The sequence below is a fragment of the Anguilla anguilla genome, chromosome 18 (genome assembly GCF_013347855.1).
Source record: "Anguilla anguilla isolate fAngAng1 chromosome 18, fAngAng1.pri, whole genome shotgun sequence".
Taxonomy (NCBI): domain Eukaryota; kingdom Metazoa; phylum Chordata; class Actinopteri; order Anguilliformes; family Anguillidae; genus Anguilla; species Anguilla anguilla.
This window is the reverse complement of record NC_049218.1, coordinates 7162468-7234556: the sequence shown is the minus strand read 5'-3', so window position 1 is coordinate 7234556 and position 72089 is coordinate 7162468. Positions and strand designations below refer to the sequence as shown.

Sequence of the window (72089 nt, the reverse complement as noted above, 5' to 3'; positions counted from 1 at the left end):
AACAGGAGAAGGCGCCCACGGTGTATCTCCCACAGTCACGTTCCAGGCAGGGGAGCACGGAGGAGACCCCCACGAAACAGGTTTCCGTTTTTAGCCGGATAATAAGCCGCTGGCAGAGCAGCACTGCCGCCCACTCAGAGCGGGCCGGCAGAGGAAAACCACCCACTAGTGTGCGCGTGACTGAAAGACTCAGCACAATCCCAACGTTGGCTTTAACCTTCAGTCCTGTCGATGCTGGCGGGGGGGGGGGGGGGGGGGGGGGCTTCAAAGCATCCAGACAGGGCCCCTGTTTACAACCAGGCACCGAACATACAGTAAGTATGGACAGCGACTCACTAAATCACTGAAAGCACCATTTCCCTGCATGAGTCTTAGGACACAGCAGGGCTTGTGTAATGGTATGATGGTATTCTATCACTGCAGAAAGTTACATGTTCCCATATGACCGCTATTGAAATCCACTGCCATCTGAAGGCAGTCCGTGGGCTGCCCGCCGTGGCCGGTCAGCGGCGAAATCTCATTAATATTCAAACAGCAAATCCCACGCTGCCTCCAACTCTACAGACAGTCTGTACCGAGGTCTTTCATGTTACGACAGAAGCGGCCGTCGAACGCGAGCATCGTCCGGGCGGCGACTAAACCGCGAATGCGGCAGAGCCCGTGACTCACACAGGCGCGGGAAGGCCGGGGTTTTTAACTCAACGCGAGACCGCGCTAACCGTGAGGAGTCCTGAGATTAAAAAGGCAAATTCGGCCGCGGAACCGTCCTTTTTAAACACAGCATAGCATTGTTCTCCCCGCTCATATCAGGAGGCGACGGCGTAGCTGCACTGCACTGCTTTCTGCACTGGATGGAAATACAGAGGTCATAAAAATAATATTTTTACGTAGCACGGACCACCTTAAAGCCGGACTTCCTGAAAATTCTTGTGATTTGTTTGGGTTTCAGTTTCATCCATCCGTTACGGAAATGGAATAATTCAACATATTGAAATAAACTATAATGTCAATATCAAAGTAGATATTATACCACTTCACAATGTTTGGACAAATATACAAACTATTTTCACTTTCAGATTTGCAATTAAAAATACATGGCTGTGAATTATACTGCAGGAAATTCTATTTAAAATATACTTAGGTACTGTATCCTTGCATGTACTGCATGTTTGAGATCTACAGATTTCCGAAGACAGCAAGTACTTTCTGGTTTATTTTGAGTCATGCCTGGAATTATCATCTTCCTCAAACACCCTTTTGCATCAAAGTTTGAGCTTCTAGGCAGGGAGATGCCAGGTTTGCAGTTGCTGGAATTCATGATTCCATTTCCCTTAACAAAAGCCCCAGGACCCGTAAATGCAAAACAACACAAAAACATTGAAGACACTCAGCACAGGTATAATGATCTTTTCAACATACGTGCCCTGCTTCCAATGCAAAACCCACCACTGGTGTGTGTGGCCAAAAAAAACCCTCCATTTTGTTGTCATCTGGCCATTGCACCTGGTTCTACGTCAGCATATCACTGCCTGAGGACACTGACTCCAGGGCCAATCAAGTAAACTTAGACGACTTCTATTATACTTGTACAGCTTACTCATATTATGGTGTCCAACCATTTGCACATACCATTTTCACTTTGGTTAATTTGCAGAAAGATGTCTTACTGAACGTCAGCTTCAGTTCTCTTAGAGGTTTAATGTAACGTATGCTTTCACCGGGGGTCCCCAAAATATTTACATACAGCTGTATATCAAACTAACGTGAACATGCTTCGATTAACAAGTTTGATGAAGCTCCACTAGTACAATTTTAACCACAGCATTACGTGTGTACCACTGCTGCTTTTTTCCAAGAATGCACTGGTGTGAGTCGTGTGCAACTGGCAACGCTAAACATTCACGAGTAGTGGCTCCTCCATTATTCATGGCCGGTAAGTGGATTCTCTCGCACGGAGATAATGTCTATGGAAGGAGGCTCTATTGGGTGACCTCATAAATCCACCTGTCAACAAACGGGCAAGAAGCCACCAGAGGATCGTTCGAGTTCAATTAGATGGCACTTAGGGTTGATCTAGGAGAGCATAAAAACTCAGGGAAAGAGCTTGGTTGGCATTTATAAATCAACCCGCTGTGAGCAAGTGCCGTTTCCTTCACACGCCGCGCCTGATCCAACTAAAACCGTTCCCCGGGGTTCGTTTTCAAAAAACACTTAAGACTTGTTCAGCGAGGTTCAAATCAATGTCAGGCTCAGAATCGGAGATGTGTTTTAAATAACAATCGTAAGACAAGCTCGTGACATTTCTGACAGCTGCTCTCTGAATACGGTGCGCGAACGCACGGGGACAGCGGACAGCAGCATTCAAGGCAGAGAACCATCAAAACGACACATAAAATAAGTGGAAAAATGTTATCATGAATTTCAACAGTGAGCAGGCTAGCAAACATCTACCCAGAAAGCACACAGAAAAGACCAGGGTCCACATTCATAAAGAGCCTCAGAGCAGCGTAGAGCTGATCCAGGATCAGTTTGGGATTTTTAGCGCATAATGGGTAAGGTTGGGATATGGACAGGGGAAACCTGTTCCTAGAGCAGCACTCCTACTCCGATACCCTTTACGAATAAAGGTCCAGACGAGGGCCATGCTGGAAACGTGTGGAGGCTCAACTCTCTGCCAAAGAGATGACACCATCCAACAGAGTAACCCACCAGGGGGAGGTTGGGAGAACATAGATAGCACTCCTCTACTAGTAAGCCAACGCCACACCACACCACAACACACAATGATGCTGGTTTCCGTGGTGATTAGTGATTAGGGGGTGGGGGGGGGGTGGTCAGGGGCATGGAGACAGGCATATCACAGCATTGATGGAGCTCGACCGTGAAAGAAACAATGACGTCCCGTTTCCACGGCACTGGTGTATACAGCAAGGGCCCAGATAGAAAGCCCGGTCCCGCCCACAAACAACGCAATTAGAAGGTTCTTATCTGAACATTCTAATGCTGATGTAACAATCTCTGCTGGTGACTGAAAGTAATGGAGTTCTAGAATGCTGAATTAGAATTTTGAAAAAAACATTCCAAAAACACAACTCTTAACAGCTTTGTCAGGTCACCCCTCCCACCACAGGCAGCCACATAAATCTGAACATCTACAACTCTTCTGAAACAAACTAGGTACACTTTACATTTAAATGTTGAACATTAGCTTAATGCTGTTCAGACAAGCCCAGTAACTAAATTTTACACTCAAAATTTTAATAATCTGCTCAAAGAAAATGACTTGGTGTGTTCCGTATCCTTGAGCACTATACTGAACACAGTTTAAGGTTAATCTGTTGGTTTGCATTCAGAAATAAAACGTCAGCTTTTTGTATTCAGATATCTGTTAAGTTGTGGCCTACTGTGGGAGAAAGGAATTGCAACGTTCATGGCTGTTAAGTCAAAAAAATATAAAGAAGTACAAATAGGCAAGAGGATAAACATATTTTTTAGTAGTGAAGGTGGCTGTATTTCCCAGAATACCACTGCATGGCTGATGTAGATGTGGTATCCCCTGTGCAACAGGAGCACTGCTACATGCCCACAAGGCACAGAGTGCTATGCAAATGGTAGCACGCCAGGCACAAACTCGCACGCTAAGCTAGCGGTAGCACGCCAGGCACAAACCCGCACGCTAAGCTAGCGGTAGCACGCCAAGCACGGACCCGCACGCTAAGCTAGCGGTAGCACGCCAGGCACGGACCCGCACGCTAAGCTAGCGGTAGCACACCAGGCACAGACCCACGCGCTACACTAGCGGTAGCACACCAGGCACAGACCCACGCGCTAAGCTAGCGGTAGCATGCCAGGCAAAAACCTGAGTGCTACGCTAACCACAGCACGAGATGCTCAGACCCGAGTGCTACATCAGCGACGGCACACAGAAGCACACACAACTGGCACACATGCTGCGGCGCGCGGGGGAGCAGGCAGGCTTACCTTCTACAGGGGAGAAAAGAACGGTGAAGGAGGAGGAGGAGGAGGAAGAACAAAAATAAACCAGTTATAGCAACCGGGCAAACGGAAAAGTGGAGGAAGGGAAAAACACGGGCTACATTAGAGGAACTTCAAGGGGGGAGTGACATGGAAGGTGCATGCAAAGCAGGGTGTGTACGGATAGATATGCAAAGTAGAAATTGGGAGATTATCAAGTAGCTTAACATGCGTACACAACCAACTATAATGCATAAAATCACCTCTGAGAGCAAAAATGAGTCCCAGGCTCATATAAGCTGTTAATTAAACGGATCTGTCATGTTTGGTTTAACACTGAACATTTCATACAGTATGTGTTGAGGATGCTTGCTCCAGGATCAATCAAATATACTAACAAAATAATTACTCACAGACAAATCTTTTACTGAAAGTAGCTAAAAGCCTAAAGCTAATAATAAGAATCACAACCCACTACCATGAAACAGTATAGTAAAACCATTCCTTAACAGTACAAAAATAGCAGTGAGAAGATTCCTAATAATGTTTTGCTGAGTACTGCAGCAAAGCATTGTGGGTAAGACGTGAAATGCATAGCACATCACAAGGGCCCTGTAACCCAAACATTGACCCAGAAACACTCGAAATCTTTCGGCCTTAGTCTTTGTGACTAAACCAGTGAGCACAAATGTTGGCCGCCACAACAGAATTTAACTCAAATTGAACTATAGCCTGATTAAGCACAGTGACATACAGCTTTGAAAAAAAAAAAACAAAGTTAAAATATGAAAGAATAAAATAAGCAATTAAATTTTTTTCACTTCAATTAAGGTGCTACGTTTACTTTCTACTGTTGTATGTCAACAGATGCAAAAACAGATTAACAAGGATAAATGAAAAAAACACAACAGGGCAAGATTTATTCATTAACTGGGCTGCAATTGGCCAGTAGGCTACACAACCTGTGTACTGTGGCTTTATCACAATCCTCTACTGGCACCAAAGACTTATCTGCTGGAGCCCAAGGGCATGATGAGTTGGCTTGCTGACCGATGACCGGGTCAAGGTTTCTACTTCCTCCAGACCGGAGAGAAAAGGACAGACGGACCGAGGGAGCGGGGAGACGGACGGACGGACGGACGGACGGACGGACGTACTTTGTTGGCCCAGGCGTCCTCGTCCCAGGAGGTCAGCTGCAGGACTCTGATGATCTCGCTGATCTCGGCGCTCATCTTGTCGAAGGTGAAGTTGCGGTTCTTCAGCGACTCCTCCACGCCGTGGCTCTTCGTGCTCTTCGTCGTCACAAATATCTTGACGGCTGGGGCGAGAAAAGAACGGGGAACGAAAGTCGTAAAAACGCCGGAGAGACTGGCGTATTTTGCGTTAACAACGATACACTTCACTCTCCAGTGGTGGCCAATTCGTTTTGGCCGTGGCAATAATGCATAAACCAATGAACTGTTCAGTCAGGGAGCATTATGCATTACACCGATATTGCAAGATTTGCGAATAAGCAGCATCATACTAATGAGGATGGATGCATTCCCTCACTGTAAACACTTCTCTTTGCCAATTTTCCCCTCACTTTTCAAGGACACTGGGACATCTTATCACTTCCCATGACTCACGCGTGATGAGAATATTTTCAAGGGTTTTAAAGGTTTTTAAAAGACAGTGGAAAGCCGTCAAACATCCGCGAGCCGCTTCTATATAATGACCACCCTGTCATCCTTCACTTCATCTCACATTACAGGCCGGTGTCCTTTAATTCACGCCACGATTATGGCATTTTTCCACAGTCACATATAATGCACCCTTTTTATATACCCGCCACTTTGTAACGGTCCAAGCCACCGCAGAAAAGAAGCTGTGAATTCTGAAGATCTGGCTGGAGCCGATAACTTAATAACTACAATCATCACCGTTGCCATATCAACCGCATCCCTGGAAGTGGCTCTGGAGCACGCAGTGTCTGCAGCCCCCTGGGTACCTGATATGAGCACGGGCAGCAGCTCCTTGACCGTGTTCATGGAGGTGACCAGCATCACCCGGTGCTCCTGGTGCGTCAGCTCCTGCTGCCGCTCGTCAATCATCTTGGCCATTTTCGTCATTCCTGAGGAGAAAAAAAAAAGGGCCTGATGGTTCCCCGGCATCTTGTGAAGTTAATGGGCTGAATTAATCTAGAAAAAGATTGTCTGGCTCAGTATTAATGTGGTAACCTTGCAGTGCGAGTACATAGGTAACTATGTTATCCAGGATGTTACTTAGGGGCATAAGAAAGTAACAAATGATCGAACACTGATTAGTCCGACACTAATTTGATTGGTTGCCCTTTACTTTGCTGCAAACAGAGAAGCAAGGTGTAGCACCAACAAAAATGAACATGCTAAATTTTTTAAAAGCAAAAGAGTATTACTTATTTACAGAAGCGTACTTCTCTGGCGTACACGTGTATCTTTTCATATACAATACATTGATAGTAATAAAAGCTTTGTTTCATTTACTGTGATTGGTTCAATACATGGTACAAATGTTCTGAAGCACGTGGGACAGGGACGAACCGCACCTGGCCCCAGGTTCTTGGTGTATGTGATCAAGTCCTCCATCGTTTCCACAACCTCAGCCACGGTCAGGTATTCCATTATGCCTTTGCACACCCGGATGATTTTGCGGACCTGCACGTCGCCAGACAACACGGAACACAATTTCACACATGGAAGCATAACCAACACTGACAACTGATTAGCCAGCTGGTCCAATTTTTAGAAGTCCTACTGTCAATCACCTGAAACGGATAAGCTGGCTGGTCCGACTGTCAATCACCTAAAACTTTCAGAGTATTTCCATGCACATCTTTTTAAAGGACTCACATTATTGAGATTTATGCTTGCTTTACTATGAGCAGTGTGATTTAAATGCAGCACGTTTTAAGAGGACATTCGCTGTAAATTCCGTATTAACGATGTATCTGTGACCTTTTCAGGATTCTAAGCAGAGGACAGCACTGGTGGCACAGGCTAGACGGAAAGCCCATTGAGTCACTGTGAGTGTGTGTGTGTGTGTGTGTGTGTGTGTGTGTGTGTGTGTGTACATGTGCATGCATGTGTGCCTTTGCGTGAGTTTGCGTGTACGTGTTTGTGTGTATGTGTGTGTGCGCGCGAGTGTACACGTGTGCGTGTCTGTTTGTGTGTGTCTTCCGTCATGTGACTGGGGGGTCTTGTGACTAGATGAAGTGCCTGATTCGACTTTGCCACGCCAAGAGGGAACAGGGTTGGGGCGGGGGACTCCACTCCACTCCACTGCTGCCATAATGTTTCATTTCATTCACTCAATTAAAAACCACCATTACCCCCGAACAATGAACACGCCCCACGCCCAATCCCGCCCTGCCCATCTGTCCCTTTGTTGACCACTGGGAAAGGGCCCCTATCAGAGAGCAGTCACCAGCCATCTGCTTAGAATAGTACGTCTGCGATGACCGAAAGATTTTGCAGATGAGGCAGTGCTTTCTACCAAGCGGTTGTATAACTGACCTGGAAGGCATTAATATCTAAAAAATATATATATATCACAGGCGTTTACGTATGCTGTACCTTGTATATTATAATGCAATACAATTACAATACGATTACACTGTTTGAGTGACTGTGATATTTTAAAACTGCTAGACAAAGCTGCTCTTTGTAATTTGGATAGCAAGTTCATCGCTGCCCACATGCACGCACAGGTCTGTTGTCACTCATCTGGCAAGAACGTGTCAGCGCCTATTACTGGTGCCCCGCCCCGCCCCGCCCCGCCCTGCCTCGCCCCGCCCCGTCCCGCCCTACCTCAGCCTCGTCGAACGTCAGGAGCAGGTCGGAGGTTCCGGACAGGATCCCGCGGGATCCGTCGATGAGGTAATCGCGGGCGGGGACGGAGTAGGGGTCGGCTTTCAGCATCTGAGCCGCCTGGACCAGTTTGGCACAGGCGTTCTCCACCCTGTGTGTGGGGGTGAGGGGAGGCAGGGCTGTGAGAACTTAACATCTCTAATTCACTCAGCAATGGGACCGTCCGGTCAAACGCACGCTTACCTGGTCATTACAAACACAGAGTGACCTGCACACCTTGGGGCCAGTCGCATAAAACACACCACGCACAACCATATTTTAACTCTTTACATGCTGGTTACATTTGGAAACACCCCTTCAGATCCCTGAGCATTTTCAAAATCTTGCCACAAACCAAAACATGGAATTATATGAATGAAGAATTTTGTTTAGAATTTTGGTGAAAATAAATGTTGATTCTAAAATTCTCTGTGCTCTGAGGGAATTTTACAAGGGTCTCATGGGTTAATGTATTTCAAAGCAAGACCTGTCACTAATAATATACAAAAATATGACAGGCTAATCTATATTGCCTGCAAGAAGGATGGAGATAAGCAAATGGAATAAAACTCTGAGGATAACATGCATCATAGCCTTCACAAGACAGGTTAACACCTCTGAACTGTGCTGCTTTTGCCAGGCTTATAGCAGTATAACTGGTATAAGCCTAGCATGTCAGTCACAGGGAAAACATTTGGGGTCAGCCCTGCAGGGCCACGATGAAACGGGTCACCCTCAAGGGCCGAAAAACGGGCCCTCCCCTGACCAAGGTCCCACTCTCTCACCACGGTTCTCCACGCCCCAAACCTCCTCTCGCTTTTCCGGAACATTATCTGCTTTTTTTTCCTGCTCGCCTGGAAGCGTTGTAGATCAGGGAAGCACATGCATGCGCCCCCTCCCACCTAGCCGTGCTAGCGGGCTGTGCTAGCAGCGCTCGATTGTCTGGGGGGGGGGGGGGGGGAAGGCAATTCACGCAGTCACAGAGCGGCGTCTGTCGGACACTGCGCTCTACGAGGGCGTGTCTGCGAATTCAGGCCCCCTGAGTCCCCCGAATCGTGCTCCAGGGAGCCCCTCGGGTGATATAAATAGCCACATTCCCCACGCAGGCACGTGGCCAGTGATTGATGATGGAGACGTGGAGTGTGTTCATGGTGCCAAATGTGTCACCCTGCAGGATTTGTCTCCTTTCATTGCTTTTTAAAACACCCCCCTCCCTCCATTACCCGCCCACTCTCTCACTCCCCCTCGTTTGTGAGCATGTAAGATCAGCAGAGGACAGCTTGTACTTTTTTCTCATCCATCTCTCTCCTGATGTTTTATATTGTTCCGCTGATTCAGAATGCCAAGATCCCCGTTACTCAAATCACAGGGCTGAAATCTCGAGGGCTGAGAGCTGCTGGTTTTCCACCCTCCCTTCACCCAAGGGGTCAGGTGTGAGGAAAGCCTGGCCAATCACTAGCACTAACTGATTACCACAGCTGATTACCAGGGAGAAAAGAAAAACAGAGCCAGATTTGGATTTGGGAGCCTAGTTGGTATTTGGTGGGCCTGTGAAATTGATGTGACATCCTCAATTGTCATGTCATGTCAACTTTGAGAGGGCTCAAGCTTGCACGAGCATCCCCCAGTGGGACACATGCTGCAGGCCTGCGCTTGTTTTCACTCTGCAGTCCACCTGCCGAGCTGCGCAGTCACTGTGTCCCGGGGGGACTGCGCTGCTTACGCAGGCAGAGCACAGGCGCTCGATCCACCAGGAGTCCCTTTCACACTCTACCAGAAGGAGGAAACCCTCCAGGGTTAGCCCCTCCCAGTCAAGCTGTGACCAATCACCGTCGCCTAGCAGGATTCAAACCCACAGCCAGCGCTGGCAAGGTCAGCGCATGCAGTATGTGTCAGTACCAGGCCAGTGCACAGAGAACAAGACCTTCTGCTGGGGAAAAAAACAGAAATCCCATCTGCACCTCTTATTCCTAGAGCTAAAAAAAAATCTGCATCCACACTGGCCCTTTTTGGTTAAGATGGCACCCCCCTGCCCGACACTATGAAGCACTGGTATTTTTGGTGACTATATGTGTACTCATGCAGCACCCCGGCAAGGGGGGCGCCTTGGCCAGGATTGTGGAACAGTGCTGCTAGCATTCACACAGACATTTTGGATGGATGTGTGGAATAAAGCTCCCCTCTCCAGGAGCCGATAAGTTCACGCGTCACTGTCCAGCCTGGAGCAAATCAACATTTGTCCTAAACTCCGACTTACAAACAAACCCAAATGTGCTTTTTTTCCGGTTTTACAAACACAGTTTGGCGAGTTAGTATTTGTCACAGCTTAACTCACCTAACTGTGTGAAGAAAATACTGCATTTCGAATTCGCTCAACATTTGTCCTTAACTTTGACTCACAGTTAAAAGCAAAACTCACTACTGTTCTCTTCAACAAACAACTTCAATCACAAAAACTAAGGCACAAAACTTTGTGAAGAAAGAATGTAAGGCTTGCATTAACATTAAAGACAACTGTTGAATGAACACAGGCAAAAGTTGGGTCTGAATGCATAACAAATAGCGTCCGAATGCAGGCCAGAAAAATAAATATTGAGTCCTAGTCTAACAAGGAAGCTCTATTTATTTCCATGGAAAGATTATGTCACTGTAACCCAGGAAAAGATTACTTTATTTATTGTACTAAATCACTGTAGTTATCTGACTGAAATTTCTAAAGGCATCTCTTTTTCCGGTTTTCTATTCTGTCTTACTTTTCTATTTTTAATCACCTTTTTGTCAATGATGTTGGACTACATCTGCATGAACAGTCCTATACAAATCATCATTACTATATAACAAGCTTTCATTGGTCGAACCATGTGAGTGCAGAGGTGTACAGATGATCACAAGAAGGTCTATCCAACTCTATTCTCCGTTAACAATATTTCACTCATGTTCTCGATGAGTGTGAAATCGAAATGTTCAGTAATGATGAAGCCAACGATTCAAATGCTTTGACATGCTACCTTCGTGAGAGAAACTATATCTCTGCCAACCTCTCAAGCAGCCCCATGCAGCTGTTAATTAAATAAATTTAATTAAAGAGCAACAGCCAATTAGAACATCTATTTTCAGGAAGGTAATTAACAAGTTCTTGAGCTGTGACATCAAACACTACCCAAACTGCCTCCACAGGCGACTACTGCTACTATGGCTACTACTATCTGAGCTATCTGTGAAACAGTGATGCCATCATTAGGATTCAGCTGAGGTCTATATGCTAACGGCAGTAGATTTATGAACTCTGTCACAGGAGGAACAGCTAGGTATCAGACGTATCCCATAATCCTTTGAAGAGTAGGCTTTTTGAAATTCTAAGACAGTGCTCAAGAACTCCACTGCTTTGAATTACCAGTACTGATTGTTACATCTGCATTAGAATGTTCAGTGAAGAACATTCTAATCTCATATTTGTGATCTTACATCTTAAAGGGTTAACTGAGACATCGCTTTCTCTCTCCCCCCCCCCCCCCCCCCCCACTCTTGCTTGTCAGTTTAAAAAGCCACCTCATAGTATAGGTAACCTTCTTTAATTCACTCCATGAAACAAACTTTTCTCATTCACCATCTTAGTACAGTAAATTCTGTTTTATCTATTGAACATCAAAAATTGTGAACATCTCTGACACATTATTCAGGCGCATGCAATAAAGCGCTATCAAACAAGACGTCGACTCTGATTCACGTCGACTCTGAAATTCTAGGTTGACAACGCTGAGTGAATGCTGATTTATTCCTGACAGTAGCAGAATCTGCAGTGATTTGCATACAAGAGGTGGCCGACAGCCGAGAATAGAGTCTGTGTGCTGTTAGTAATATGTGCTGGAATAATGTATTACAGCTACTTCACACCTCTCTCTTACCCGGAGGTGAAGTTATACAACACAATAACATAGTCACTGTTGAGGCTCCTATAATCCCACCACACTCATACACACACACACAAACACACACACACACACACGTGCACACACACACACTCATACACACGCACATGCATGCACACACATGCGCGCACACACATTCAGTACATACAATATACAAATATAAAAAACATCTTCCATTTTCAATTTCTCATTTCTACCTGTTAACATCCCTTCATTCTTATAGGCTCCAGTGTATGAGGCTCAGGGGGACATGCTCACAGACTCCATCTGCACTTATTAATTATGTATTTCATCTACTAAAAAAAGATGCTTCGACCTACAGCCCTTTGAAATCATCAGGGCCACTCACGACAAGCAGCTTCACAGCAGTGGTAGGTGAGAGGTCTGTGTTTACATGCATTGTGGTAGACTGTTTACTGTCAATGTGCAGTCAAATGAAAGCTCAGGAAAAAGTGCTCAAGGCACTTTGATTAAAGATGCAGTGCTATGAATCCAGGGCCTCTACAAGCTACAGTTTCCATGAGTATCAAGCGGTAATACTAAATCAATTTGAGGTTTTGTGGGAGAATCACTAAAGATCACTGTATTACAATCAAAGACACTAACTTGCAGGGCAGACCTTCGAGAAAGAAAAAAAAAATCAATGAATTTTCATAAAATCACTATCTACCATTTTAATGTACATGAGACAGGAGTGCCAGATCAATCCGAGGTTTGATGGTAAAAATGTCTATTTTCAGGCTTAAGATCATTTACTGAACAATCCCATCGGCAGTGCAGCTAAAAGTGAACTGCATCAGGCCCATTCAAAGACCCTGCTGTTTATACAGTAAATATATCATTCAGTGAACGCACGACATGCAATGACATCTTTTACTGGTTGAGTACAAGCAGGCACTAAATTAAACTTCAATTAAACGCCTTATTAAACTCATCAAGGTATTGCCTGAAAACCACGATTAGTTGAATCAGATGTTTTAGTTCTGCTTCCACCAACACCATCCCTGCTCAGATACGACTGAACATCCCTGTGGCACCTGAATGATTTGTTATGATGATAAAGGCTCGGTAATGGGCTGATGGCTTAACAAGTCTGTTATCAACCTCTTCGTGGTGGAGGAAGGTTAAATAGGTTTAAAAAAGAAATTAAGAAATCATGACCCTAATTATATATGACACATGAAAAGTGAGATACATCAATTATTCTTCAAGTAAGAACCAACAATGATTTTTGGTTGGAGTTACCCATTGAAGAAACCAGGTACTAGCATGCAGAGTCTTGGCTAACTTTGAAAAAGCCAGAAACCACCATGTGCATCTGCAGAATGTCTGTCTCTCTCTCACACACACAAATACACACACACACACACACACAGACAAAGACACACACACACACACACACACAGGGCAACACTCACTGAATAAACTCGGCTAGATGTTATTAGGCCAAGGCGGGGTCACATGGCCAGTCTGTGCCAATGAGCAGGAGGCGTCACAGAGGAGCTAAGCAGTCTACTTACTTAATGAAAGCCGGCGGCATGTCTCTCTTCATTATCTGGTCTTCTGTGGTCTGAACTGTCTCTTTCCCCACCTGCAGAACGGACGACAGGCAGGAAGAGAACTTTATTAAAAACCAAACCGTGGCCAAACGAGGTGACAGAGCAAAAACCCAAAAAATGAAAATATCAGGTAAAAATTAAAGGCAGCAGGGGTGACCAGATGATGCTCAACACAGTTAATTAAGTTAAATGGTCTCATGTGGAGAGTGGCTGGCTCACACAGTCCAGTTCTGAGCCTGAGGATAATGTGTCACTGTCTCCCCAGAGCAGTAAACCCATGTCCCTCACCCACAAGCCCTCAGTACAGGACAGATTTACCCATAATCCCTCAGTACAGGACAGATTTACCTACAATCCCTCTGTACAGGACAGATTTACCCACAAGCCCTCAGTACAGGACAGATTTACCCACAATCCCTCTGTACAGGACAGACTTCCCCATAAACCCTCTGTACAGCACAGGTTTACCCATAATCCCTCTGCATGGCACAGATTTATCCATAATCCCTCAGTACAGCACACACTTCCCCATAATTCCTCTGTACAGCAGACCTCCCCATAATCCCCCTGCACATCACAGGTTTACCCCTAATCCCTTCATACAGCACACATTTACCCATAATCACTCTGTATAGCACACACTTACCCATACTACCTCTGTACAGTGCAGATTCACTGATAATCCCTCTGTACAGCGCACATTTCCCCATAATCCCTCTGTATGGCACACACTTACCCATAATCCCTCTGTACAGTCTCTAGTTACCAAAACTCCCACATCTTACACCACCTCTCTACTCCATATGTAGCTCTCCAAGCAAGATCTTATACCACATCTACTACTTTACATCATACCATATTAGCCTACATCACATCTACTCTATTATGTATCACTCCACGCATGATTTTGCACCATATCAACTCCATACATCTCACTCTCACCATGACTTTGCACTACATCTGCTTTATCACGCTCCGTATGCTTTTACTGAACACAGGTCCTTACTGATCACTCCACACATGATTTTACATAACACGGCAGACATTAGGAGATTACATGCGTGTCAGATCTTAAAAGCACTCGGGGGGGACAGAGTTTGCCTGAATATTCCAGGCATTTATCATTTGCATCGTGACAGCAATCCACTTAGCGCCCACCTGCTACCTCTCCCAGCCTTTCCCCCACTGTAATTTTCATACACATACGAAACATGAAATGGTTCTGATTTCCAGCTTACCAGAGTAAATTCTTTTAGTCTTTTAGATTCTATTAGAGGGTGCCTGCAAGCAAAAATAAAAACATGGCCCGGGTTTTGCTGCTCTTATAATTAACAGATGAACTCCTGTCAGCACGCGCTTGCCCTTGGAGACGGGCGGCTGGCGTTAACCCGATCGGCGGCGTGCCCCGCCTTGCTAATATGCAGAGGGCGTGGCAGGAAGACGCTCGCTATCTCCGAAACCACATGGCCCTCCTGCCCCCGCAAGCCCTCTCCGGCAGATGCAATTACGGCGGGAGCAGCAACATCAATTTCCCAATCTGCGTCTCGGGACGGCGGCTAATAAGTTCCCGAGGGCTGCGGGACGTCCGGAGGCTGTGGGAGGACAACGGCGCCCGTCGCTTTAAGTTTAAATAAGTCAGAGAACCTGCGGAAACGCACGCAAACTAGCGGGCTGAAGACTGTAAAAACCGGCCCGACTGTGCTCTCAACTGTGCCCCTCAATCGACGATACGAAAAGCAATCATCTAAGCACGCTTATGACAGTGGATCTATTCGCCTCCAATCAGAAGGTCCCCAGGGCTGTCCAATGAGAACACAGGAATAAAGAAGAGAGTGCAGTTGGACGGGAATCTACAGTTCAGCCCTTTATGGATGCCAGACTGAAAATGCATTTCTTTTCTTGCAAATGAAGCCGTGCTCTTGTGGTCTGAACTAAAAGAATTTGGCAAGAATAATGGCAAGTGCAGAGACACACCTTAAACTCCACTATGGAGCGTAGAGACACACCTTAAACGCCACTATGGAGGGAGCACAGACACACTTCGAAACTCCACTATGGAGCATAGAAACACACATTAGCCTCCACTATGGAGCATAGAAACACACCTTAGCCTCCACTATAGAGAGAGCAGAGACACACCTCACATGCCCTGTGTCCCTGTGCTACGAGAGTCAGCCACAGGTGGAAGAAAAACATGCTCGTGCGGTCGGCTTTTTTCCCCCACAGAGAAAAACCTGCACCTGCTGCACATCTCTGCAGTTCTATTCACTTCTCCCGGACAAGCGGGCAGCCATAAATTATCTGCAGTCAGTCTGCAGCGGAGCTAAATCAGGAGCCGCGGCACAGGCCTCCCGTTTCCTGGGAGAGGAGGAACCGAGGCCGAAATCCCGACAGGGGCCAAATCTAACATTCCCTCCTCTGAACGACACGGGACGGGGGCCAGGGAATTAGGGACACTGCTGGCCGAATCGCTCACGGGGGGGCTAGGAACACCGACCTGCTCGACGTCCTTAAAAGGCACCTTTAGGTGCGCGAGGGGTCAAAATTCAGTTGTGGAGAAACTGCTTTTTTATCAGTCCTACCTGTAAACTGTGGGCTTCTGGGTAACTCATCCTGGTTAAGGCACAGCTGTTGAGTTTGGGTGGGCCCCACGGACTGGTTCTGGATCAGGGCCATGCCAGTGCAGACTGTGGCCTGCAGCCCCTCAGGGGAATGAGCTGCTGGCTTTCATCTCGCCCAGGAATGAGGGGTTCCAGCTGTCAGGTACAGCATCTCGTGAAAATTTTCATTGTGCATCCAACGACTAACTTTCCCTATTTTTCATTTTCAGATACATAGTAGCTGTTTTTGCACATAGAAAACATCAGTTTGATCTCACGCAGGATATTTGAGCTAGATATTGATTGTCAGCTAAACCACCAATAGCTAATAACAAATTAGCCAACAGCTCTGGGTGTCTTTAAATGGACTAAAGGGGACCATCTAAGACACTAACAAGACCTACCATTTATGCTTACATTAAGTACTTACGCAAACCAATAAAAACACCTCATCATTTAAAGCAGGGGTCCTCAGTCTTATCCAGAAAGGGCCGGTGTGGGTGCAGGCTTTCGTTCCAACCAGGCAGTTACACTCCTGATTCTACTAATCAAGGTCCTCAGCAAAGATTGTCGTGGCTGATTAGTTGAATCAGGTGTGTAACTGCTTGGTGGGAATGAGAGCTTGCACCCACGCCGGCCCTTTCTGGATAAGACTAAGGACCCCTGATTTAAAGTATTCTACGTGAAACCAACAGCCGTGTTGAGCAAATGTGCCCCTCAGTGCCAGCTCTGAAACCAGGGTCTTACGATGTCCCATCTGCTTATTTTAACACCGCTGTAATCTGAGGGAGACACCCCATCCCCCCATCCGCCCCCCCCCCCCACCGCCGCCCTGACTTCCGCACTGTGCCAGAGAAGCTTGGATGAGACGCCCATTCCCAGAATTCCATAGGTATTATTAGCGCTGTGTGCCAGCCAGTGAGAAGGAAACCCGGGATATAACTGCCGTCATCGCCCACGCTCCGCTCGATCACCATTGGCTGGCAGGGTCGGCAGGGGGCTGCCATGGCAACACCAATCATCAGTACAGACATCCCTATATTTACGAGCGCCAGAACAACAAAGTCTCCGCACTGTGGCTGCTTTTCAACACATCTAATGGACTCTCACTACAAACAAAGTGTGGCCAAAACAGCCAATAAAACTCAGAAATATTACATGCCGTATTACAAGAAAACACACTGTGAGAGCATCTTTACATCTGTTTACAGATGTTCATCTAAAACTTATCAAAACTGTATGTGAAGGAGCTGTCGGGAGGCTAATCCTGTAAAAACACTGATCTATCGTGTGGATGGGCCCCACATTCTCATATCAAGTCCGCACTGTGCCAGTGCTGGCTGCGGCCAGCAGTCCTGCAGAGTGACGAAGGACTGGTGCAAGCTCAGTCCCAGGCAAAAGAGGGCTTCAGTCAGATGGGATGACAGCATTTCATCACACAGCAGCGACCCCTGCTGGTTGATCGGGTGCGCACAAATCTGCACATGAAATTCCTTCCTCCAACTCATGTCTGTGTGATTCTGATTTGCAAACTGCGGTGTAATACGAAGGGGCAACTGACATCAAGAGTGTCTGAGGAGAGGGGGCGGAGCATTACAAAATTGTTTTATGTGAATTCAATGTAAGGGACATTTTGTGGGACACACTCCTGTCATATATGGAAGAACTTCTTACAAAATAATTAATTTGATCGCGATCTCTGCAAATTTAGAAATAAATCAGTGCCCACATTACTCGGGAGGCCCTGATGAAAACTGCATCCATACACAGGAGATACATAATCAAGCCAGCCGTATGCCAATTGATGAGTTCTGGCCTAAAAGCATGATGGGAAACAGAGTAATAGTGAGCAGTACCGAAAGGTCGGCTGATTCTGAACTGAGCCGCCCAACATCATAGCCTGCTGCAACATACCGCGCAAACTAGAAATGGTCTGTTGTGACAAACCGCACAAACCACACACGACCTGCGGCGATTTACCGCAAATACACACCACACAAACAAACCAAACATGGCAGGTTGTGACAAACTGTACGTAACCTGTGGCAACGTACCGCAAAAACAAACCACACATGACCCACTGTAACCACACAAACCACACCAGGCCTGTTGTAACAAACCACACGACCAAGCCCCACACACGGCGTGTTGTGACATACCACACACACAGGGAAACACGTCCTGTTCTCGGCCACACAAACACACCCGCACGCAGGCCACGCAAGCTGTCCCTTGCTGCCGAAAAAAGAAGATGGCTCTCCTGCCCGAGCTGGCAGCGGGTGCGACGCCCAGCCGGCCCCCTCAGAGGGAGATGAAGTGGCTCGGACTGTGGAACAGACTCGGCTTTGTTGGGCTCCTCTGTGCGAGGGCTTGAGTTTATAAGAGTCCCCCCCCCCCTCTCTGCCCACGGGGAGGGCGTTTAGTGCCGGGAGACGGGGTGAACAGTTCAGCTCTTTATCCACGATTATTTCGCCCAAAAACGATGAATTTGAAATGGCTAATCTTGGCCTTAAATGTCACGATGTATTTTGTCCGATATGTTCTTTTTGGGAGTTCCGTGGCTCCCACACCAAATGTTGCCCGAAACGCTTGGCCTGCGAAGGCGACAGCGGGTCACAGCTCATTTCCGCAGCAGGTGGTTTGGGGCGGGTCTGTCGTGCCTCTCCGATGGCAGATAAAGCACTGAATTTAATGCCATTTTGCTGATAAGACCCATGCGGGCAAACGTTTGGGCCTTGTCTTTAACTTAGAAAAATTCACTTAAAAAGTAGTTAAAGAAAAATCTGACTTTTAAAAAGCTGAGTGAAAACCACCTGCTACAGTGTAGCATGTCCCACCATCTTCACTCACACTATTCAAAAACAAAGAGGCAGTAACTACGGTCATGAAAAAATGGGATTATCCACATTTTGAAAGCACAGCGGTTAAGAGTTCCTTGAACAGGGCTCAATAAGCAAGCAGACACAGCGAGGGCTCCTATACTTGCATTCGGGCACGTGCAGAAAATTTAAACCTCTGCCTTGAACAGGCATCAGTCACTGAGTACATTTCCTGCGCAGTCGCACTCCAGTCCACCGTGAGCTGCGCAGCTATTGGCTTCAAGGAGCACACTTCACACGCACAGGGACTGCTGTAGCCCGTCTGCCGCCATGGCGAGACTGGGATGTGTGTGTGTGCGTGTGTGTGTGAGTGTGTGTGTGTGTGTGTGTGTGTCAGTGGGTGCGTGCGTGTGGCGGGGTGACAGCGATTGCAAACCGGGGTGGAGGGAACGAAAACGTGTGGATTTCTTTTTCCCCAGATGGCAGACCCAAGACAGATGGCACACTAAGTGACCATCCGTGCTGTTTATAAGATGTGCACCCAGAATGCTTAAACAGACTTCAGAAGAAAATATTTACACATGTACATGTTATAGAGCCAAAGAAGCTACTATAAATAAATAAAACAACCGTATATAAGTATTAGTAAATAGTTTCTTTGATCGCCATAAATAACTTACGTTACAGAATTACTGGTCATTACAAAATCTACTGACAAGCCTGAGTGCTCAAAATAATTACTTGCGATGTACATAAAATGTAATAACAACTTCTCCAAAGGAGTTCTAGGACACTGAATTAGAACACTGAAAAAAGATTCCAAAATAGCTACTCTTCAAAAGATTAAAAATGGCTGATCTTCTCACATGGTTACTAAATGTTGAGGACAGCGCTTGCTCACGTGGGCAGTGAAAGCTGAGGACGTTTCCTGAACAGAAGCGATGACAAACACCAGCACTGAGGCTCCCCAAGAGGCATCTGGTTACAGCCTTCATGGAAAGGAGTCAGCATGCCGACGGAGCCCAGAACGGTAATGTCAGAACACTGTTTGCTCTTTTTCTCTCTCTGAGGACACCTGGCTTTCACCTGAAGCTTTGAGCATAGCCGCGAAGCGCTCCTGTAAACCAATGCAAGCTACTGTAGTATCGACCGGCACCATTTCAGCGGCAACCCCCTTAAAGAAAGGAATGGAGTCTTTTAAGGAATCTCATTCCAGTCACAAAGGCTTATTGTGGGTTCCAGGCAAATAAAAAATGAGGGGAAAAACCATTATTCACAGTCGCTGTGATTGTTTCAGGAAGAAAAAAAGAAAAAAATGACTGGAACGGCAGCAGGCACGGAAGTGGCTGTATTGATGAACTGCTTTAATGCATAATTAAAGAAGGGAGCTGGTAGCATTAGCTGCCTTGTGTTCTAATAAAGGCCTTCTAATCAGACGTTATTCATCAAAGTGCCTTGGTAATGGATTCTAGAAGAGTCCGGTCAAGGTCACGTGACGCTTCGCTGATGAGCATCTCCTTTATTCCTGCAACCTGTCCAAAAAAAACAAAACAAAAAAAAAACAAAAAACAGGCAAGACCGTATTGACTGCAACTGTGCATTGACCATAGGCTTGACGAGTGAATTCAAACTGCAGTTACATACATTCAGGTCCAGAATTATTCATGCCCTTGATGAAAATGAGGGAAAAAGCCTATACAGTATAAGATCTATACAGTATAAGATCAACAACACAGATCATGACCTATATACTTCATGCTCAAAGACATGAAAATGAATTCTTATTTCATCATAATTATTCTTTAAAAAACGTGTTTTATTCATAAATATAAATGTTTTCCCATTTCACTAGGGCATAACGTGGTAACTTCAAAAAGAAGCCAAGTCCAAAAGAACAATAACAGTGCACACTGATGGTGTATGGGAGGGCCAAAGGTCAGAGATAACATTATCACAGGTGAAAGCTACAGTATATTACCCGAAATTTAAGAATAGTGTACCAGCTATAATATAGCATAAGAATGAGGCAACACACGTAAAATCTCTTTGTCATTAATTTCCATGGGGAAAGCCAAAGAATTTTCAAATTAACAGAGGCAGACGGCTGGCCTAAACAAATCATGCAATGGGTACAAAAATACACACAAGGCTAAATATAGGGCCAACGTTTAGCACAATAATACTATGTTTTTATAAAATATTTTAAACATCTGGAACAGTTACAAACTTACCAGGAAGTGTATGTTGAGCGAACCCTCCGTTCCTGCAAGGACACTATTTTTTTAAACGACCGGGTTTTAACTGTGTAACTGCTTATGGCAGCGGCAGTTTGGCGCGAGTACGTCGCTTTCATAAATGTAGTGCGTACCATTTATGTTTGCCAGTCAAACACATTCGCTACTGTACATCTGTTCACCAACAATAATGCACAACAAATAACTTAAACATACACATCTGGTTTCAAACACTAAATATATTTATTTAACTATGCCATGTTCATTAAACGGAATGTTAGGAGTTGCTACTAACCGTTGTTTATTCAAATTGTTCCATGTTCAAACTGGACTGACGTAATCCGAACGTCACGATTTTGTGCAATTTTATCGGAAGCGCTGTACAAGAAGAATTGGCTATTTTAGACGTGGGGAAAACCATAAAGTGAATTCGTAATATTTTCTCAAACCCAATTAGATATGTTATTATTAGATATAAAGTATCAACTGATAACAAATGTATAACGATTTCTATCACATATACTAAAACATATACTGTCATTGAATATTGAATATAATTGAATATTATGAATAAAATATTGAATATTATATGGAAATTGTATAGTCTGGATAACGTGTAGTGTATATAAGCAGAGGTAATTTGCTGTCAGATGTGGCTGGCAGTAGGTGGGTATAATTGAATGGGTATAATTGATGAGCTGATTCTTTTGTTTTGTATATGTATATAAATGCAAATGTTTGTAAAATAGTTGGGGCCACTTTTATAAATAAAATACACTGGGGGGGGGGGGGTTTCGGGCGGGGTAGGTGCTGAGAACTGAGCACACCACAGTTCTCAGATCATCCTTTCTGTGTGTTCAAATAAAATATCACCACACAGTTATTGAGGACACCATACGGGATCTTCAACAAATGCACATACACATAAGCACACAGAAACAAACTATATTTAGACGATGATACCACGAACTGAAAACCACAGTGTACCACCTGTTTCTCCAGCCCCAGCCAACGGTATACAAAGTGTGCTCCAACTCAAAAGCAAACCCATGTCCAGAATCGACACATTAGCATCTTGAACTCTTGAATTTAGCACCACAGAGAGCACTAACACACTTGGAGGGAAGTGGGTCTGCCGTGATTTTGCTATAATAAATCGATGACTCACTGCATCTTTAAGATCACATGAATCTGCAACTTATTTGGGTTCTTCAAACAACGTGATGTTAGGGTTCTGGTTTCAGTGTGCGTCCACTAAGGACAGCATTCTGCACTACGATACTGGTGATCCTAGTGTAGGTGCTCTAAGGACAGCACACTACGGCGTGATATCAGCAATCCTAGTGTAGGTGTTCTAAGCACAACAATATGTACAATGATATCAACAATCACAGTACACTGTATCAGCCATCCTAATCTATTTGCCCTAAGGACAACACGCTGTACTGTGATAATGCTTATATACAGTAACGTTCTCCAGGCCTTTTCGAGATTCCCATTCAGGCCACCTGAATCTGACTGAATGGCCGTTTCATGAGGTGTTACGCGCAAAACGGGGGATTGATGACCGAGCTGCAGCCTTGCTGACTCATAGCTGCACGCTCACATTGACCGCGCCCCCCACATACGCGGGACACAAATAGGGAAGACATTAGGGGAGGCCAAACTAGGCCAGGGTGGCAAAAGGGCGCTGACCCTCGGTACCTTTGGGTCGTACCTTCTATGAATTTTGGCGACAGCAACACTTTTTGCAGGAGAGTGGTCTTCCTTTCCTTATGTGTCCGAGAACTTAACGTAGGTTTACGAGGACAGAGGGAAAGTGTGGGGTGAGGTCAGTAGCCCCCCTGGAGTATTTTAAGGTCTGGGAGATTAGGTGTGCCCACCCTCTCCAACACTGTCCATGTCTGTGTGTTCAACCCAGGAAGAACTACTGACTCGACTCAAGATCTTGAAGTTATGTATTCATTAGGGAAGAAAGGAACAATAACCCAGTCCAAACAATGACTGCAAATAGATGGTCTGTCATGTGCATTGAATATATTTAATTAGCTCAGGATTCTGGGAAAGGGAGATTTAAGGCTGAATTAAATACTGCAATTTTTCCTTAACAGTGTTACTGGCTCCATTCCTTTTTTTTGTTGTTAATTTAAGGAACATATGAATTCAGTTTAGCGCAGAATCTAATTACTGTACAAAGTAACATTTTTATACATCCAGTCCTTAAAGTGTGCTATGTTTGGCTTTTAGTTTGGTTTAATTTTGTTTAAGTTTATATACTGCAAATAAAAAGTAAATCCTGAAAAAGAAATAAAGGCAAAAAAGCTAAAAATTCCATACCTCTTAATTTTGTTTTTTCACGAAACATTGCACAGCAGATAGAACGATTCATTTGTAAACATACTGGTTCAGTTTAAAGGAGGAAGTGACACAGTCGCGTAGCGGGAGGTTAAAAACAAACCAGCAACAGGATCCCAGCAGTGCTGCTTCCTGGCACTTCTCCAAAGCCAATCAGGGAGCTTCGCGCGTGAGGATGTCACAATGATGGGGCGGGGCCACTGGCCAGACCAGGCTTCGGAGATGGACAGACAGACAGACAGACAGGTGTGAAGACCCTCCTGCATTACGAAGCCAAGGCTGGCCGAACCTCGGGTTTCTCTGACCGCCATAAAAAGCCAGCAAGGAGAAGATGGGGGAGGATGGGTGGGGGGGGGGGGGGGGGGGGGGGGGGGAGATGGGAGAGAAGGGGTGGGGTGGGGGGGGTCTGAAGTGTGGTGGTGAAAGTCCCTCAGGCACTCATTAGAACGGGTGAGTTCGGTCACCGCTTTCCCTCCCGGTTAAAAAATGTCCACACGTCTTTACAGCCCGAGCAGCAGCCCTTCAAAAAGGTCCTTCTCACACGTCATTACAATGGAGGATATCTGTATGCCTCCTATTCTCTGGCCAGGTTGTGGGTGGGGGGGGTGGGGGCAGGGTTAAAAGCCCTTGTATGAAATCTCCCCCCGATCGCTCTCCTTTGTTAACCAGGCGCGCCGTGACAAGGACCCACTTGTGGAAGGGTGCGAGTGGAGTGGAGCTGTGTGCAGCTCAAGGCCCCGGTCCTCTTAACGTCAGTAACGGGCCCTGTTGACGCGCGCGCTGAGGGAAGCAGGGCACGGCCGCGGTGAGGACCGCCGCGCGCGCCACAACCCGTACGCCGCTAACACCGCGCAGAGCCCGCCCTGCTCTACCGCACGGATGAGGACACGCAGCACGGATCAGGACACGTACCGCTACCACACCCCCCCCCCCCCCCCCAGCTCCTCAAGGGAACTGTAACAAAAAATTTAGGATCCTGAATGCACCTGCCCTCCTGGTCTCTAAATGGCTTGGGGAGTGACACTGTAGTGAGGAACAGGTGACGCTAGACCTCCCCCCCCCCCCCCGCCCCCGTACGGAGGCCCCAGTCCCCCCATGACCTCTTTTTTAGTTTTCAGCTCCACTGACCGTCACTGCCCCCAGCACTCACACCCCCCGCCCCCTTCCAAACCAGTAAACCTATTTATTCCTCCCACGCTTAATTACTTGAATTCTGTTACATCCCCTTTTACAAGCACACGATATAACACCTCACATACTTAACTCCCAGCACAAAAAGCCACCACTACTCCCTCCTAGAGGTAGGGTTGGGTATTGCTAGGAATTTACTGATATATGTACCAGTACTGCTGGCTTTGGACCCGGTGCTTTACAATACCACTCACCGGTACCATCTCTTTTAAATGGAGTAAAATGTCCATTACTGCTGGTCTGAACCAGATATCAGAACTGTGCTGTAAACGTGTGCATCTGGTAGAGTAAGAGAAAATGAACCTGACTCTGATCCAAACTAAATCCATCGGTACCTTACAAAGGAACCCCTCCCAGAAAAAGCATTCACTACGCTGAAAGCTCCCCATGTGAGCAGAGATTGAGAGGCAGACATAAACATTTCGTAGGGCTTCAAACAAGCAGACTCCCTGGATTGTGTTACCTGAATGCGAAGCCCGCTGCCATTTAAAAGCCTGGATTATGCAAAGGCCTGTGGTGTTTGTTACACACACTGAGCCAAGAGAGGCCCGTTTCCCTCACGTACAGAAACATACACACACACACACACACAGCTAGACAGACATACACACATGCACACAGACACACACACATGCACACACACACACACACACACACATAGATAGACAGACATACACACATGCACACAGACACACACACATGCATGCACACACACAAACACACACACACACACAGACAGACAGACATGCACACACACACACACACACACACATACAGGACTGACTGTTCTAACTTACAACACACAGGATCCTGCAAAGCAGCACAGCACACTGCATTGCCACATTTTCATTGCTCTGCCTAATCATGTTATGCTCATTTCACCCATAGGCTCGCAGATTACGCCGCCATTGATCAAGTTAAAAGTGCCTCCGCCTTCCTGATCTCCTATTTTCAGGGTACCCCCCCCCCCCCCCCCCCCCCCCGTGTCTTGTTTTTTATACCGCCCCCCCCCCCCCCCCCCCCCCCCCCCCCCCCCGCCCCAGTGTCTTGTTTTTTATACCCCCCCCCCCCCCCAATGTCCTGTTTTTTTACACCCCCCCCCCCCAAATCACTGCTCTGCTTCAGAGTCAGGAGCACTGTGAACGGCATATAAAAATCTTTTTCTCCACGATAAAGACCAGGCTGGGAAGACCAGCGGACCTAATCAACGGCAAGAGCCAAAGGCCCTCTCAGCAGCCACTCAGATTTATGACCTCAGAGCTCTTTTTAGCATTCCGCATCATACCCCTACCCTCACCCACTAGTATTCAGATCACCGTTTTCTTCTTTTTTTCTTTTTTTGCCATCTCAAACACTGTATCACACCCTTAGGCTACTCAGGGGCAATATCGATGCCACCTGGGTGTAAGAGAACAGCAAACCCAGCCGCAGAAGAGAGGAGGAAAAGCTCACTGAGAAGGTGACAATTTCATCCCGTAAACAACCCTTCACATGCACATAATAAGTCAAGAAATTCACAGGAGGTTTAGCGAAAGAATGGTAATGGATTGACTAGACGGGGTGATGAGTTTTCTTTAATAACTCAAGGAAATATAAACATTATCAATCAAAATAAGTAATTCCCATCATTTTAAATTCCCAGAATTTTGGATTAAAATTGAATTAGGACCAATCAGCGATTCATATCCTTGGTCATAACAGGCTTAGTTGAATTAAAAAGCTCTTGCACATCTAGAATATTCTAGAAGCTTACAAGAACAGAGGCAGATAACATCAACTGTGATTTATCAGACAAAATGATAAGCAGGTCCCACTCAAACATAAGGGTGCCAACTACCTGTCACAAAGAATAAGGGGGTGGGGCTTACTACCTGTCACAAGGGATAAGGATGAGGAGCCAACCACCTATCAAAAAGACATGCCTTCAACTATACTGTATATGTACATATTTTCAGTGATCTATCTCATGTGAATTGTTCTCACTCCCACTGAATCTAATATCCATCGCCTAGGATGCCGTATTTTTCCGTGTCTTGCCCCAATCCAACCTAAAACAAAAACAACAAGTCAACAATTCTCTTGCAGAAAATACAGGCCTATATTTATCTCATTAAAACAGATATTTATCTCTAAAAAAAAAAAAATAAGTTGGCTTTCCAAAATCTCCAATAAACAATAAACAAACCCTCTCTTTGAAGAGCCGGCCAGAATGTGTCTCAGCTTGTTGGAAACTCAAAGACTAAAAAGCACAATGATTTGGCGTCAGGGAAGAGGACTGGCTCCTTATGGTTGGCTGAACATCTGACGTTTAAATACAGCTGAATAAAAAGGGCTACTGTGTTCTTGAGACACATCAGAACCCTTAAATGTCCATCTATGAGTGTGCATCTCTTGTCCGAGACATCCACAGCCCTAAACACTATAAGACCCCCTAAACCAGCAACTGATTGGCCCTGTAAAACAGCAACTGAATGGTGCAGATTTTTCATAATGAATTTGGAGTGGAGCAAAAATACATGCGATCTCCAGTCAACGGCACACGTGTGCATGCGAAGGCTTATTATCGTTATCCATTTCACAACTGGAACAGTAGGATAATGCAACAGAAGAGAGGTTATTGCATTGTTATTTGTGAAGCATTTGTAAGGAATTTGTGACCAATATGCAAAACGGATCTGTTTCAAGATACACCTGAACAGACATTACAGCAAACTACTATGAACACTTTGGTTTTTTCAGAATGCTTTCTCAGAATTCTAAGTCAGTGTTCTAGAACTTCATTGCTGTCAATTACCAGTAGTGATTGACAGAACAGCATTAGAATGTTCCATTGAGAACATTATAATCACATATTTGTGATCTTACACGTCAATGGGTTAAACAGACTTGGCATGCATTCATGCCCCGGACGCAGCAACTTTAAAGTAAGACTCATCACACAGATAAAGGCCCTTTAACTACCAAACCAGCGAAAGCAGCACTGATACCCCGCCTTGCTCTCGTAAGGGCGCGGTGACTGCAAGCTTTTGTTCCGGTCAGGCACTGAACCATCTGACTCCACTGTAAATTGCCTCAATTGAACCAATTTAGCTTCCCTCAGATCTGAGTGCCTGTGGTCTAAATAGAGAAAAGCTTGAACGCCTGTGGCCTTGCGGTCCATCATCCCATGCTTTTCTGCAATCTTAGGGGTTGTTGGGTGGCGCATCCTGTTAAGCCACCGTTTTAATACACGGAGGCGTGGATGTGTCAGGCACTTTTTACTGCAGGAAAAAAAATAGTTGCACTTCTGAATTCTGATTTGCAGCTGCATTTCACAATAATAGTAATTCTACTGACTGAACATTCTTACTGAATAATGCAGTTACTGTTTTTCCTTTATAAAACACATGGCGGTCATTACTGTGGCTGCCCTTGCAAAAATGCATCCCGGAGAATTTCATAAATTGGCTAATTTATGATCAGCGCTGTAGCAAAATGTTTGTCCAACAGGATATTTCTCTGCGGGATATTTTTGTGTGAAGCCTTGAAGCAGCTCTTTCTACAGCTTCTGTTCCAGGGTGTTGCGTTATAAACTTTGTTATAATTGACCAAGGAGCCCGGAAAAAATGGCATTCCCTTATGGTTGAGAATAATTAGTCGTCTGAATTGATTTCTCAGCTCAGTAAATTCGGTGAGAATGAACACAGTGCTCTACGCTAACTAATGCTCTGTCCAACACATACGGTAAACAGGGTAATTTCATTTGGAAAACAACTATTGTCATCAACTTCCCGCTTCTTAGACTCAAATAAAACTGTCACCAAATGCTTGGCCCAGAGGAGACACTGCAGCAGAGAATTAATCCACCTGAACTCGTTAAACGGGCAAAGGAGGTTAGTATTGTTGAAGCTAAGACCACAGATATCCCTGATTCAGATAGACTCAGACAATAGTACAAGCACACTTAAGTTAATATAGCTTTATTGCTCAATCAACACTGAAAAACCACACAATTCTCTCTAGGGGTTTCGTCATACTTGTTCCTGGTTATGGTTATACACTTTGTTGTACGTCGCTCTGGATAAGAGCGTCTGCCAAATGCCTGTAATGAAACATAGAAAAATATGACAACTTAGCACTCCTTAACTCAATTCATTCTCTTATATAATAAGACAGAATGAGTATCTTCTGTCTCTAACCCTGTAGTAATACTGCTGCTTTTGTAAACATCCTGATTGCACCCATGTACTTTGTTTTATAAATTGCTCTGGATAAGAGCAGCTGGTAAATGGATGTAATCTACTGAATGTATTTACTTGAAACAAGATGGAACAGGTGCTTTTAACAGAAATATTTTGCCGTGGTATCATATGTGAAAATATACAAAAATAAAATAACACAGCTCTGGATCAGAGTGGCCGCTTAATGGATGTAATCTAATGTATTCACATGAAACAAGACGGATCAGGTGCTTTTATCAAAAATACTTTGCGGGGTATTTTTGTGAAAATATGCTTAAAAAAAAAAAGAAGAACAAGGCATATAATTAGATTTCCTTGCCTCTTCCCAGCAAAAGCAATGGGGAGGAGGAAACACTCCTAAAAATAAGGGCTCAGACAGCAACCTTACTTCAATCTATCTATCGGTCAAGCTAATGTGTTCTGACTCAGTCTTCATCAGACAAAGGACAAAATATGCACAACATGGTGTATTGAGTTAATATATCAGTATCCTGCTAAGACCCAGGAAGTATTTTTTTCCTCTATAGGGGACATAAGTCTCCCTTCTTAATCACAAGAATAATATACGGTGCCATGAAAAAGTATTTTCTCCCTTCCTGATTTCCTAAAATTCCTCCACTGAGATGTGAAAGACTGATATCATATTATAGGAAGCATTTGGTTGCAGTTGCTGCTAAAGGTGGTGCGACAAATTATTAATTTGTTTAGTAATTTGTTTACAATCTGCACCTCCAACGAGCTACGCTGTGCAATGAATGAGTATCATAAAAAACTGAGGTAGATAGAGGAGCACTTAAAAAGCTGTACGCTTTCATATTAGCAGGCCATAGCATGTGCATGCCAGTACACTTTGCTCCAACAAAGATGGAGATACAGGCTTCATGAGCAGCATTCCTCAGTCACAAGATAAAAATGTCACTGCACTGCACTGATCCAAATTTAACCCCAACAACTGCCCTGGGCCTCCCAATCATCACCAAAGAGGACATCCCAGAAATAGGCCCCTCAAGGCTCAGCGTTGCCAACTTAGCACCTTCGTCGCAAGATCTAGCAACTTTTCAGACCACCCAGATGCCAGCCCCTCCCCTGCCCCCCCCCCCCCCCCCCCAAAAGTGGTGGAGGACATTTTTTGAGACTTTTTTCAGAATTTACCTGACGAGACTTTGGCCACTTTTCAAAATGGATCTGTTAACGAAACAACAGCTGCTTGCCGCACAGTTAATTTCACTTGCTGGCTGGGGCCCTAGCAGGCTGCTTTGATGGGCAATTAAATCAGGCAACCCCCACTACCCTCCCCCCCACTCCACCACCCCCCCTCCCCCCCCTCATTCCACCCACCCAGTCAGTGATATCATCAGCATCACCCAGCACTCATCGCCACTTTCCCACGTCACCTAGCAGCTTCTAGTGGTGAGTCGGCCACTCGCCAGTGACATCACGTACAAAAAGTTGCCAACTCTGGTCCAGGCTACAGGAGACGGGCTTCCTGTGAGGGTACGGAAGTGCCCCCACATGCACCCCATCCATGGAGCGATGCCAGAGGGGGACACAGAGGAGAATGAACTCGGTGACAGATTTTCATTTCTGCAGCTGAGAACGAGGGAATCGTTGCACGGCACAGCGCCAGTAACCATCGGGAAGGCATTGTGGGACTGACGATCCCCCACTGGAGCTGGTCCTCCAAGGGATGAATTACACTGGACATTAACACAACTTTTTATTTTTCATTTTTAAACTGAACCCTCAAGAAACCCACTCCCTTCCAACACCAAATCATCCAAGCATTACAATGTGCTAATTCTCCAAGCTTCACCCTTTTGCCCCGATACCAGTGACTTTACTTCCTATCATCTTATGAAGACCCACGTGACTGTCCGCTTGTCTGCTCACTGAAATAATCTGTTTCTGGGACAGTAAAGCCACTGTTCCAACACCAGCGCTGTACTGCACATACGGCACGACTTTTTCCAAGCGCATGTGCTTTTCTGAAACAGATTTGAAGGCTCGGTTCTGCCATAGCAGCTGAACACTGCAGTCTGTCACCCTCTGCTTGCTTGCGTTTCAATCCTTGAGGGACGTTGAGAATCATTTCCACTATTTTCAGTCTGCCAGTTTTCCACCGTGACTGTTGTGAACGGGTAAAATGCAAATGTTGAGCACCAACAGAGACTTCTTCATAGAAGCTTGGTTCATCTAATAACAGCAGTAAGAAAAAATGAAGAAAGACTCCCTTCATAATCCCGTAACACTCGACTTCAATACACTGAAAATCTGAAGCCAGCAAGACATCATATTTCCCAGAATTCAGTGCACTCTTTCGGCTGTAGCAGCCTAAAGCCTGAAATTGTGAGCTGCACAGAATTTCCATCAATTTAAATTGGGCCTCAATGTTTTCAATTAAAAACAAAAAAAATCAATGCCTTAATGTAGTGAGATACTGGGAAATCAGATACTTTCTTAAAACAACATGTATGAGGAACAGGGCAGCATGCTGTGCTTTACAAAACTTTATTATTAGAAATTATATCTTTTTTAAATCACTAACCTTGTTGCATGTACTGTAGCAAGAACCATCAGAACTATTTCTTTCTAGTAGTGACAATTTAAGGTCCTGTGAAAATGTGGCTGCCTGTTGCTATTGTTACGTAGTCCGGGCAGGATTTTTTTTTACCGCGAGAGCAGCTGGGTGCCTGCCAAAATATGACTAATCTAAAACTAGAATGGGGCTTCCCTGCTCACTGCACTGAATTCAACCCTGTGCAGAATGCTTTCTGACTTACCTTCGGATTTCTGATGACCTGCATTCTGTATCAATACGTTTTCTTCTATACAAGGCAAAAACTCAGCTCTCCAAAATGTCAGAATTACACCACACAGAAAGCAGTCTTTGCACATAAATAAACCATATACGGCCATCAAAACTGATTGATTTGTCCTTGAAATTACAAGGTTTTATTTACGGTTGTTAAGCAGCTATGAGAGCGTTCGTAGTGACTGATTGTTATCAATCAATTCAGAGGGGATGAGAAAGAGCAAGTAACGACTGCAGCTGGGATTACCAACGGATAAAAACGAAAACCACTCAACTGCCTCTACGCAGGTAATACTGGTGCGCCCGAAACACACCTCGCGCGTGGAACAACGTGTACACTTCGTTCAACATTATGTTTAAATTAAAAAGTGCATGTTATGGAATGCCATTCAATACAGCCTGAATGATTCGCACGCAGCGCATACAATTGTCAAATAATAATCCATTTTTCCTGATATCATTGCCAGCCTTGCCCAGCTGTTTGCCAGTGCAAGAGAGCGCCACATCCGTTGTAGTGCAATGATATCCATTCATTGTATCGACCAATGCCTTCTGCAAACTTTCTCCGGCAGTTGTGCATGGGCATGCGTGAAATGTTACTCGGAATAGACAGAGTCGATGCAATTGTTCATTCTGCGTGACAGCATCTTCGAAATCACGTGTAGGTGAAACCACGGGGTTAAGTCGGTGGCGTGAAAGCAGGTGCGCTTAATATTTTCTCTCGGATTTAAATGCAGCAGCTAAGTAAGCAGAGGACTCACCCTGACGAGGTTGCTGACCGCCGCCTGCACTACGGCCACTGGTCCGGTGAGATCTGGGATTGCCTTGCCGTCCACCTCCCCTTCCTCGTGCATTATCACTAAGTGGGATATCTGCTGAGCCACGGGCTCCAGGATACTCTCTATGGTCTTAGTGTGAAATACCGGCATGTTGATAACTTAAATCCGCTGCCCAAAAAGAGGAAAAAAATATGCGTTTGCTCAAACGCTCTTTTTATGCTATATTTTAATGTTATGTTTCGACAAAAAGACAAAAATCCAAATGTCTTTCGGGAGAGTTTCACTTTAAGAGGGAAACTACAAGCCTCACCCCCCCTCCAACCCAGCAACTGTGAGACTCCCAGCAGCAATTTCTAGCGTGTGAGCAACCTAAACCTCCACAAAATGATTCACCGCCCTCTGGCCAATAGGGGGACCAGTTATCGCGCGTAACCGCAGACCCGATTGGTGCGCGCTAACGCTGCTCTCGTCCTCGGTCACCCCCCACGCTACCTTTCCTGCCGAGTTTGCTGGAGACGCGAGCTCTTCGCAAATTACGTCATGCATTCTCTTGCCTAAAAAAGGAAAACGCTGGATCGGAGTCGTGAAGTGAGGATTTCAGAGAGCAATGAATTATTGCGCCGCATCATGTTGGACAGCAACAAAGTAATGTAAAACCAGCGCCAGTCCCTCCATGCATGCTAAAATTAGGTCGTAGATTTAATCACTGGTCTCTGGCGATAATTTATGCTGTAACGCTCGCCAGTTTTAAGGCAAACTTAGTGGGGTCTAATCACACGTATGTAACATATATACAGTTCCACAATTATCCCAGTTCATATAGACATATGGAGACATGTTAAATAGTGAGAATGATGTCAAAACGCTGATGTTAACGGTATTTTTATTAAGCTGAGAAGCCGTTGCCCCCGTCATATGACTCCTCTTCATTTAAAGGTAGGTCACAAGTTCACATGTTTACCCAGTCCTTGACACCAGATCTAAAATAAGACTGGTTGGTAACCCTTTGAAACTTTTCAGCTTGTTTTCTGAGGGGAGGGTTATCTGCTGTACCGAATTCTAAACGCATCTCAAAGGTAATTTAAGGCCCGCGATGCCAACTTTGTTGAGTGAGATTGCTCTGCTGTAGGTATGCGAGCATTGATGCTTACTGTACCAAATCCGTTAATGTCCAACCCAGTAATTATTTTAAATTGCGATGTTTAAAGCCGGTCAATTGGAGCTGTCTCATGAAACGAAACGGTGTTCTTGAATTGGCTCGTCCCCCAGTCAAAGCTTTAATTGATGGTATGCGCGCGCGCGCTCGAGCGTGTGTGTGTGTATTTTGCTTGTTTACCGGATTGCCATCCGTAAATCAGCACATCCAGGGAAAACTCAATATAGCGCCCGGCTTTCTTCATCGCCCAGGTGCCAGTGCTTAGTCATAGTTTTCAAATAGCGGTATGAAAACAACCCCCAGAATAAACCTGATTGCGTGGGACACTGGGCTCAAGGAGTTCCCTGGAACGGTTCTCATTAGTCCTATGTTCTTGTTGAATATCTCTCCGCTTGCGAGTGCACTGGAGATCTGAGTTCTGTTCTGTTTACACGCGTATAACTGCCAAAGAAACCCGCGTGGTGGTCCAACTCCATGTTTTCAGTGTGAATTTAGATTGGGATATTATTTGAACATTTGTTCAATTCTGTAAATTTGCGTGTAGGGTGGAAATCATTGCTTCTGAATAATCATTTGGTAGAAGCTTGCGAAAAGTGCCATAAAAGAATTTTTTTTTTTTTAATCATATAACAATATAACTTCAATAATGTTTAGTTTTTTTTATAAACTGGAAAGATGCTGAGAGTCAGGTGAATTACCTGTCGGGGTTCTTAATAGTCACAGCCACTAGATGGCGTACTCATAAAATCCTGGGCAAAAGAGACATAGCGCAGCCTTGGAAAAGACGAAACTGCAACAGCAATCTAAATTGTATACCTCGTGGAATCCGCCAGCATCTGGAATGTACCACCGTTTTACAGGAGGGACGGTGCTGCATAGTTCTTCTGTTAGTAAGTCAGTCAACTCGTACGTTATTGACGGAGGGGGAAATGCTGTCTACAATAAATTCCAGAATGTGCAATAAATACCAGATGGGGTTCAGGTTTGGTCCCTGAGAGGATTGTGGCATATGGATAATGCTGTTGTGTTCATTGGACCCTGACTGCATGAGCTGCATCACCCTGGAAGACCAGTTGTCACCCCTTTATTAGCTGCAATAAGCGAATAAAGGTGACAACGGATAGCTTAGCGATTAGCATTGATCCAGTATTCTGAGGGGACCGGTCGCACCCGAAACGTGCCTGTGAAAATGTGTCCCGTGCCAGTATAGAACTGCCAGAACCCTTCACTGTTCAAATGATGCATTCACACCTGTGGGCCTCTTTAGGTATGGGCCACACATGCACTCACCCTTTATCCAGGACACGATGCAGGGTGATTCATCTGACCATTTCAGATTTCCCCACTGCACACTAGTCCATAGCATGTGCTCTTTGTAACACTCTACGCTCAAATGTGTATCAGCAAGTATAATGAGTAGTTTGTGATCAGAACCCAACTATGGCATCCTGGCTCTGTAGAGTTCTTGGTGGATCACTCTTTTTGAATGAAACTGCCTGCTCGCACCCTAGATTGAAATTTGCTCTGAATTGATTTTCGAGTTGTTCGCCTGTTTGGCCTTGCGCCTTGATCTGATAGACGGGCACCACGATCCACGAGTTCCATGGCGACATCACTTTAGACAATATTCCTCGCAAGATCGCAAGAATTTTCTTCATCCTGCCCAACTTGCCCAAACAAACACCCTTCTTTCAAAGTCATTGAGGTCTCTAGCAGCCAGTCTTGCCCAGAATTCATGAGCATGCAGGGATGTTAATTTCTTAATTAACTCAGTTACACCTGTGCAGAAACACCTGCTTTCAATACACTTTGCCTCCTTCATTTAATTGGTTTTGCATTTTTGGCCACTTGCTGCATAATTACTTTAACATTTAAAAAATTTGACACTGCAGGTTTAAAACAGATTGCCAGAGGTTTGCAGTAAATACATAGGCATAAGAATACATACAAATACAGGTAAATTAATATGATACACTGCATTTTGAAGTGGGGCATGTGCAATCGAGACAGTGTTTGTGAATAGAACTATCTTGCTAGTTACAAAACTATTTTGCTAGTAGCCACTGTGAGAAATATTCTTGAGAAATGTGATCTTATACAAATGACATGACTCCGTCTCCATTGTACCTAGGAATTTATATAAACATTTACAATCAATAAATGTATTCCTGCCCTGTTTATATCATTCAGTTTCCACTCTACCGGGGTGCTGTACTGTATATTTCGTTGCTGTTTGAAACCGTTTTCTGCCTTCAGTGTATTGAGTAGGGCATTGAGCCCTCTGGAGGTGATAACAGATGATTTGCTGCCCCCTGCTGGAGAGATAGTAAACATTGACTGCACATATGGGAATTTAAATGTATCACGCAGGCTTATGAGATGGTATTGGTAAAACAAACACAAATATTTAATGGACAATTTCCAATCAATTTATAAATTATCAATAACGGGTCTTGGCATTAAATACAGAAAACTGTATTTTCACTAATTAGATAATGTAGCATAGAAGCCATGGGTTTATATTAAGAAAACACATATGAGCAAATTTAGTTTCTTTTTGAGACTTTATAACAGAGCTTCAGTGGGTTGTAGTGTCTGTTGTATTTTTGTGATTTACTGTCAGTCAGCAGACAGTGTGGGCCTTGGCAATAAAATCTGCATGGACTCTTTCACCAATCATTGTCTTCAATTAAGCTCTTAAAACACACCAAAAACCGGCACACCATAGCCACCCCAAAATTTCAGTTTGAGAGCCCTCCATTATTAAATCAAGTCAGCTAATGTGAGGGTATTTCTTTATAAGCGATGTCTATGCTTTAATATATTTCAGAACACGAGGTAGTATCATAAAATGGCTGCCTAAACTCAGTGTTTTCCGTTATGGTACAGATCCCCCCCACACTGGATGCTCAAGCAGATCAAGTGGCATACCGAAATAACTATGAGCAGATGGAGCACCCTCAATGACAGGAGTCTATTTACATTTTTATTTTGGATTCAGTACAGGAGATGAACAGCCCACCTGGTGGGTGATATTCTCCTCCATAAAAGCACTTCGGAACGCACTCCTCTTGGATCAAAATGTGCTGCTGTGCTGAGAAACACAGATTTATGTGTTCGCTCTCATTCATGGGTGTATAACAACTTCTCACGCCATGCTGCTGAGCAGGCGTGGGCTTGATTTACACTTCGATGGTAGACATCCTGGGAGAGATAAGTTGTTGCTGGGGTAGATGCTTGTGGGCCAATTGGGACAGGTGTGCAACTCTTCCCTTTGGACAAAATACCAATGATTGGCACTGTAAGCTCTGCTCTTTAAGGTGCAAACGTGTGATTAGAATGAGCTTAACTGTACATTCCAATGCTGATGTAACAATCACCGCTGGTGAGAGAAAGCAGTGGAGTTTTAGAACACTAACTATAAATGTAGAAAATAAATTACATTTTTGGATAATAAAGATAAGGTGGGATGGTGAGGGATAGTGTGTGCAGGAGAGAGACAGAAAGGCAAAAGAGGCTTTTCCGTAGTCCCTCTGCTGACAGGAACGCATCTGCTCATAAATTGATGCTATTATCCATCTCTCTCCAACCGCGTGCAGGGGAAAGAATAAGTGCTGTGGGAATTTTTGAGACTGGTGAGGAAGTCTCATTAGGATTTCGCTGGCAGTGTTTCCCACACAAAGCACTCTGGGAAAGACCTTTCACCTCTTGTTCTTTCACACGAGTAGGGAAGATATTGATTTTAGCTTTTTATTGTGGAATTGTAGTTGCAGGGCCTTTCAATTAAAATTAGCAATGAGAAAGACACGTTACACATTCTCATACCTTATCCAATGAACGACTGGAAGGTTTTTTTTTATTTAATTTTTTTAAAGGAATGAATTAAATGTTTTTGACCCGCCTTTTGGAATTCCCACGCCCGGTTTCCGCATTAATTCCACTCTCGATGCACCATGGAATTTGGGGAATCGCAGAATAACGCGAATCCTATCTGCGGTTGCAGTTTGGATCACGTGCCGACAGGTGCACGGTTTCTTGAGCATGCCGCCAGTCTTGAGTTATGCAGTTCCCTGTGGGTGAAGGAGAAAGTAGCGTAGCCGAGAGCGGCGAGCCTGCCTTACAGCGGTGAGCCTGCCTTGAACCTTGAGTGGGGCCCGGTGTGCCTAATTTTACACAGTGCAGTCCCCGGATATTATCAGCCACAAAACGTGATCTGATTATAAGGTATACGTTTTGTTGTGACATACTTGGTTTGTATGAATATAACTATATGGCAGAGCTAAAATTACCGTACGGCCACTGCCCTGGCATGGATGCCCTGCATTTTGGACGTAACGCCCTTTAAAAAAAAAAAAATAAGTAGGCTACTTGTGTGGCCATTTGTGCCCTGCATCATAATCTATATGGCCGTGGTTCCCTCTGGGAGTTCCGGCTTGTGAAAATAATTCTCTATTTTGTGTTTTTTTTCAGAGAAAATGGCGGCCGATGCTTCAGTTACTCCAGCCATCTTGAAGTCGTAAATTCACATGAGAAAAAAGTACACGTATCCATGAAGTGCTGCAAAAGGTTATAATATAGATTTCTTTAAAGGCCACAAGTGTGTTACTAATTGCTGGAAACCACACAGTATACATAGGAAAAAAGTTATTTCTATAAACACTGCTTCAAAGAGTGTAATAACTAGAAATGGTATAGCTTGACAAAAATACTTCAGAAACTATTGAATAAGGAAGTTTTCAAAATTAATCTTAATTAAAAAAAAAAAGTAATTTCTGTGAATCTGTTTAATGATGTAGAGCAGCAAATAGCAATGCCAGTTGACCACTTAATTGATATACAGATGAATACAGAACTAAACAAAACATTTTTATATTTTTTTGGCTCTTTGTAAAGAAAAAATATATAAATGATGGAGGCTCTCATTGTTCAAAAACCAGACATTAAAAAAGACTCTGTAGAGAAAACCAGCCTAATTGTTGTTGCCTGTGGTGTGTCATGATTCAGGGTCCAAACATGTTTCTCGCCCACACACGTAAACATACTTTTTTTTTTTTTTTTTGAAAATCTTCTTGAAACTCATTTTGCAAAACACTGGAATTTCCCTACAAATGTGATAAAGGCATGACCTTACCCGAAGGGGGAGCTGTGGGAAACTGTGTGGACTGCAGCGAGAATGACGTGCAACGGCAGGTGTAGCAACTTGGGGTAATTTTGGGGAATAACAAAAAACGTTTTCCTGTGGTAGTCATTAATAATATCTGCGGGACAGACACTGTATGGGATCGCCTGGGCTCAACAGCTTGTGGCACAGCACCGTTCTGAAGCCCCTGTGTCGTGTTTCTGCAGGCATTATGTATGCTGTACGAAGCCTTCATGATTAACACTTGGTTTAAAGTGCGACTGAAAAAAGACCCTGTTGCTGAAAAGGCACAGTATTTATAATGGCTATATCTTCCCCAACACCTCCCCTAGTAGGAACGTCTAAGGGACAGAAACAGTCTGGGATCATCTGATAAAAATTGGATTAACAGTCACATCATGCATTGGCGGAGAAATCTGACTTCTGTTATTAAACATCTCCTGACAATCCACAGGAGATGACTCATTATTTCCATTTTGAGCAGTGGTTGACAACACAATTGTGTTGAATGGGACTCATGAATTATGAGCATTTGCAGATATACGTTTGGGAGAATGCTTCACTCTTTAACAGCATTATTTAAAGTTATTAAAAGATCTTTCATCAGATTGTAATAAACCTTAAACTGTTCATGCTCAGCTGTTCTGCATTCCTTCTTAATATCACCTAAATGATCATTGAGCCTTTGTAACACATACTAGCTTTATAACACTTACTGTTAATTCACAGTTGATGATTCTCATAAATAACACAAATATAAATAATTTCCTTCAGGTTAGGACAGCCAAATACAGTGGGCACCAATTTAACCTATTTTACTGAGATTTGAATTTTATGGTCATGTAAGGTAGCTCAGGGGAACTTTAATGGAACTCTGCATGTACTTCATGGTGTACTGCATGTGTGTGTGTTTGTGTGTGTGTGTGAGGACAATGTGTCCCCATCAATGTTAAAATCAAACCTATTTCCTTGTAAACACATACAGTATATTGAAGAATTCAAGAATGAATACCCAGTCGTACTTAGCCATTAAATTTCAGAACACTCAGTTTAATGCCGCAAAAACTGCACTGGCTAAACTACTTCCCATCCAGGTGATTTAGAGATTGATGAACGCATGTACTCTTGTTCCAGTTACAGCAGTGCTGTGGGATTCTGGTAGATGTCTCCTATGTTGACAATAAAGAGCCACAAATTCAAGGAATGCAAAACTTCTAAAACATCTAACCTGAACACGCTACAATAAATCCACTTAAACTCCGGTGAAAACATCCAATAACCAGGGTACATAATAGAATTTAAAATGTGCTGAAAAGCTTTATTGCTGCCCGAAAGCGGGCCATTGCATAAATAAAAATGTATAAATTTTCACATTACAGAGGAAATGCATACAAACAGGTTCCAGCCTATTGCAGTAAACAAATTACTGAAATGTGGCAAATGCCTACAAGCAACATAATGAGTATTATTCATCACAGTGAATCATTTCAAACTTAAATATAAAAAACAATGCATATAAAATATTAAAGAACAGCTGACAATTTAATATATCATAAAATTAAATACAATAAAACAAAAAACACTTCTTAACTTAATGTATCAAAATATTCACACAGCAAACCCACTTTAAAGAAAGAGCAGGGAGCGGTCCTTCCCCAGGGGATCCTGCACGGAGCAGCTAATCTCCCAGCCTCATGCAGTCACAGAAGCTCATACAAAACCAGCTGGAATGAGTAACTCATGTAAAAAAAATAAATAAAAATGTCGGACTGTTCCAGTGCCCCAGTGAACTGGTTATCCAGTCATCCGGTCTTTAACAAGGCCCGGAAGCTACTCAGAATAACGAGCATGGATGACGGGGCTTGATAACCTGATTTTTTAAAAATTTTTTAAACAATACTGGGTTTTCCCAACTGCCACAGGCATAATGAGTAAGAGTGAGAATGAACGTAACACTGAACCGTGAAGCCCTCGAACTCCTTGTGCAAAGTTAAGCCGTGACTCACACTGAAAGCATGCTAATGGTCCACCAACCTGGGTTCCCCAAGAGCTCTTATATAAATAAAATGTAAAATGTAACAAATATAATTTTGCATCACCCTTAAACCGGCCACAGACGACTGAGAACTCCTCTAGGCTACACTTTTGATTGGTCCATCAGTTCTCCTGGGTGACATAAGTGGACATTACTGTGCACTGTACACATTCTGTAAAATGTTTTTTTTTAAAACCATTAAAAAAATGTTTTTTTTTTTTTTTGCATGAGCCCTCTGACAGAATAGCATAGCCTCCAGCATTGCATTGTGCTTTGCTTTAACATTTCAAAACCTGAGAATTCAGATACTGAGGATCCAACACAATGACGGGAGGACCCCCACACCACAGAGAGGATCTGCAATGCGCTGGCGCGTCCACCAGGGAGAGCCAGAGCGATTCAGTAACGACGTGTAGCCAAAGAAAAGCGATTTCCTCACGCCCGTGCATGAAAGCAGCTGCCTTCCGGAACACAAGGGGGGCGGGGCAGGAGAGGGCGGGGCAAGAGGGGTCGAAGGGTGTCGGGATCAGGGGCAGGAGGGGTCGAAGGGTGTCGGGGTCGGGGGCAGGAGGGGTGGAAGGGTGTCGGGGTCGGGGGCAGGAGGGGACGGGGCAGGAGAGGTCGAAGGGTGTCGGGGTCGGGGGCAGGAGGGATCGAGGGGGGGGGCGGGTTCGGGGACAGGAGGGGACGGGACAGGAGGGGTCGAAGGGTGTCGGGGTCGGGGCAGGAGGGGCCGAAGGGTGTCGGGGTCGGGGGCAGGAGGGATCGAGGGGGGGGCGAGTTCGGGGGCAGGAGGGGACGGGGTTGGGGTTCACTTTTGGGGGTACATGGATCCGGTGGTGATTGAGGCGAGTCCGGTGTTCTCTTTGATCCATCGGTTGTAGTTGGTGACCCTGGTGTAGACGCCTGGCCGGCGCTCTCTGGAACAGCCTTCCCCCCAGCTGACTACGCCGAAGAGAAACATGCGGTCGCTGACCTCGCAGACCAGCGGTCCCCCTGAGTCTCCCTGTGGGGGGGGGGGGGGGGGGGGGCGGGAGAGAGAGAGAGAGATTTTGAGATTTTAAAAACCCTTTTATTGGGACATTGCACAGAAATTACTGTACTTCAAAACAAAAATAATATACAAGCAACATAAAGAGAAAAACAATTAACAAACTATCCACAGGCAGAAGAGAGAGAAATAGCTAGAGAAAAGAGAGAGAGAGGGGGAGAGAGAGAGAGAGAGGGTGGGGGGGGGTTCACGGGTTCACTCCTGCTTCTTACGGTGCACCAGTACGAGCGAGATAATGCTTCATGTCTGACTCTTTTTTTTCACGGTTTGCACTGTATCACCGTGTCTCCCAGCTGGGGAAGTTCAGGAATGCCTTTGGGATGTGCAGAATGCGTCATGGCAACAGATGGCGCGCAGCCTTTTGGGTCCTTCGGCTCTGCAGCCCACCAGCTGAGCTGCGCAAGACGTCCTGCTGCGGGTCTGCGCGGCTCACGCAGCTGGTGCAGGCAGGCTGCAGGCGCCCCCATCGGCCAATAGAGTCGCGACTGCTCGACAAGGTGGGAAAACATTCGGCTGAATGAATCCCTCCCTCCGTGGGCAGCCGGTTACGTGTGCCGGTAGACCCCAGTGATCCCGGACCGTGTTCACTGCCCAAAAACCTTGCGTTTCGGCTCAATAAGCTAACCTGCAGCCCAAATTTGAAACGGTTTTTTTTTTTGCTGTAATTGTTTAGCACTCCCTATTCCTGAGGTCAGGGAGTTTTGAGAAGCTCTACAGTTATAAAAGTTACAACAAAAAAAAGAGGATGCCGACAAGTCTGAGTTCTGTTGGCGTGTACAGTGCGGACACGCAGTTGGATTAAAAAAGCGATTACAGACCACGATGTTCTTTTTCCTTCACGAGTGAAAATATTAGTTTTTTAAATTTTTTTTATTAAGCCGTGATGCCTATCAAGCAGAGCTGTTTTGACTTCTTTACAGCGGACAGAGTGAAGTACAGTATAGCCTACCTTGCAAGCGTCTTTGCTCCAGTCTGGACTGCCAGCACAAAACATGTTTTTGGTGACCAGACTCCCATAGTAATCCTTTTCCGTGCAGACGTCCTGAGGCAGAAGCTTCACCTTGGCTTCTCTGAGGTATTGGGAGTTGTACCAGAGTCCTGGAAAGCATATGGTGAAACTTCAGATTAGAACATTAAACGATATTACATTACAGGAACCGGGCATACGTCACATACTGGCACAACAGACGCTTAGGAAATAAAGGAAAAGAAATGCCCTCAGCTCAATAGTATGGGAACTTGGGTTGCGGGTCCTGCGTTAAATATGCAAAAATGAGATAAGGACTGCACACAGTTCTTCAGCGTGTGAACAGTAGCAGACGCTTATCCAGAGTGACATACAGCGAGAAGACAAAGTGCATAAATCTGGGTTAAGACCAACTGCCCTACAGGTGGGAGGTAAACACTCAAAAACCACAAATGTGAAAACATAGAATTAAGGACTGCAAAATACTAAAATATAATAAGTGCTAGTTGGCAAAATTACAAGACTGTTTATGGATATTTGTTCCATTGCAAATGTGACAACAATGTATAAGCGCAATCAATTAATAATTAGTCACCATGGCCGCCATGGACATCTTCCCATTTGGTTTGGGTAGCTTTAAAAATGAATAAATAAAAATATTGAAATCATTTTTCTGAAATGATAGTTATGTGTAATGTGTAGTCAGAAGCATAGGGGGTACAGAACTATTGGGTTCTACGGTTCCCATGCTAAGCCCCCTCACAGGCTCATATGTCAGAGGGAGCGGAAGTCTGCCTAAAGAAGTGGTGGAGAACCCTGCTCCGGGAGGGTTAGATCCGTTTCTGGATTTCGTGCCAGCTTTCTGCTCTTAATTATTTAATCAGCCCAAGCATTTTATGCATCATCTCGCATTATGGCTTAGTATACTTGATAAGCTCATGAGCGGCAGTTCACGAACGTTTTCCCTGTCCCTGTATATAAAAACATCTCACTATGGTCTAACCTTTAAGCGAATATGGGCCGGGTGACTGGTGGAAACAGAAGTTACCATGAAATCCAGAAATGGATATGGCCCTGCAGGCACAGGGAGTGACATGCTTGAAGAAAAAAAAAAAAAAAAGAGAAAAAGAAATCTTACTCTCGCTTTCCTTTCCGTACCCCACCACATCACAGAATACCCCCGGAGGCAACATCCGGTGTTCTGGGGGCAGGCAGGCGGTGAGCACCGACTCGGTCCGCTTCGCACACTGTCCCGAACTCCCGCGGATCTGCAACAGCGCTGCAAGGCACCAGCACACACCGTTAGCATCCTGCACACACGTTAGCATCCCTTTGTTAGCATCCCTGCATTAGCATCCCTGCACACATGTTAACATCCTCAAGTTAGCATCCCTGCATATACCGTTAGCATCCCTTTGATAGCATCCCTGCACACATGATAGCATCCTAAAGTTAGCATCCCTGCATATACCGTTAGCATCCCTTTGTTAGCATCCCTGCACATATGTTAGCACCCCTGCGTTAGCATCCCTGTTACACCGTAAGCATCTTTTTTTTGACTAAGTTAATTTGCGCACAGTGAATTTATTTATTCCCCTTTCCACTGCTGGAAAGCTGCCTTGCTTTATGAGACACTGAAGTTCCCTTGTTATCGGACGTTGTGCATGCAACCACACATATGCGCCACTCAGCCTGCGTCAGATTTTGGCTGAAATAAAAGGGGAAATTCATGAAGGAAACTGTGGTTGTTAGAGGCTGGGTATGTCTGACCATTACATTTATTTATTTATTTTTGACCAAATGGTAAACTGGGCCAAATAAGGCCAATTCTTAAATCCACTCACATGCACTGTGTTCATACTGTAGGCCAGGAGTGTCCAATCCTTTTCGAGAAGGGCCGGTGTGGGTGCAGGTTTTTGTTCTAACTCAGCGCTAAGACACCTGATCCTACTTATCGCTGTCTTGATTGAAGACCATCATCAGTTAATTAGCTGAATCAGGTGTCGTAGTCCTGGACTGAAACAAAAGCCTGCACCCCACACCGGCCCTTTCTGGATAAGACTGGACAGCCCTGCTGTAGGCTGTTTCTTTCAGGTATTCTCCAAGGAGCCCTTTACAGTAAACCCACAATTGCAAGTGGTTGGTGGACCCAAGCAAACGTGCCATAGGAGCAGCTGGCCGACGCAGAATAAAAGTCCCGCGGAACTTGCCGATGTCGTTGTTGTAGCTCCCCTGGCGGTTATCGAACCCCTTGTGAGGGATGACTGTGGTGACGCTGAACCGCTGCTCTCTCTCGTCGTCGGTCTCGTTGAGAGCGTTCTTTCCCAGGAAGACGGACAGCCGGTTGACGCTGGTCGCCGCTCTGATGAAAGGGTAAACAGCGGGAGGCCGTGCGTGAGAAAAAAGGAAGGGTTTTTTCCGCGAGGAAGTAATTCTGCCGGGCGAATCTGCTCTGCATCCGGGCAGAATCAAAAAAAAAAAAAAAAGGAACTGAGAATAACTTATAACTTATGATGACCGAATATGGAGGTTTTCACTGAGCGTGGAAAAATGGTTATAGTATGACCAGAAAAATCATTCATTTTCAATGGAGGGGGGAGTTGCAAAATTATGCGCATTTTGGGCTGCAGTCATTTTTGTCTGCGTTCAAAATTCTCAACTCATGGAGGGGGACGTTGTGCCAGCGTTGTGACAAATAGATCTGCCCCTCAGGATGACCCACCTAATGTGCATGTCTTTTGGATTTTGCGCTTCAATGGTCCATACCGCTGTGCCATGATGCAAAGGCTCCGCCATTTTTGAAAGTTTAGCAGGTGTGATATATTTTGTCAGAGATTCCCCCCCCCCCCACTGAAAGGCGCCCCCTCCTTACCCATCGGGGAAGCAGTGCGCAGCTGTAAGTATCCAGCAGGGGGCGATAAGTGTGCCCCCACACAGGAAGACGGATTTCCGGGACGTGCGGACTCTCTGGAAGATGGACGCAATCCAGGGGTGGGACTCCACTGTGGTTTTCATCCCTCCAACCACTTTAAACTGCTTCTGGGGTCTCTTTCCACATGACTCGAGCACTGTCAATAAACCCCAATACTCAGTGTACCCCAAACCGGCAATAAACACAACACTCAGTGTACCCCAAACCGCCAGTAAACCCCAACAGTCAGTGGATCAAGGATTAATCCTAGTCCCAGACTAAGTTTTCTTTTTCAGATGATATCGCCATTGGGGAAATGTGTTTAATCCAAGACTAGGCTTAATCCTTGACTCAGAAACCAGCCCTTTGTGCTTTGTCTTGTTTGACTGTCAATCATCTGAAATGATTTTTGCCCTATTGTGTTCAGTCACACAATAATGTCATAACTGGTCTGAAACATGCATACTGCAAATCTGAGAAATTTATTTTTGTCACTGAACAAAAACTAATTCTTCCATACAGTCAAATGTTGCTGGATTCAAGGCACAGATTAGGGTGGTTTACAATGGAAACCAATTTATGTTATTGGTGCAGGAGTCAACCAGCAAAGTTTATACAGTTCTCAGAAACTTAAAACTAAGGTAACTCGTTGGAACAAAAACCAGCACACAGATCGGAGTTGTGCGACCCTGCACTAGGCAGTGACGGTTTACTACAGATACAACAGATGCATGAGGAGGCAACTGATCTAACTGGATCATTCCGCTGCAGAATCTCTGCTACCGTTTCCGTTTCCAAATCGGGATGAGGGATATTAAGGCACACAATGGGTTTCCCCAACACTTACTCAATTCCTCCTCACAAACTGGGACATTGCAGAATTTTGCGGTGACTCTCCGACCTGACCGAACCCAGCACCAAGGCCTGGCACGCTGGTCTGGATTCCTGCAGGAAAAGGAGACCATATTCCTGACTGCATTCCAAACGACATTCCCAGCCGCATTCCCAATAATACCATTGACATTCTCATTAAATTTACGAGATAAGATATACTTTATTGAACCCCGTGGGGTAATTTGTCCTCTGCATTTTGACCCATCCTAGTTACTTAGGAGCAGTGGGCAGCCACTGTGCGGCGCCCGGGGACCAGCTCCAGTTCTGAGGCCAGTGCCTTGGTCAAGGGCAACTGCAGGAGTGCACCTAACATGCATGTCTTTGAGCGTGGGAGGAAACCGGAGTACCCAGAGTAAACCCATGCGAACACGGGGAGAACATGCAAACTCCATACAGAAGGGCCTCAAACCAAGATTCAAACCCACAGACACAGTTTTGAATGGGGAGTGTGTAAGATGTTTTTAGCTTCAGTGTGTGTAACATTGCATTGCAATGACTCATAACAGACTGCAGATATAGTTTGAGGAAGGATATTTTTGTGCTTTTTTTTTTTGGAAAGAAGTATTATTGGAAAGCGGGTACTTCCCCCAAGCCCCGCCAAATTAGCCCCAGTCAGCAGACAGAATTCACTGGCCTGGATTTTCACACCAGAGTTAGACTGCCGACTTCAAAGTTTTGGTAGAAACCCTTCTAGTGTAAAAACAGTCCCACGCAGAGAACAATTTAGTTTTTAATTTGTAGTATGTGTAGAATTTAAAAGGAGTCTCTAAAAGAGCTATATTTACCTGCAGTAGTTATGCTTTGCATTTCTTACAACAGGTCCATATCCATATGTCTTTGTGATATAGTCCCAGTGCAGACACGTTTGCCCGCTCTCTGATCGGGCAATCGTGCCTCTGTAGTCCCTCCCATCACCAGTGAAGCACTGTAAATGGTAAATGGACTGCATTTATATAGCGCTTTTATCCAAAGCGCTTTACAATTGATGCCTCTCATTCGCCAGAGCAGTTAGGGGTTAGGTGTCTTGCTCAAGGACACTTCGACATGCCCAGGGCGGGGTTTGAACCGGCAACCCTCCGACTGCCAGACAATCGGTCTTACCTCCTGAGCTATATCACCCCATTCTTTCACCCCCAACTGTCCTGGTTGGCCTGAATAGAAACAGTAAAGTGTCAGGTAAATCAGACAGGTGATATTCACACACACATCGTGTTGAGTCAGAAGTGGGTTTAGAGAACAGGATGTCCCTTACTGATTTCGCACTCCGCCCCGCTGAATTCTTTGGGGCATTCACAGTACCCCCGCTGATAACGTAAGGAAATGAAGGTTCCTCCATTCTGACACCTGGAACCTTTAAAGAAATGAAAAGTGTGTGTGAGTGCGTGCATGTGCACGTGTGAGTGCGTGTGCGAGTGCACGTGTGAGTGCGAGTGCGTGCATGTGTACGTGTGAGTGCGTGTGGGTGTGTGTGTGTGTGTGTGTGAGAGCACATCAGCGTGAGAGCAAATATTACAGTGCGTTTACATCTGAATGCAGGGATGCCTGCTGTGAGCATGTGTGTGTGTGTGTGTGTGTGTGTATATGTTTTAAATAGGTTTTGTTATATTGTCGAAGCCAGCCTTGAGTGGACGTACCTGAGTGCTGACGGCCCAGATTCCAGCTCTTCAGGGAGTCCTGGGAAAAATAAACACACTGCAGTCACAATCTCTAAAGGAGCGACCGTGTCCTACTCTCACTGTCCTAAAACCCTCACCATACCAACCGCTCCCCTCTACAATTAATAAATGGGTAACAACTCCTTACTTTTAACATAATCTCCTTGTTCTCAGTCGTATTTTAAAGTTCGAAATGTGTCCTTTACCGGCAATTCCACACATCTATAAAATCGTGTTTTAAAGACATACAACATTTTACTGTAAAATATTCAGAGAATACATGTAATATACACTGTGAAGGAGTGGCCCTTCACTAGTTGTTTAATTGATTGCATTTAATTAATTGATTGTGTATTTATTGTTTAATTGATTATTTAATTGTTTAATTTGTTAATTTGATATGATTGTAACCAGGTGCAACTGATTGGCTCAACTATTTAAGTGTCTGTCAGCAGGGACAGGGAGAGAGAAGGTTTGTACTGCTGGTGTTTTTAAAATAAATTATTCATATTTTTAAGTCTTGTTTTACTCAGTTGTTTTTAAGCCTCTCACATACACAAAAATGTTAGTATACTTTCACAAAATCATTTTTTGTATACTATGGTGACGTGCAGCGATTAATGAGGTTACTGTGGTTATTCTGGGAAGTGAAAGCAGAAGCGATCGTGTTCCCCCTCTAAATCATTTCCCTGCGTCGTCGTTGTCCTTACCGTCTGCACGCTTGAGACGCTGGCCACCGTCAGTAAGAAGCTCAGCAACAATTTCATTTTTAGCACGTGTCCTTCCTTATTTGGAGTTTCTGAAAGAAAAGAAAAGACAGCTGCGGATATGAGGAACAATGCACCTTCATGTGACTGGCGGTTCTCACGGGGAATTCAACATCTAGCCGATGCACCTCCTTTTTTGGAAATGCAAGTCCCTGGGAGGTACCTCTCGTCATCATTATCATGTGCATTTCTTTTTTTTTTCTTTTTTTTTTTTTGGGCGGGGGCGGGGTCGGGGGGGGGGGGGTTGTTTTTATTTTACCCCCATCCTCTCCTAACTTCAAATGCCTATTGCTTAGTTGCTTGTTGTCGCACCCTCCGCATACAAGCACACGCTCCCTTCCGAAACACTGAGGTTAGCCGCTGCTTCTTTTCAACCCACAGTCGACCGGTTTGGCTCTTACAGTCTGAAGGGTACACTTCATGCGCGACTTGCACAGGCACACACTGCCACCAGCATACGTACATTCCGTCAGTAACTCTTCTCGCATTCAGAACCACTTTGACAATATGTACAAGCACGCAACCATTTCTCAAGTGCTTCCTGGTTAACGTGCATGTAATGCATATGAAGTACAAACTTGTTTTGCATCAGCGGACACAATCCAACGCGTCCTTAGAAATTAAGATATGAACAACGAGAGGGGCTGTAGTGATCTGAACATGAAGAATTCTTCTTCGCAACCGACTGGGGGAAAAAAAAGATAATGGCTGTCCAAGTGGGTTAAATATGAATGGGTCGGCCCACTGTAGGACCTGTGAACCTTTCCTGCCACAATCTGAATTTCTACTGAATCCGTACATCCTGAGAGGGCCCGCTCACCAAGAACAATGATTACACCCACTCTATGACCACCATTACCATGGGGCTATCAGAGCTGGACACAGTGTTTCCTGTTTAGCTTGTTACAAGAGCGAGCAATGCGTGAGAAATGCAGCTGTTCATTGTCAGAGATCAGGACAGGAAGACTCACAAATAACAATGTCAGTACGAAAAGAAAGAGTAAGTCGGGCACTGCCGACAGGACCCCGCAAGTCACTAGAGTTTGATCTCCTGACAACATGTGGAGTGTTGGCTCCAGGCAGAGGAAAAAAAAAAAAGGCACAACACGTATCTATTAAAAGTAGATGAATGTGCGAGATGACTCACAAATGTACAGTAATGGGCTTATACTTTTGTGCTTTTGGTTTGGACTATTTCATTTTCAAAAATGTTGTTTTCAATTTGTAATGCCGCTAGTCAAGTAAAAGCATGAGGACAGTGAATATATACACTCTTAAGGGGGGGGGGGGGGGAAGAGTTTTATGGCATGTCTCCATTTTCAGTTCTTTATGGAACCCTCTAGGGGTAGGTGTATATCTATCTGGTAGGTGTGAAAAGTGTGAAAGCTCCTAGACTGAACCACTTCGCCCATTGAAGAACCCTTTGAACTAGAGAGGGATCCTCAGTGGAGAGGAGCCTTCTGGAGCGCCTTTCTTCTGAGAGTGCAGCCAGTGTTTTATGACTCGCCCTGTAGAAACGTTTGCCACTGCACTGATGCTACACTGAACCTGCTTCAATAATTCTCAAGTGTTAAATGAACTTTTAATGGTTCATATGACTCGAGTAGGGGACAGATGTACATGTTCAGAGTTAAAGGAACTTTATCATAGTTGATTTCACACTGAAAATGCTGCTGTGGTAGTCAAACTGCCCTTTTTAAAAAAAGCATTCGCTGAGTTTAAAATCCATTCATTAGGTCAAAATATCAATCTTTCTTTTAAACTTTGCCTGAAGGACATAAAACTATTCAATGCGATTAAGCTCCAGAAGAACATAAACATTTCCCCTGAGAGTGAGACATTTGACATTTGTTGGGATTTTATCCCAACATCAACACAATTCGGCATTTATTTATTATTGGGGGAAAACATACTCACTATCCACCACAGACAGATGATTGCAAAGAAAACCACAAAGAGCCATCAAATAGAGGCTCCTACCTGAGCACAAAATGTTTTTTTTTTTTTGTTTTTTTAAAGAAGCATCTAATTACGCTATTCCAGGGTAACAACAAGCTTACAATAGCGAAGTCACCCTAACAGGGTCCAAATAAAGAGGAATTTTATCCACTTGATTTGAAACATTCTGGAAAACATCACTAGTTTCTGTAAACTTTATTGTAGCCTTGCAGGACTAGATACCGTGAATCAGATAAACTACAGTAGCGTGATTTATAGTTTGTTTTACTCGCACGAAACAAAATACTATCATGCCAGCGTGTCTTCAATACAGCACTAGCCTAAAAATTCTGCCATGTCCAAATTAGTCACCAATATAAGACGTATGACTAACGCTGCATAACAGCGTTGACAGTATTTACGAGCTTCAGCCTTATTTAATACACTACAAACTCTTACATAAACGTAAAATGCCGCCTTTTTATTTTCTTTCCTTGTGAGATGTGACCAGCGCCGTAAATGCACTAAACGATATTAAAATCTGTAGGCAATGAATCTAGTTTTTATTTGAACAAATTCCAAAAAACGAAAGCATAACAGAATGTTTTTGATTGTGTTTTTTATGCATGTGTCTCAGCAACCTAAAGCATCAAGGTGCACTTAGCATTCACAAAAAAGCCTACCTTTCTCAGAGATGAACTCGACGTTTCTTGTCTTGTAGCGCTGCTAGAAGTGTTTATAAAGCCGCTCTTGAGCTAGGTGGAGCCGACTCGTTATATAAATAAGGAGTCTGATTGGCTGGTGTCGTAGGGTCTGTGTCATGAGTGATTTAAACCGAAACCAGAAATGATTCATGCTTTTACTGGTTAAAGAAATGTCTTAAAATTCCGATTCAATTTGGTACTTCATCCCTAATCACATTTTCAGCAAAAATGGAGGTCTTTCTTTTCTTTTAACATGTAATTTCTTACCAAACAGATTGCCAATCAAATTGTCAGAATTCCACCAGCAAGCCCTTCTAGCTTAGGGCTTTGTCCACAATTTCTCACCTCACAAAACTTTTCCCTGGAACAACTGCGATATAATTATCAGAAACAAATCATTATTCTTTCCTAAATGGTTCCAAAGAGATGTAAATCATATTCTCAAGCTTTTTGATGAATTTGGTAATATGCTGTCTTATGAACTTTTTATGTCTGTACACAGTATTTTCCAATTCCTTTCAAATAATTTAATTCTTTAACTCGTGCTATTCCAAATGGATTAATTCAACTTGTGAAAAGCCACACATGTTATGGTGAGAATAATATAACACAGCCTTTACTGATGTTAGATGGAATTGAACAAATATGAAGTGTAACAACAAGCATATTCACCAAACTTTTCAAATGAAGAATAAAACTGTACCGAGAGCCAAGTTTTCTGGAGGTCTAAAATTGAGAGCATAAACTGGAGAAGGCCTTGACTTTTACCTTGTAAGTACTGCATTTCAAACAAGGCTAAGGAAGTACATTTCAAAATTTTACATAAAATATACCCTGCCAATTGTCTTATTGCTAAATTTACAGACATTCGATAACTCTTGTACCTTCTGTAAACATAATATAGAAACAATTTCTCACCTACTTTTTGATTGTGAAATTTCCCAAAAATTTTGGACAGATCTAGAGTCTCACTTTTTTGAAGCTGCTAATTCTGTCTACTCTTTTAATCTTAGGGATTTTATCTGTTACTATGATAACCCAGATGCTGGTGCTCTTGAATATTTAGTTAATTTCATTATTCTATATGCTAAGTTTTTTATTCACAAACTAAAATTTTCTAAATCATTACCTAAGATCTCACCCTTTCTCCTAGAACTAAATTCTCTCATTAAATCACTGAGTTTATTAAACAACAAAAAAGTAATAAGCTTTTGAAACATTATGGAACTTTTTTCCCTGAAACCTCTGACTAAAAATGTTTATATTTGTGTATATGTGTAATTTTGCCCTTTATTTTTATACAATTGTCCTTTAATAGCTTCATTTTTTGTTCTTCATATGCTCTTATGTCCCATAAATGTAACGTATATGTGCTGTTATTGTTTACCGGAATGTTTGTATATTATCCTTTTGTTAATAAATTTTTTTTTTAAAAAGATAAAAAAAAGAAATGATTCATGCTGATAAACCACAGCCTTCCGACTTCCGCTACTCTCCTAATTGCCATTAAGTTAATACAGAACAGGAAAAGCACCCATGCAAACATGGGAATTGTGTCAATGGACAAACAAACCCCTCCCCTCGCAATCAAGGCTAGTTTTACAATCGCAAATTTTCTACCAACATGTCTACTGTAAACTGTTTGTATTATCAGACCCATTATCAGACCCATTGAGGTGATGCCTCTCTTTATAAAGATGAGAAAAATGGCTGATATAAAATAAGACACAAATAAGCCTGGGGACTAAACTAGCCGCTGCAAAACCGTTATTTTGTGGTCAGCTAATTACTTCTTGGCTGATACTGAGGGATGTTTAGGATCATCAAGATCCTAATCATCTTTTGGCCAAAATGTCTTGGTACTCCTTATTAGTATTGACCTTGAGCTCCAGGGCCCATCGGTGTGAAACAACCATACATTATACTGACAACAAGACATAGTGGTCGACCCTTGATGCAAGGCCCCACTATATCATTCTCACCTGAGGCACAGTGTCCTTTTTATCATAGGATTCCAATGGTGAACCCACCGCTGCTGTGCATGGCCAAAAATCTCACTCTCAGTCTCCTCTGGGTTCTAATCAAAGTTCCAGTTCTGCAGGGGATACAGAAAGCTGGAACCTTGCAAGGTATGGACATATACAGACAGTGAGTGGCAGAATGTTTGGGACAAATGGCATCACTACCATTTCTGATAAGTGACATGTGTTCACTTACTTCCTTAGTTATAACAGAGCTTTCAGTATCTAGTTTGCCTTTGGAGTCTGTTGCGCCAAATAAAAGTCAAGGAAGCTATTATGAGGCTTAGAAATAAGAAAGTAAGAACAGTCAGAGACAAAGACCAAACCTCAGCCTAACCTAAACCACCTGTTTGGAACATCATTAAGAAGAAAGAGAGCCCAGGTGAGCTCAAATCACAAAGAGTTGATTTTGGCTAACCTTAGGTCTGGCCAATATCTCTGACTGTTTTTTCTTATGTCTCAGCCTCATAATGGCTCACTTGACTTTAATTTGGCACAACAGACTCCAAGGGCTAACTACATACTGAAAGCTCTCTTATAACTGCACTTAGGAAGCACTTAAACACAGCGGACTAATCAGAAACACTTCTGACGCCATTTGTCCCAAACATTATGATGTCCTAAAAGGGGGCTCTATTTATAACAAGTGGTGTAATTTCTACGCGGTGAAACCAAAACATATAAAACCCTCAAATAAAAGCAGCGAATTTGCACTTTAGCCACATATGAATTGCTTTATCACAAATCTAAAATTGTGGTACAGAGTACAGAGCCAAATAAAAAAAAATGTCTTTGTCTCAAACGTTATGGCGCTCACTGTGTGTGCGTGTGTATGTGTTTTATTACTTTCACACGATTCATTAGAATTTCAAAACTGATCAGTCTGTTTAACACCCAATTCACATGGCTTGATGCTCAGTGTTTCTCTGAGTATTATTATTCTTGAAGTCCAAGGGTGTTTGTGGTCACAGCTACAAAGTGTCACATTGCTTGGTAGTGTAATGAGTTTTGTCTGGGCCATGGTTAATTCTTCACTTGCCTGAAATACAATCACACTTGTGCTCCTTTGGGGACAAAAATATATTTTTCTTGTACTAACTATGTGTCTGGACATTGTCATGACAAGCCCATTGAAACTGGTAATAAGAAACATCTTGCACTTTTTGTCAGAATGTGTGTTCCTTAGAAAAGAGGAAGGAATTGGTTCACAATTAGTTTAGAGGAGTGTGGGTAAAAAAGGGTTAATCATATTATGAGTCAAGGAAGTGATCAGATATATACATACATGTATATATATATCCACTGCAGTGCAATAGTGTGAGATCCACCCACTTCCCTTTCGCTGAAGGAAAAATACACGATCAGTGAGAAACAGTTTCTACGTTTGTTTAATGATATATATGGTTCACTTCCTGTGTATTTAATCATTTTTCCCATCACCCTTTCAGTTACTAGGAATTCACACTTCTGCAGTCCTTGGTTTTTATTTTCAGATCCACCGCAGATGTTTTTGTAAAAACCATGTTCGTAACAGGTTGTTTATGATGCGAGAAATGATCACAAAACAAGCAGACAAACAAATGAAATGTTTGTGCTTCTTCGGTATTTGCATCAGGAAAACTTCCAGAATTGCCTTTTTCGTGTCTGACTCTTGATGCAAACATCCTGTTTCGTGGAAGTTTTTTTTGGCAATGTTTATGAAATCAAAAGGCCTGTGTAGTGAGACCACTAAGACCCACTAGAACAGAAGAGCCCTACAGATAATAATAAAGTAAGTATTAAAAGCAATAACATTAGCTTAATAACAGCATTTGGTACATTCTACACTTCTGTTTCTTAAAATTTTATTTTGAAATTACTGAAAAGCAAAGCTTAGACCCCCCACTTAACCACTTAATCAATCTCCACTAAAAGGGTTAATGAGTGTCATCACTCATTAGTGTCATCAAACTTAGTTCAAAAGTTTCATGTTAATTTGTCAAAAATGAAACTATCATAAAGAACATGTTGATGCAACGTAGAATTTATTTTCTTTAATAATAAATAATAAGTGGGTCGATTATTCATGGAAAATGAATATTTTTAAAAGGGATCACAGTCTCACTCCCCTCTAATGCAAACCCTGGCTGGGGGTGAAGCCAGATCACGTTGTTAGCCAGAAGAGCATTAACCTCTAGGCCTGCAGGAAGTCCAATGCTTGATACAAATTATTAAATGAGCAACTATCAAAAAAGTGCATGTTTTGTCTGAAAACCTTCAAGATAGCATTTTGACTGTGCTCAGAGGAAATTGTCTATCACTCACTCAAACACTCATTAATTTGCTCACTCATTCAACCATTCACTGACTCACTCGCTGGATGCCTATGATCTCATTCACTCATGCGCTTATTCTCAGGAAGCTTCCTGAACAGTGCGGGCCAGTAATGATAGTTTACCACTCCCTTGTTGGGGTGAAAAGAACAGCAAGGCAGTAGTTACCTCTGAACAGCGTCATTTACTTTCATTTATCAGGTCTTCATAACCAGGGCGACTTGCAGTGAGTGAGAACAAGACTCAAGTCCCACAATGTCACCATTGGCGGAGAAAACAGCTACAAACCCGGTTAACAGAGAGAAATAAGGAACTCGATAAAAACTAGTCTGGATCAATCAGAACACGGAAAAGGAAAAGAACCAGGGCTATGAGCACTCATTCTGCTAGGCTTGCGAATTCGCGCAGTTTCCGGAACAAAGTCACACACACACCCGTTCTGGTGTCATTAAACAGCTGTTCCATCGAGGATTCCACACTCAATGCTAAGGCCCATGGCGAAGGTCTTTGACCACATGGCCACAGGCAGAGAGAGTCTGTCGTTTGCAGTGCATGTTATCTTTAAAGGCCTTTACTGTGGGAAACAGCGATGAAAGGATGCGCAAAAACAGCAGTTGATGTATTTTCAAAACAAATATACAACACAAGCGAAACAGCCTTCCGCAGTATTTAGTGAGAAAGAAGTGAGAAAACTATGAGAAAGCCACAGGAAGTGCTTGAGAAACATAATTTATGCATGTTAGTACCGGACGTGAGGACATATTGTATACTAAGAGCATGTATTAAAACATCTGAAAAAGTTTACTCGGAGTAAACAATGAACTCATAGATACCTGCGCAGGAAATTATTGTTTTATTATCAAAGTGGAGCCATCACTGTCATGTATCCAAACCCAGTGTTTCTCCACATAGATAAACTACACTCGGTTAGACTCCTTAATGTTTAGTTATAACCAATCTATTGATCTACAGGCAGATATGGGGATGGAGTGTGGCACAGTGGGTAAGGAACTGCGCTTGTAACCGAAAGGTTGGAGGTTCGAATCCCGGGTAAGGACACTGCCGTTGTACCCTTGAGCAAGGTACTTAACCTGCATTGCTTCAGTATATATCCAGCTGTATAAATGGATACAATGTAAAAGTGCTATGTAAAAAGTTGTGTAAGTCGCTCTGGATAAGAGCGTCTGCTAAATGCCTGTAATGTAATGTAATGTAAATGTAATATGGCCAAGTGGTTGACTGTGCATTAGCTAGGTTTCATCTTTAAAAAACAGCACTTCATCATCAGATTTTGGCTTGGTCATGTCTTTACCAGATTCCTGTGTGTACATGTGGGGAATGAGGGTTCAAGCACCATGGCCTGATGAGGATTTTCCTGCAGTGTTCGGGCTGCCAGAAGTACTGAAACGAGCAGGCTCCTAGCATTGCATTGAGTTATCCCCGCAATTACAGACTGCAGTTGCAGCAGTATTATTGTTACCATGGAAACGTGATTCATCCTGTGCAACGGGAGAATTTTTTTTTCCCCACTGTCTTTCCCACTTTGTCCTCTTTCTCAATTTCTGGCTGCTTTAAACTATAAAGGCAAGGCTCAACAATGAATGACACAGTTAAGCTCAACAATGAGGCTTTCAATGCAAAAAGCTACGACAGGATTGCCAACAGCTTGTTTGATGTCATCTGTGAATCCAAAATGATGAGCAATCGGCAGAATGCGCAGCTGATTCACTTCCTCCCAGCCACAATAAAGCAGATATAAATATGCAACTTACGGAGAAGCGTTTGAAAGGCCAGGATATTGCCACACAGTGGGGAGAGACACAGTGGACCTGCCACACGTTTACACCACTGGAGCACTCTGCACGGTTGCATCATCGAACGGCATGAGAATTTATAATGCTTAAATACAACTTAAAGTAATTTGGTCCGACGTGACCTCTTTGTCAAATAATTACTTAATAAATCATGTACTAGTGCTTGGTGCCACTGCAGTGCCTGTTATACCACCCTCCCCCCAGTGTCATGGGCTGCAGGTGCCTTTTTCATGTCTGCTATTCCTGTCTGTGCTGTACTGACGTCGTACCGCCTGTGCTAACTGGAAAGTACCAGCAGCAGTGCTAATTGGGAACTATCCCCACCTGTGTCCTCAAAGTCTATATATTCCTCACCCCTCGCCTTGCGGTGGCGTCTTCTTAAAATTTGGTTGGTGTCTTGTAACAGCTTTTATAGTAGCGTCCCTGTATTTGCGTTTTTGCTTGTTCTATTTTTTTAGGGCTTGTTTTAGTTTATTTTGTCTTAGTGTTGGCAGGCAGGTCTGAGGATTTCAGGTCTACCTTCCCATTGTGGGGGGGGGGGGGGGGGGGGGGGGTTTGTTGCAAAAGATTTTTCGGCCATAATGGTGTCCCAACAAACAGTTCAGGACAAAAAAGGGACTGTGCCAATACTGACGCAGGGGCTAATCAATGCAGGACTGATCAGCCGAAATTCATTTTTGGTAATCGCCTCGTTCAGGGAGCGAGGGTGTAAGTTGGTCATTTTAGTTGTTGTGCTAGAGTGACTGCTCTGGCGGGTCAGGCACCCACATCCTGCCTGCAGCAGCTAGCTGCGCGTATATGCACACCCACAAAATGGCTGCGCAGCTCGGCATGGCAGCTCGGCGAAATGGCTGCGACTGCGCAGTGAAAATAAACAGTGGTGAGCAGCATACTGTTCAGAAGAGAGTGTGGCTGTCACAAGAACTGTCAGGAAAAAAACAGTAGTGTGAGGGGCCAAGTAATCTGATTGGCCACTCCAAATCAGGAGTAAAAGAAATGGATACTTTTGATAGGGACACTTTTTGTAATGAACTATTGCTGCTTATAGGTTATACATGTTAATTATTATTTATTTATTTTTTTTGAAAGATGTTAAAATGTAATCAGTAGCAGAATAAAGCAGTAATGTGGAGGCTGAAAATTCTTAAGCTCCTAAATCTCAAAACTATGATGCTCTGCAAAACTCCACAACTCAGAGCTCTTGGTTTCACTTTGAAAGGTTCCATTAAAATGACGTACAGCTGAGCACTCGTCACAGGTTAGTCACCTGTGATTTCTCAAGTCTCAAGTGGTTTGCCATACTGCAGGTCATAGGCATGACAGGGCTGTACAGTCCGTTCCAGTGACTGGACCTTCGTCACCAATGTGCAAACTGCTCAGGCAATATAATATGAACATGAGTGAACTTATGATATGGTCATTTATATTGCATATACTATAAATATTGCTTAAACACTTCATAGAGGGCCTCAAGACCCCCCCCCCCCCCCCCCCCCCCCCCCCCCCCCCCCCCCCCCCCCCCCCCTTATCATAGCTCACGCTAGCATAAGGGGAAGGCCACTTCATGATTGTTGCCTAAAATCCAGACAATAGCAATACAAGGAGTTCTTGCCTTTCTTCTGGTGCTGATTCAGGCCACACCCTCAGCCTACAAGGTTCCAGCATCCAGCATAACTGGGTGAATTATAAATGCTTTGCACAACCGATCAATCCTTTTCCTTTTTTTTTTTTTTTACAAACAGGATTTTAATTTACTCAAGAGCCAGTCAAATGCGTGAAATATATTGATTAAAAACAAAGCAGTTTTTTATAATAGAGATTTGTCTGTACCCACCCAAGCTGTGGGAGCTCACATTTTTTGCTGGTATTGGCGCCCCCTTCTGAAATGTAGATGCATGCCATTCTGATATTCTGAATTTACTTGTTCTACTTAAATACTTAAATGTGAAAAAGACCAGGTCAAAACCTAGTGTATGGCTGGACCTAACACACTTCACCTGGCCGACCAATGGTGTAACTTCGTAACTCGGCCGACCAATGGTGTAACTTCATCACTCACTCAGTCACTCAGTCATTGACATTCGCGTTTGTAGGGCTTTCCCCTCCAAAATCTAGCGCGCTCTTGCTCGTTTCTCCCATGCTGAAATATAGGCAACCGGGTAATTAGTTTGCATTACCAGTATTTCTAGCTAGGAAACAAGCCCCCAGGGTGGGGATAGAATGACCATGCTTTTCATAGGATGATAGGCCAACATAATTTAAACCGCCATACATTGTCAGACTGTTTTTTTCTCACCCAAAAAACAAACTGTGCGAGAAAACAAAGGCAACACTGACACATTGTCGAGATGGGGCGACAGTACATTTCCCATCAGACCGTAGATGGACTTTTATTTTCTCTGCTTTAATCACGGTACTGCGCCTTTAACACAAAGCTTAATGCCTGTGTCTCAAGTTCACCCGGAAGGGAAGACTGGTCGTGTTGTCGGAGTGGTTTTAGCTTATGCCAGTGCACAAGTGAAATACATGATACCGCTAGTAATTGCTATTCAATGAACATGGGTAGTCGGACGGAAATTAAATGATAATAGTTGTAGAAGAGGTGTCTGATCGAAAGGTTGGTAAACTTCAGTGCCTCTATTTGTTGCGCTAATGCATATTAGTTAATTTGGCTAACTTTAGCTGGATTGCTAGCTAACGCTATCTGTTGCCAAAAAACTTCCTAACGAGCTAGCTGCTCCCAAGTCTGGCTCTCTTCCCGTTTGGTTTTCCTTTTACTCCGACTGATCACAGTTCACAAGACGTCTTACTATAAAGATGACCTGTTTAGCTACTTGTGTTTTGCGGATTTCTATCGACGGTTGAATTCGGGCGCATGCGAGGAAAGCAGAAGTTCTTGCCAACTGCTAACAACTGTTTTGTCAACCAGCCACATTCCTTAGCTAATGAATAACTTGGGCAGCGAAGGTAGTTTGTATTGTTTGAATATTGACTTGAGTCTAGCTAGTGCCAGTAATAACATGCGCACATGTTTTGGTTTAGTTTGCATGTTTATGCGGATAGCCTGCGTTACAGTAACTTAGTCTATATGATTTGGTATAAGCCTAGGTTAACATATGGCAGAGCTGGGTCGTTTTCTATCTCGCTGAATGATCCGTGACACTTCTTACGTGTCATACTGCCTGCTCCAAAAACATTTCTGACCCCTAATTGTTTGATCATGTGGCACAACTGTAAAAATGTATCTAACGGTAGTTGATTTGTAAGCTAACGTTAGTCTCCGTAGGAGCTAGTAACGTTGTAACCTTTAACCTTTAGCCTTCCTGGGATTGCTTGAACATTCCTCCTTGGATCCTTATTTTGCCGAGCAATATCTCTCGAGCACATCACGTGTCAAACGTTCTTGAGTACCTTTTAATAATAGTATTTGAGGAGGTAGCCCATTCAGTTTGGTTTGCAGCATAGGAGATGTACAGCTTTGTGGCTTTAAGATCTTTCTCTTCGCACTTCGATATTAATAATTTTGTTACGGATGAGGTGTCTGGAATTGACCACCTGTAACGTTATGTGTATTCAATTCATAAATACTTTCTGAGGGTGCAATGTTAAATGATACCTTGCCTTTCTTTGCCTCTTTTCCTGTGTTGTCACCATGGCCAATGTTGAGTTACCCAGTGTCAAACCCAGCTACAGATTAAGCACTTTGTAGGCAAATGGCCCACAGCTTGGAAGGACTTCTCCTGGTGTGAATATCAGCAAAGGCTACATGGATTTAGCATTATGTCCGGTTCCACCTGAAGTGCTGTGAATGTCTTGCAGGATGGTAATGGCGCATGTCGGGGCTGTAGTTGCTGCCATCACGGGGGTGTTGTTCATCCTGCTACACTCGTCCATACACAAGATTGAGGAAGGACACCTGGCTGTTTACTACCGGTGAGATTTGCGTTTGCCACGGGCTTTCGGTAAATGTGTTTTCAAGATTCAGTGGCTGGTGTTGTCTGGGATGTTGTCTAAAATTTATTTTCCTCCTGTGAAAAAAAAAGTCAGGGTTCCACGGTGTTTTCACATGATCAGTGTTTTACCTCATACTCAGAAATGAAAATGACCTGCAGTTTCTTGAAATGAACTTTTTTGGGGGGGGAAATGTCTGGGAAGGTTGCGTAACCCAGCCACACACTTTCCTTGAATTTAATTTTCTTAAACGCCTTCCCAAGGTGCCCTCTGGCCTCAGGGTGGTTTACTTCCTGATTGCTGTGGGCGTGCCTGCTCTGTTATAGGTAATGGCTGTCGTATCAGTTATGGGGAAAATGTTTGTTTAAGACTGGGCTGCCCAGCCCTGTACCTGGAGATCTGCCGTCCTGTAGGCTTTCATTTCACCCCTAATTTGGAACATGTGAATTCTACTAATTATCAGCTGTGGCAGTTCACTAGCTGTTGGATGAGGTGTGTTTTGTTTGGGTTGGAGTGAAACCCTGCAGGACGGTAGATCTGCAGGAACCGGGTTGGGCAACCACTTCTTTAGAACGGTTTTTTTTTTTTTTTTTAAAAGGTGGCTTTTCTTGGAAATGGTTTTTCTTCAAAACGCATCTTTCATCTTCTTGGGCTTCAGGGCAAATTTGCATAGCACGCATCTGAACTTCCTCTCACACTCTGAATGCTGATGAACTCTTTGGTGTTGTTTTTGGTTACTTATTTGCGCGGACTCACGCCTGTCATTGTGTAAGTTGCGTTAGAAAAGAGCATCTGCCAACCTGGTGTTATGTAATGGTTCAGTTTGTCCAACTGTGTGTAGTGTAGTAGTATCATGGTGGAGGAACTGGGCTTCTAACTCAAAGACTCTGGGTTTAGTTCCAGTTGGCATTGCCACAGTATCTTGAGCAAGGTTCTGCACCCAAATATTTTCAATATCCTGCTGTACAAATAGGTTGTGTGCAATCCGTATGTTCTGGATAAGAGTATCTGCAAAATGCCAAAATCTAACGTGACCATTGAGTGTTGTCGTTTCTTAATTGCATTACATTACATGAACTGATCAGATTTTGGTGGTCAAGGTCACTGTGACTTCACAAAACATGTTTTTGACCATAACTCAAGAATTCATACGCTAATTATGGCAAAGTTTCACACAAATGTATAATAGGATAAAATAATGAAGTGATGACATTTTATATCCAAATGGTCAATCTAGCCAGGAAAAGGAACCAGGGAAGGAGTGAATTATCACATGCATGAAGCCTTGATGAAGTGATGACATTTTATATCCAGACTGGCTACTGGTTGGCGGAGGCATACAACCGCGAGGCGGTATTTCTAGTTTGATTCCGCTTTCATATGTAATACAATGATTTTGTTGTATTTGTGCTTTGAGTACTTTGGTTTTTTTTTTTCCTGTTGTTTGCGTTGAGCGGTGAAACTAATTTCTTAGGCCCCGCCCACCATACCCATCCTCTTCTTCCTTTTTCTCTGCTCAGGGGCGGGGCTTTGCTGACCGCTCCCAATGGACCAGGCTACCACATCATGCTGCCCTTCATAACCACGTACAGATCCGTACAGGTCAGTGTGCTTCATAACCACGTACAGATGTGTACAGGTCAGTGTGATTCATAACCACATATAGGTCAGTGTGCTGTGCTTCATAGGTTAGGAATGCCATCCACCTGAACAGGTGGCAGCTTGTGTTAGGCAAGCGAGAAATTTCTCAGGATTTCTTAAGGCTGAAATGTTGACTCATTAATGTGTGTTTTGCAGACAACCCTTCAAACGGACGAAATAAAGAACGTGCCTTGTGGAACAAGGTACTGTACCCGCTGATTCTTTCTTCATGGCATAAATAAACTGTGTAGGTGGACCAGGAAAACGCACCACACAAAAGAAGGCCTGTTTCTCATGCAGTTGAGCTGCGGCACAGTTCTAACTCACCGCAACAATGACGTCTTTCTTCTGAGAGCTAAACTCCACAATGTGGGGAACAAAAAAAATGTACGCGTGACATTTGACTGCGGATGTTTCCGGAAGGGTCTGTGAAAATGAGGCTGGACGGAGTGTAGCACAGTGGGTAAGGAACTGGGCTTGTAACCGAAAGGTCGTAGGTTCGATTCCCGGGTAGGGCACTGCCGTTGTACCCTTGAGCAAGGTACTTAACCAAAATTGCTTCAGTATATATCCAGCTGTATAAATGGATACAATGTAAAATGCTATGTAAAAAGTTGTGTAAGTCGCTCTGGATAAGAGCGTCTGCTAAATGCCTGTAATGTAATGTAATGTAATGAATACATGTTGTCCTGGAAGATTAAATGGTAGCACAGGAGTTAAAGCCAGTTGGGTACTGATGTACTGATACCCATTTGGGTATTCTAACGGTATGACATTAATTCTAACAGGATTTCATAACCCTCACGCTTGTGCTTTGCGTTACTTCCTCGTATTCTACAGTGGTGGCGTCATGATCTACTTTGACCGAATCGAGGTGGTGAACATGCTGGTGCCCTCTGCAGGTAGGGATCTGTGGTGCTCCTCTGGCCTTTGACCGGACCTGTCAGTCCCGATCCCCCACCCACCTAACCTGCCTGTTACTCTGCCCGCTTGCTCAGTGTTGGAGATCGTGAAGAACTACACCGCGGATTACGACAAGACGCTGATATTCAACAAGATCCACCACGAACTCAACCAGTTCTGCAGCGTCCACACTCTCCAAGAGGTCTACATCGAATTATTCGGTAATGCGTTAATGAAGTATTGTTATTGATGGGCTTTTTTTTTTTAAAGACCACAGTAGGCTGTACTCGGTGTGCTTCTGTGAATGGATGTGAGTGCATTTATTGTTTATTGTTCTTGCTCTTAGACATCATAGATGAGAACCTGAAAATCGCCCTCCAGAAGGACCTGAACGTCATGGCACCTGGGCTCACCATCCAGGTGAGACCACTGGCAGCTTTTAACACAAACTGCATTTGTGGGTAGTGTAAACCACATACGGAATTCCATCCTCTTTGAAGATGATGTACCTGTCTTGACCTGGGTTTGCTCATGTACAATAAGAGGCCGTGTTATACTATACTCGAGTTGTAAAATCCGTGAAGCAATCTCTCAGTGAAATGATGCTTTTCTTCTCTTTCGTGCTCCTTTTTTTCTGTTTTAGGCGGTTCGTGTCACCAAGCCGAAAATCCCAGAGTCGATCAGAAGGAACTTTGAGCTGATGTGAGTGTAGTGGCAGTTAAGGTTGGAGGGTGGGGGTTACTTTGAAAATATATTTGGGGGGGTGGGGTTGGTGCCTAAAGTTCATTTTACAGCAGCAGACTCCCTTAAGCTGGCAATATACTCAGTAAGAAGAAAGAAAGATTGAGAACCACCGGCGAACATGTCCACGAACACTGTTGTCGGTATACTCAGTGAGAACACCGCACCGTTTAAAGTCGCTCTACGCCGCTGGGGCGTGAATAATTACGAGGCAGCTATTAACCGGGGCTGGAATCTCGCCCAGACCTCCGTCTCGCGGCTACGCCATGGATGTATAAAGAGAAGGGCTACGCGAGATCATAACACAAAACAAAAAGTTTAAAGTGTTTAAAGTGGCTTTAGTTTATCAAGCTATGCAGAAAAAGAGAAAAATCAGAGTAGGACAGAGAATGGAATTTTGTATGTACATTCGGCAAATGCGGAGTTTAGACGAGGGGGTCCACTTTCTCTTATTTCCGAATGTGTGCTAGGCGTTTTGATGACTTGCTGAAACGAGTAGCACCATTCATCAAACATGCGGGAACAGAATTCCCATCTCTACAGAAGAGAGATTGGCGTTGACTCTCCGTACATTAGCATGTGAAGTCTCAACCGTGACATAACCAACCATGTGATATTTGGACCAATAGCTGAGAGGGGGAGGTCGGAGAACAAGAAAGAAGTTTTCCAAAAGTTCTCCCTGGAGGCCGTCGCACACTGCACCGTACGAACACACAACACCGCGTCTTTTTGTTCTCGTTGCTTCGTTTTGCTCAAAAAGTTCTACTTCTTACGAAGTATACTGTCTACTTTAAAGGTGTCACAGAACATTTTCTCAGACTCTGCACTGAACACTGCTGCGGGAAACCACGCAACAGCTTTCTGTCCTCTTTCCAATAATTATCAGGCTTTAGTAGACTGATAGGCCGCAGGCATTGTTTGATAATCCTTTTATTTAGCTATTCTGGGGAAAAAAATATAGACAAAGCTAGCTTTCTATGTTTTAGAAATCATGTTTTTACGTTTAATTACGTTCCCTGCAGGGAGGCAGAGAAGACCCGTCTGCTCATCACAGTTCAGACTCAGAAAGTGGTGGAGAAAGAGGCGGAAACGGAGAGGAAGAAGGCCATTATCGGTGAGGCGGAAAAGCGTAACCTTACCAGCAATAAGCACGAACTCACTCACGCTTAGCACTGTGGGTAATTATTCATCAGTAGTACTGGTTGATGGGGAGACGTGAGCGTGGTTATGCCCATATATGAATCCCGCGATGTGGCCAAGGGTTCGATTCCTCGCTTTTTTTTCTTTTTTTTTTGAGAGCAATAGCAGTTATCACAGCTGTGTGGTGTATTGGCTTTCTATTCATCTTTGTTGTACTGTAAACGACGTCACACAATCACATGGAAGCTGCATGGCCTGGCTGCTGATTGGCTGCCGTATCAACACCCCACAGGAAGTGGTCTTTTTTTTTTTTCTTCCCCTGGAAGAGTGTCACGTAACTTTATTACTCAGTTAGGAACAGTGCGTCATAGGGGCTAGATTGTCTTCCCTTATCGGTTCGAAGGCTTTCATCTTCCGTGTGCATTTTATCTCATTTCAGAGGCCCAGAAGTCGGCCCAGGTGGCGGAAATTAATTTCCAGCAGAAGGTGATGGAGAAGGAAACGGAGAAGAGGATTTCTGAAATCGAGGGTCTGTCTTTCTCGTTGTTGGCCTGTTGATTCTCCTGTGGGCGGGGTTTAGGCGGTAACCGTGTCCCCTGCGTTGGGTTACAGACGGGGCGTTCTTGGCCAGAGAGAGGGCCAGAGCCGACGCAGAGTTCTACACCGCGGCAAAGTACACCGAGGCCAACGCGGTAACCGGTCTTTCTCTTTTTTTTAAAGGGAACACAGTCGGGGTCCTTTGCCTAAAATCATCTTTATTCAGCTTTACTAAAGCAAAGCGTATATGGTCACAGAGTGGTTTGAAACGCTAAATGGAAGGTTTTTGTTCCTTTAAAACCAGTGCTCAAATATTACAAGTGCACGATGTTTATTATGTATGACAGACCATATTAATGATGTAAAACCATATTCAACACTCAGTGTTAATGGAAAATCAAGATCCATTCTACCCTGTTGAAGGTGCATTTCATGTTTAAGGGAAATAAATCTCAGGTTATATATTTCTTTCTTGCCTAAATGTTGGACAAAGGCTTTAACACTGGCACTGGTCTTGCTCAGATAAGGCCTGTTACTGACCCAGTTCAGTCTGTCAGCCCGTGCCACATCAACAATTCCCACAATGCACCACAACAATCAGCGTGTCACAGACAGAACAGAGCAATGTTCTTAAAGGAGCCATGCACACAGCCTCTCAGTTAGATTCCATTCTGCATACCAGAATTAAAACATGACATTTCACGTTTCACACGGCTGCTTGTTTGGTTGACGATTTTCATGACCACCCCCTCCCCCCTCCCTACCCGTAGCTTAAGCTGACCCCCGAATACCTGGAGCTAATGAAGTACCAGGCCATCGCGGCCAACAGCAAGATCTACTTCGGCCAGGACATACCCAGCATGTTCGTGGACAACAGCGCCCCCTCTGGCACGAGGCCAGACGCGACGGACTCCCCCGAGCAGTCTGATGCCATGGGCAAGGCGGAGAAGCACAGGAAAGGAGGGCGCTCGGCAACAAGAGACCCCAAAACAAGCCCTGAGGACTGAGGGGCCCCATCCAGCGCTGGGGGCCCCTGGCCTCTCTAAGGGGCCCCACCCAGAGCTGGGGGCCCCTGGCCTCTCAGACCTGAAGAGTTTGTGTGGCATGCTTTTGTACTTTTTTTTTTTTTCTTTCCTGGGGTTGGATTGATGGCAGCAGAGGTAATCCCAGGCTGCTGGTGTGTTGGGGGTGAATGATGCATCTGGTTTTTCAAAGGGATAGATAGAGGGAAGCGGCTGGATTCAGTCTTTAAGCAGCAGGACAGACCGATTTGGAGATAAAATGGCAGCAATCGCCTCAAACACCGCTGCCCAAATGAGGCGGGGTGTCGATAAAGTTTCACCACTGTTAGGTGGAGTGAAGCCGCACTCTGTCCTCTGAATGTTTATCAAAGTGATCTATTTTTATGCAGAAGAGAATGCTTGTTTCCTAGCTTCCTTTTGTTTTGAATGTTCCTGTTGGTGTAATACTGTTGTATCAGTGCAGAGGCTTGATTTTGATAAAAAGGTTCCTAATTAATTGCGTTCCTCATTTTTGCTACTGGAATGGCCAGGATTCACACTAATTATCATGGAGGGTGCTTTATGCGTCTGGAAAATGGCACTATGATTTTTTTTTTTTTCTTCTTCAAGGTATTATTTTAATGCCTTTTCTTTTGCTTGAGGGAATAGGTGGTGCGTTGACATGTGAGCAGTTCGTGTTGCGTAGGGAGTGCAGTAGTTCACACGTTGCCATGGTTAAAATTCAGCGATTTACATTTTTTTTTTTTTTTTGAAAGTTGGTTCAGCTCATTAATAACGTACCAGCGATCATTAGCATTAAGATCCCACAGGATAGAAAGTTGTTGGAGGAACAAAGTCTCTGACCTGTGCTGTTACTGCTCAGGTGTTTTTTTTACGGCTGAGTTTTATGGGCATAAACCCTGCTGTGGATATGAATTCCGTGTCTTTGGTCTAAGGCTGAACCGGTCTGGAGTAACCAGGTGCTCACAGGCTCTTAGCCAGCCACAGAAATTATAAACAGGTGGAGGTAGGGTCTTTTTTTTTTTTTTTTTTTTTTGGGAATGGCGCTCCAGATTGTGTGTTCTGTGAAAGCGCAGAGTGGATTTTAAAAGGCTTCTCCCCCCTTGTACACCTGAGGTCTGTGCATACGGGTGCACTACGGCGCTAGAAACGAGCCTCGCTAGTCAACGAGGATCGCGCGTTAATCCGGGGAGATGTTTTCAATTGCGTGCAACGAATTACGAAGCAGTCGCGATCGATTTGTCGTTGTTTTATTGATCCCTCCACTGTTGGCTCCTAAAAAAAAAAAAAAACATATCTGTGGTCTAGACATCTTACTGTCCGCGTCCTGCATCCGAAACGCGCCCGCCTGTGCTGTTTGAGTGCGTGCAGCAGTGAAATGCTTCCCTCGGGTTCATTTCTCCACATGATCGGTGTGTTTTATGACCGTATTAGTAGGCAGATCCATTTACCATCGAAAACAAACTTTGGAGAGAAGGCGTTCTTAAAGAGCCATGCTTATACAGGCTCATACTGCTGTTTACTGAACTGTCACAGTCTCTGGTACCAAGGAGTGTGTATAATCTGTCTGATTACATGGTGTTTATGACGACTGTTTGAAGATCAGTGAAGTTCTGTTTGAGTTTTGTTTGTCATTTCCATTTAAATCGCACTGAAAGTGACAAACTAATCATCAAGGGCTTGTGACTCATTTAACAGTGGAAAAGGAACAGAATCCCTCCCGTTTTAATGTGTTCTGTTAATTTTGTTCTTTTTTCCCTGCTTTCACTATGGGTCCAACTGAAAAAAGCCATATGTTTCCGCCACCAGGGGGAGCACTTTCACTCCCTTTGTACACTACCGGCCATAATTTACTTTCAAAGGGTTTGTCAATGTGCTATTTAGAGAGACAGCCATTTAATAATAAAATAATAAAATGTACTGGAGCATTAATATAATTAACTTGTTTGGCACTCTGTCTCACAAGAAAGATAAATGTATATTTGCAATTTGACTGGACTTTACAAATAACTAACCTGTAGCTGATTTAGTTTAGTTTCTTTGATTAAATTTCTGTTTCCCTAATGGGTTAATTGGTGAAGTTCAGATTGCAGGTGGTGGGAAAACTGTCTGTTTGAAAGGGGTGAAATATTATTTGAACACACTGATCAAATGCAGAAAGTGTGCGCATGTGTAATGTCATTAATGTGATCTCTAACTGTGAGGTTCTAATTCTGTGTGCTTTGATTATGTTGAGGTCTTGCTGGACATATGTTTAAATCCTTTTTGGCTTAATTCAAGAGAGTAATCTTACTCTAGGTAAATCCCTATACAAGAAAGGGCAGTTGTCCTTTGAAGCTAATGAAGAATCCAGAATTTTATGATGTGAATTATAGTTAAAGATTATGAAAACATTTTAATTAGCTGCGTAATCTTTAAAAAATATAAGGCTGCATAAATATGGCTATTGTGGGGCTTGTGTCAATAACTGATATTTTGCTAGCCTTACTGGCTGATGTTTTGCATTGTAACACGCACGAAAACTGCAGCCGAGTTGGCACGTTCATGGAGGAAGTTGTTCAGCGCAAACCTGGACTTACGAAGGGAACGTGTAACAAATTCTATTTGTGTGGGGCGGGTGGAAAAAAAATCCAGCTTTCTTTATTGAACAGAGCGCGTGCGTTTTGAGAGCCACTGAGTCTGCGTTGCGGTGCCTGTGAAGGCTCAGATGACTGTGATTTAGGCCACTTGATGAGCGTGACAGTTCCACTTCAACGATGCTGCATCAGCAATGCGTCCGATACGTCCCCCCTTCCCCCCCCCTCAGTGTGTGTATGTGGGCCTGTCAGACCAGCCGTAGTCCCAGGCTGTGGGCTGTAGCCAATAGGCTCATTTGAACGCTTGTCGGCCGATACTGATCCGACTCTGATGCTATTGTGCGCCCCCTGTAGGCTGTCTTTTGTATTGACCCTGTGCTTGAAGGGGATGTGGTTTAAAGGGCCCCTCCATTTGTTTTGTGAGGACATTACTCCCAGCCTGGGAAAGTGATTGTTTACAAGCTATGCAGCAAAAAATATGAACACGTTTTCTATTCATGTCAAAGTAAACGCTTGCCCCAGCGGCGGTTCCACTGAAATGCTTACTGATTTTCCTCCGAACATTCATTTCGGCTTCTGCTTTGACAGACCACCTGAATTATAATATTTTAGAGAGCAGGCCTGGGAGTTTAACTGATTAACTCTAGGCCAAAAAAAGCTGATGTTGTCGCACCATTTTTGAAACCACTGCAGAAATTTGTGGATCTGTGGGAATTTATAACCCATTTTTTGCTTGAATGTTTAGTGCAGTCAATCATACCTGAAATAATATCTGAAGTCTGCTTGTTTAACAGTGGTAATTGTTTTTTTTTTATTTTTTTGCTTGTTCCTGAAGAGGAATGTGATGCAAAGAGTGAAATATAATTTTCATCAACTGATACAATTTAGCAAATAATTCTTTTTTTTTTTTTTTTTTTTAAAGATATCTCCTCACATTGAAATGTTTTTTAATGAACTTTGCATAAAGTTTTGACAATGTTCACTTAAAAATAAAAAATATTTTGATAGCAAATTAAACTGTGTGGTTATTTTTGTGTGTGTGTGTGCATGTTTAAAGGCTCTTAAACTTGTTTGCTGCATAGTTGTGCAGAATTGAAAACGATTGTCTTGCACAATGCTGGACTGGATACAAGAAAATGAAACGTTACACCCGAACATTAACGTGGGAGGCCCACATGTTTACAGACTGGACTGTTTCCCCTTCAGTGGGTCACTGTGTATATTTACAATGCACATTGGAGCTACAGTGTTAGTGGCCAAGGAATTGCACTTTCATTTCCCATAGGCCATTGCACACTGGGACACAGCACTTACCCTGGCTTGGTTCAGTAAATAAAAACTCAAGTAATGCATAAAATATCACGTGCAGGCTCTGCATGTCATCCTGAATAATGAGAGGTTATGATGATAATGGCCCATGATGACAATTTGAGAGGCTTAGTTTATGCTCTGACTAAACATCTAGTCATCTGCCGGTCTCCTTGAACAGAATATTTAAGAAGTTGCTGCTTGTTCTTTGCAGGGAAACCACAGGATGGAAAATTATGAGAAAACCATTTTTTGTTGAGTGTAACTGTGTGTGCCCCTGTGTAATTATCTTTTGAATCTGGCTGATTTGAGAGATTTTGACTACTGTCTATGTGTAATTATCTTTTGAATTTCTTTGCGGCTGGGTTGAGAGATTTTGACGAAAATTGTAAATGCTTTTAAGAATTTTTGTTTGGCATACTTACTCTTAAGAACAATCTCGGTCCAGTAAAACCTAAATAGACTTGTGGTTTCTAAATCAGTAAAGATTGCTGATCAATTTGTGCTGCGTCTGTAGTGTCTATGGACAGGGTTTGTTGTTTGAGCAACTGATTTCAAATCCTGGT

General features: G+C 43.9%; 3 protein-coding genes across 7 annotated transcripts in view; 1 reads left to right on the top strand and 2 right to left on the bottom strand.

Moving 5' to 3' along the window:
• The window catches only part of vcla (vinculin a), a 55825-nt gene extending 23136 nt beyond the window's left edge, over positions 1-32689 (bottom strand). For 3 of the 4 annotated variants that reach the window (XM_035400453.1, XM_035400452.1, XM_035400454.1), the window contains exons 1-6: positions 32322-32489; positions 13291-13361; positions 7803-7953; positions 6542-6650; positions 5966-6088; positions 5133-5293 (exon numbers count right to left, since the gene is read on the bottom strand). In XM_035400453.1, coding sequence (XP_035256344.1) covers positions 5133-5293; positions 5966-6088; positions 6542-6650; positions 7803-7953; positions 13291-13361; positions 32322-32489 — 783 coding nt within the window. Of the gene's footprint in view, positions 1-5132; positions 5294-5965; positions 6089-6541; positions 6651-7802; positions 7954-13290; positions 13362-32321 lie in introns of all 4 variants that reach the window. The other variant, XM_035400451.1, reaches the window with a different exon arrangement.
• An 8734-nt stretch (positions 32690-41423) lies between these two features.
• Positions 41424-51617, bottom strand: LOC118218073 (urokinase-type plasminogen activator-like). Of its 2 annotated transcripts, none has more exons than XM_035400464.1 (12): positions 51537-51617; positions 48859-48947; positions 48128-48155; positions 47746-47844; positions 47595-47644; positions 47279-47418; positions 46447-46544; positions 45561-45756; positions 44899-45050; positions 43827-43967; positions 42671-42819; positions 41424-41676 (listed from the first exon to the last, which is right to left on the bottom strand). In XM_035400464.1, the coding sequence occupies exons 2-12, from the start codon at positions 48913-48915 to the stop codon at positions 41482-41484; spliced, it is 1305 nt and encodes a 434-aa protein (XP_035256355.1). In that variant the 5' UTR covers positions 48916-48947; positions 51537-51617; the 3' UTR covers positions 41424-41481. The 2 variants fall into 2 exon arrangements, with proteins under 2 accessions (XP_035256355.1, XP_035256354.1); XM_035400463.1 differs by having other exon boundaries at positions 41425-41676; positions 48128-48167.
• An 8540-nt stretch (positions 51618-60157) lies between these two features.
• Positions 60158-71227, top strand: erlin1 (ER lipid raft associated 1). Its single transcript, XM_035400434.1, has 12 exons — positions 60158-60321; positions 61524-61637; positions 63176-63257; positions 63453-63499; positions 64137-64198; positions 64295-64420; positions 64546-64619; positions 64843-64901; positions 65963-66054; positions 66520-66609; positions 66693-66772; positions 67388-71227. The coding sequence occupies exons 2-12, from the start codon at positions 61525-61527 to the stop codon at positions 67622-67624; spliced, it is 1062 nt and encodes a 353-aa protein (XP_035256325.1). The 5' UTR covers positions 60158-60321; position 61524; the 3' UTR covers positions 67625-71227.
• The last annotated feature ends 862 nt before the right edge of the window (positions 71228-72089 follow it).

What these genes read in the sequence shown, in the direction of transcription:
- LOC118218073 (XM_035400463.1), bottom strand. Translation starts at nt 48,915, where the DNA reads ATGAAATTGTTGCTGAGCTTCTTACTGACGGTGGCCAGCGTCTCAAGC. An exon ending in GGGGTGATATAGCTCAGGAG is followed by an intron (nt 47,419 to 47,594) that starts GTAAGACCGATT and finishes TACCATTTACAG; the next exon opens with TGCTTCACTGGTGATGGGAG. An exon ending in GAGCTACAACAACGACATCG is followed by an intron (nt 43,968 to 44,898) that starts GCAAGTTCCGCG and finishes GGTGCCTTGCAG; the next exon opens with CGCTGTTGCAGATCCGCGGG.
- erlin1 (XM_035400434.1), top strand. Translation starts at nt 61,525, where the DNA reads ATGGTAATGGCGCATGTCGGGGCTGTAGTTGCTGCCATCACGGGGGTG. An exon ending in CATGCTGGTGCCCTCTGCAG is followed by an intron (nt 64,199 to 64,294) that starts GTAGGGATCTGT and finishes CCGCTTGCTCAG; the next exon opens with TGTTGGAGATCGTGAAGAAC. An exon ending in GAGGAAGAAGGCCATTATCG is followed by an intron (nt 66,055 to 66,519) that starts GTGAGGCGGAAA and finishes ATCTCATTTCAG; the next exon opens with AGGCCCAGAAGTCGGCCCAG.